The 72,089-nt window shown below is 36.8% G+C and overlaps 2 pseudogenes; one reads left to right on the top strand and one right to left on the bottom strand.

Moving 5' to 3' along the window:
* Positions 1-25,212: 25,212 nt before the first annotated feature.
* LOC138803736 (U6 spliceosomal RNA) lies at positions 25,213-25,306 on the top strand (annotated as a pseudogene).
* Positions 25,307-41,438: 16,132 nt separating this feature from the next.
* Positions 41,439-42,103, bottom strand: LOC138803724 (periphilin-1-like; annotated as a pseudogene).
* Positions 42,104-72,089: the final 29,986 nt, after the last annotated feature.

The raw sequence follows: 72,089 nt of genomic DNA, 5'->3' as shown, positions 1-72,089 counted from the left end.
GGTACAGACTCTTTTGCACGGGGGGGGGGGGGGGAGTCCTGTGGTTGAACTGTGAGCCTACACGTACTCCCTGAGCTCCTTTTTTCAAGGCTAGTGCATTCACCTTGAGTCACAGCCTCACTTCTGGGTTTTTCTGTGATCTATTAGAAATAACAATGTCATGGACTTTCCTATGCTGGCTGGATTCAAACTAAGATTCTCTACATCTCAGGCTCCTCAGGAGCTGGGATTACAGTCAGCAACCACTGGTACCTGCCTTTATTTTCTTCTTCATTTTTTAATCTGGACAATGCAACTTCTTTTTTTTCCTTTTTTTAAATTTAATTTAATTTTATTTGTGAACATACTGTACAGAGGGGTTACAATTACATGGGCAGGATAATGCATACATTTTTACCAAACATTGCAGCCTCCTCCTTTGTTTATCCTTCACATCCCTTCCCAACCTCCCCCCTGCCAATCCACATCCCAATCCCAATCCTTCCCCTCCTTCCCCTGCCCCCCACTCTCCCTCACTAATGTTGTAAAGCTCATTTTGGACATGACAACTTGTACTTCTCATTGTTGCAACAGGTCCACCTGTATCCTTAAACGACTTGTTTTTCCTCATCTCCTCCACAAATTATACTGACATCAAATATAGTGAAAGCATGGGTTATACTGTGGGGGAGGGACATACAAAGCAACAAAGAAGTAATCTTCTAAATGCATTAGAGACACATGCAGGAAAGAAAAAAACATTAAAATACATATCTAAGGGTTCATTCTCTTTTTTTTAGCCTTTTCTTTTCTTTTTTCTTTCTTTCTTTCTTTTATTTTTTTTTTGCTGGTCCTGGGACCTGAACTCTGGGCCTAGGCGATGTCCCTCAGCTCTTCAGCTCAAGGCGAGCACTCTACCATTTTGACTCACAGCGCCACTTCCAGCTTTTTCTGCTTATGTGGTGCTGAGGAATTGAACCCGGGGCCTCATGCATTCAAGGCAAGCACTCTACCACTGAGCCACTTTCCCAGCCCCTTGGTTCATTCTCTTAACATCACATTATCTGAACTTTTCCGCTTGACTCACACATATACTAGATATTGCAAATAAGGGAAACCATGGGACCTATGTTTCTTTGGGCCTGGCTTACTTCACTTAACATAATTTTTTCCAAGTTTTTCCATTTTCTACCAAATGGGGCAATGTCATTCTTTCTGATGGAGGCATAGAATTCCATTGTGTATACATACCACATTTTCTTGATCCATTCATCTGCTGAGGAGCATCTGGGTTGGTTCCATATCTTAGCTATGATAAATAAGGCTGCAGTAAACATAGTTGTGCTGGTAGCTTTAGTGTGGTCTTGTTTGTAAACATTTGGGTAAATGCCCAAAAGTGAGATTCCTGGGTCATAGGGGAGCTCTATGTGAAGTCTTTTGAGGAACCTCCATACTGCTTTCCAAAAATATCCCTAGTCATAAAAGAAATGCACATCAAAACAACATTGAGATACCACCTCACTCCAGTTAGAATGGCAAAAATCCAGAACTCTAACAACAACAGATGCTGGAGGGGATGTGGACAGAAGGGAAGCTTACTTCTTTGTTGGTGGGAATGTAAACTTGCTCAACCACTTTGGACAATGCAACTTCTTAACAGGGTCATTCTAATGGTTTGAATTTATAAGTTAATTACCACAATGTTCTTTTTTTTTTTTTTTTTTTTTTTTTTTTTTTTTTTAATTTTTTTTGGGTCCAGTCGTGGGGCCTGAACTCTGGGCCTGGGCACTGTCCCTCAGCTCTTCAGCTCAAGGCCAGTGCTCTACCACTTGAGCCACAGCACCACTCCTGGCTTTTTTCTTTTGCTTATGTGGTGCTGAGGAATTGAACCCAGGGCCTCATGAATGCAAGGCAAGCACTCTACCACTGAGCCACCTTCCCAGCCCTACCACAATGTTCTTTATAGCTGCTTTCTCTAAAAATGATTTTCTCTCCTCATCTTCTCCTTTGGTCACAGGTTTGAAGCCAAAAGTGAGAAATGAGTGTCCCAGGATTTGGGAGCAAATGTCCACAGGAGATGCCAGCTCTGTCACTTAGCATTGAGCTGCAGTGAATTTACTGTTTCAGGATGAGAGGACCGAAAGCTGGAACAATCCTCATACTCTCTGCATTTCTCCTTTTGCCTATAAAATGACCTAATAATTATGAGTGTTTTGTGTCTCCAACTTTAAGTATCTAGAATATACTAGAAGCGTCTTCATGTTTCTGTTTTTCTCCAGTACTTCTCGAGATTTAGACCAAGGATTTGTGTGGAGCAGCTCATTGGAGAATCCTTGAGGAAAGCCGCCTGAAGCCTCCTAAGGAGATCGCTGTTCAAAGCCAGCCCAAGCAGGAAAGTATTTGAGACTCTTATCTCCAAAAACCAACAGAAAACCAGAAGTGGAGCAGTGGTCCAGAGGGTAGAGCTCCAGCTTTGAGAGAGAAAGCCCAGCAGGAAAAACAGGCCAGACCAGGCAAGAATGTTCGGAAGGTGCTTTTGTCTAATTAATGACCAGATGGCTTGAAGTGGAGTTGTGAGGGTGGTAGAGCCTCACCCTTGAGCAAAAAAGCTGAGAAATGCATCGGGCTTTGAGTTTAAGCCCTGGGATGGCAACAAAAAAAATTCAAAAAGAGAAGACCAAGTTATGTATCAGTGCCCTACTTATTTATCTGTGTATATTACCACCCTGAGTGCAAACAGAGCATATTCAATGCTTCTGCTTGTATTTACTGATTTATTTTTCAGATATAGTTGTTGCACATACTGCATCATTCTCTTCATTTCAGGTACATGGCTTTTCTCTTCCAGGATTCCAGGCCTGTGTCTTTATATGATTCACACTTAAGCTCTCAGCAGCCTTTATTTACATTTTATTATGAGGCCAAGGCAGGAACAGTCACAAATCAGGCAGGGGAAGAAAAATTCTGGGTTCATAGAAATAACCAGCATTCAGAAAATTAAACTTGGGGACATAAAATGGTAGCATACTTATGTAAAAACTACCATTAAGAAAAGGATGAGGTTGCTGGGAATGTGGATTAGTGAGAGAGTGCTTGCCTAGCATGCAAGAAGTCCTAGGTTCAATTCCTAAGTAGCATTACACAGAAAAAAGCCAGAATTTGTGCTGTGGCTCAAGTAGCAGAGAGCTAGAGACAGAGCCCAGGCCTTGAGTTCATCCCAAGAACTGGTAAGAGATAGCTAGCTACGTAAGTAGGTAGGAAGGAAGGTAGGAAGTTAGGTGGATGGATAGATCTTGGACATCAGGAGGAAAGAAGGAAACACTTCCCAGTGATGAGGACTTCTACAGGGTGCTAGGCCACCACATTGCCTTCACACAACCACAGATCAGGAAGACTGTCTCTGTCCCACTTCTCAGGCAGCCGAAGTTCCCAGAGCCAAGAGGGCAGAGCCAGGTTCTAACTCAGGTGCTTGGAGACAGAAGAGAAAGGGCCCTGCCTCTCCTTGGGGTGGGGATTTGCATTAATGATGTGCAGATTGAAGGAAGGAGAATGGACTGGCAGAGGTAGAAGAATGGTCTTTAAATCTGACAGATGGAGAGTCAAATCCCCACTCCTTAAAACCAGAGGGCAGATTTTTCTTCTCTGTTCCTCCCCTCTCTAGCTCTCTATTGTTAACCTAAAGATAGCCTGAGGCTCCCTTCACCTGAGGGAGGAAGGTTAATTAGTCATTGCTTGAAGAGGCTGAGAAATGCCTGACCCTGATGTAACTAACAAATGTTTCAGGGTTCCCCCCATTGCTGGCTGTGCCTGGAATTCATGAAGTGCTTTTGCAGCTCACTTCCTTGTTCAGTATGTACATTCTGCCTCCTAATCCTGCAGGCCTAGGTCTTTTCACCTAGTATGGCTTTTGAAATTCTTTTCTGTCCTTTAAATGCAGTGTTACACTGGAGTTCTTCCAGATAACAGGACTAGGCTTGGATTCTGAGAACTTCATTTGAACCCAGGATGGGTCAAAATGTTTCCTTCCTCTTTCTATAAGAGCTCAAGAATTCTAAGAACATTTAGAGTGCAAGTAACTTCTCATCACCAAGATAAACACAGGGTGCTCTTGAACATCTGACCTTTCAGAAGTGGAAGTCAGAGTGTCATAGAATTTCCTGCCATGGCTGGCTTTACCCTGTGATCCTCAGATCTCAGCCTCCTGAGCAAGATGACGGGTGTGAGCCACTGCTGTTCTGATAGGTTCAGAAGTGTAATTACATCGACAAAACAAGTCAACTGTTCATCACAAAAAGCTTGGGGAGCATATTAAGTCTTTCAACATTGGACCTTTCAGAATGCTGTAGGACACAAGGTTATAATGCTAGGGTCTGAGAGGCTGGGCATATGGATCGGCTACACTTGAACCCTGAGCTCTGACTCCAATTCTGCTGTACAACAGTGTTCATTTTCCAGAGAATGGTCTCCTAATTAGCAAATAGGAAAAGTACTTTGATTAACCCTTACTTTTTTCCAGTGGTGTGTCCTGAATCAAGCGTAGCCACTGTCCCTGAGCAAGGCGAACACTGTAACACTTGATCCACAGCACCCGATGGGTTTTTTGGTGGTTCATCAGAGATAAGAGTCTAACAGGCCATTTTCACGATGTTAATCCTTAAATATGTATTTTAATGTTTTCGTTTCTTTCATGCATATGTTTCTAACGCATTTATAAGATTATTTCTTTGTTGCTTTGTATGTCCCTCCCCCACAGTGTAACCCCCGCTTTCACTATATTTGATGTCAGTATAACATGTGGAGGAGATGGGGGCAAACAAGTCGTTTAAGGATTCAGGTGGACCTGTTGCAACAATGAGAAGTACAAAATGTCATGTCAAAACCAGCTTTACAATGTCGGTGGGGGGGGGAGGGGGGTATAATTGGGTGGGGGGAGGGGGGAGGCTGGGAAGGGAGGTGAAGGGTAAACAAAGGAGGAGGCTGCAATGCTTGGTAAGAAATGTATGCATTATCCTGCCCATGTAATTGTAGCCCCTCTGTACAGTATGTTCTCAAATAAAATAAAATAATATTAAAAAAAAAAAAGAGTCTAACAGGCTTTCCTTGCCTAGGTTGACTTTGAACGGTGGTCTTCAGATCTCAGCCTCCTGAGAAGCTAGGGTTCAAGGTGTAAGCCACTGGCATCTGGCCTATTGTTTTTTACAGTCTTAGGGCTTCTTTTTCTCAAGACTAGTGCTCTACCACTTGAGCCACTCCACAGCTTCTGGCTTTTTCTGAGTATGTGACAATGAGGATTCAAACCCTGGCATTCATGGATGCTGAGCGAGCTCTTTACCACTAAGCCACATTTCTAGTCCCACCCTTACAATTTTATCCCTCAACTTGCCTATCCTCAAGAAAATGCTTCTGACTATAAATCGTCTAAAGGATTCACTATAGTAAGGTGTCCAAAGGTAAGACACAGCTCATACTGGGTGAAACTTTAAACATGTGACGATTGTGACAAATGCCTCCATTTAATTATGTATCATGTTTCAACACTTAATAAAGTATTAATAAAAATGAGTTAATGTCCTAAATTATTTTGTATAATTATATAATGTACGTTCAAAATGTAATAAATATTATTTGTATAATAATAAAACAATAAATTAATGAATCAAATAAAAATAAAATACAAAATCAATAGTAATCATAATATGTAATAAAATACACATGTAAGTATATATCATATATTACACATGTAGAGAAAAAATATTTTTTCCATTGAAGGGCCTTCATTCCTGCCCTGGGAATTCTAGCCTGAATTTCTTTTCCTCAAGGACAGTGAGTTTCACCTTCACCCATGGTGCAATAGAGTCACCTGGACAATGAGATCAAATCTGAGCAATGGCAGAAATACTTGCCCCAGTTCCAAAACTGAGACTTAATTTTTTAAAGGAAGAATTTATGTTTATTCAATTTCATACTGAATGTTAAACAAAAATACAGTGGAGAATTTTGTACAGCTATTCAGACATGCTTCCTTTACCCCTAAATTGCTTCTCTGAGAACTACATCATTTCTTTGTTTTGTACAATTTTATTGCAAAAGTGTTGTACAGAGGGGTTACAGTTACATGAAAAAGGTAATGAGTACATTTCCTATTAAGCATTGTTGCCTCCTCCTTTGTTTTTCCTCTATCATACCTTCTTTCCCATCTCCACAACTACTCCCCCTGCCCAGGTCAGTGACTTATTTTTTTTATTTTTGGCTTGGCACAGGGTTTCAATTCAAGTAGTGACAACGCTGCACCTTCCCACACATTGCTACAGATTTACCAACACCCTAAGATCAAATCCCAGGCTAGGAAAAAAACAGACAGAAATTCCAAACAAGTGAGTTTTATTGTTGTAATTTAATTAAATAATTAATTAATATTTCATTTGTTCTTTTTTGGCCAACCATGGGGCTAGAATTCACGTCGTGGTAACTCTGCCTCAGCTTTGATCTCCCTAGGCTGGGGTGCAGCATCCGGACCCATATTCCATCAGGGGATCGTAAGCCCAGAGTGCTTGCAGAAAGAAAAAAAAAAGCTAGAAAGCACAAATAGTGGCGAGCTACAGAGGGCTGGAGAGTTTTAGGATTTTTTTTTTCTTTGCTAGGTGATTATTCTGGGTCTTAATGACTTGGTTGCAAAGTGGACCTGGCCTGCCATTGCTGAAACCTGGAGGGCTATCACGGAAGCCATAGACAACCCTGTCAACATAGGCCCCTGGTTGAAACCCGGTCCTGACACCTACCAATGGCAGGAGATCTCAAGGGACTTGTTCCTATGCATACAAATACCAATTGAAAGAGTAGTGCATGCATTGGTCCAGTCTAAAATTGGATGCGATAATCCTAGGATGCTGATTGATCTTAATTAATAGTTTATTAAACATGAAAAGAATAATATTCCTTTAATGGTGGTATAATAAATATATAAGAATTGGTAGGAACGTAGTAGGTGTCATTCAGTCATAGATAGAAGGCTCTGACACTCTTTACCAATGTTTATTTATTTGTATACCACCATCTGCCTATCTATTTATTGCTGTTTTGGCCAAACCTGGGGCTCGATCTCAGCGCCTAGGAACCACCTGACAGCTTCATTGGCTAGAATGACATGCTAACACTCACCCAGTCATTAATTGGACCTGCTGGGCCCTGAGTTCAGATCTTAGCACTGCCAGGCATGATGGAGAACACATCTACAAATGTAGATGCTATGTGATAGGATTTAAACAATATAATAACTGGTATAGGTGTCATCAGAGTCAATAAAATAAATGATAAATAAATGAATAAAACAAGAAATAAAATAAATAACCACACCAAACATGATATGGACTGAACATCTGTATGGAAATATAAATCCTATCTTTAAAATGTATATAAGGAGTATGTTTTCCAAGACTGAGGCTTGAATTCAGTCCCCCTAGGAGGAGGGAATGGCAGGAGAGCCTGAGATACTCATTTCTGGACCCAGAAAGTGTCATGGAATGCAATTGATGTCATCCTTGAATGAGTAGTTCGTGCATGATGGGAGTAGGAAATGATAGGCAAGAATCATGGAGTATCAATTATTTGTAATAAAAAGTAGAAAAAGTGTGACAATAATCATCACAGTCATGAAATGGAGGCATTAGGAAACATCCAAGAATCGGTAGTCACACGGTAGATTGGATTCCATCACAGATTGCCTTCTCTCCTACTCTATACAAATATGTACTTATTTACATACTACCTTCAGCTTATGAATGGATGACTATTGTGCTCCCCCCTCCTTCCTCCACTGGGTAATCGATCTCAGATCCTGGGAATGGCTTAGATCCTTTGTGGCTCACAGGATGGTGTGCTCATATAGACCCATTCACCAATTGGGCTTGCTAGGCCCTGAGTTCAGATCCCAGCCTGCCAAAAGATTCATCCTGAAGTCAGAAGCCAATCATTGCACCTGTTTTCCTTTCCTATGTAATTGCTGGGTCTCAGCTAGGATGGAGAATGCATGGGCCACCCTGTGGCCATGGGAATAGGTTGTCATCCATGTCAACCCAGTTATACCTGTCATCATATACTCATGAAAATACACAATACATCCATGAATAGCATACAAAATAGAGAATAACTACACTAAATGCAAGATTGGGTCCAAACACAGGTGTAAATATACATCTCATGTTTCAATGATGCATGGAGGACTATTGTAGCCTCCTTAGGGCTCTTTCTCCACTCCGGGAAACAGCCCAGCTCCTTAGTGACTCACAGGCTGGTGTGCTCACATGGACCCATTGGGCAATTGGGCCTCCTAGGCCCCGAGTTTGAATCCCAGCACTTCCTGATGTGAGAAATCAGTCATTGCATCTATCTTCCTGTGGTGTGCATGTTCTGGGTCTCAGCTAGAATGGAGAATGTATAGGCAACTCTATACTCATGGGAAGAGGTTTTCATCCAGTTCTCCACAGTTATATCTGTCATCTTATACTCAAGAAAATACACAATACATCAATGAATAAGACACAGAATAAAGAGAATGACTACACCAAATGCAAGATGCTGCCCAGCCATGTATGCAAATATAGATCCTTGGTTTAATTATGAATTTAGGACTATATTGTCCTCTGCCGGGGCTCGATCTCAGGTCCAGGGAATGACCTATCTCCTTAGTGTCTCAGAGGCTGGTGTGCTCATCATGACACTTTCAACAATTGGGTCTGCTAGGCCTTGAGTTCAAATCCTAGCACAGCCAGAAGTTTCATCCTGATGTGAGTAGCCAATTGATCTACCTGTTTTCCTCTCCTGTGAAAGACCTGGGTATAAGAGAGGATGGAGAATGCTATATAGGCAACTCTATAGCCATAGGAATAGGTTGTCATCCATGTAAGCATAGTTATATCTGTCACCATACTCAATACTATACACAATATCTCCATGAATAAATAAAAAATAAAAAGGAATAACTACACTGAATGCAAGATACTTATGACACCTGTAGGTAGAGAGATCTTAGTTAAAAAGAAGGGATTATTATTTTGTCCCTTGCTGGCACTTCAAATCAGGCCATAGACCTGGCCTGACATTCTAGTTTTCAAGAATGGTGAGCTTCACCTTTCCCCATTGTGCAAAAGAGCTACCCAGACTTGAGTTAAAATCCCAACACTGACAAAAGATTCATCCGGATGTCAGAAGGCAGTCGTTGCACATGTTTTCCTCTCCTGTGAAAGTACTGGGTCTCAACGAGGATGGAGAATGAGTAGGCAAACCTATAACCATTGGAACAGGTTGTCATTCATGTCAACACAGTTATACCTGTCACCATACTCAGTCAAATACACAATATCTCCATGAATTAGTAACAAAATAAGAAGTATAACAAATGCAAGATATCTCCAAACATGTATGTAAATATAGATCCTATGATCTCCAAACATGTATGTAAATATAGATCCTATGTTTAAATAATGAATTTATGACTATCGTGGGGCAACATGGGGATCAATGTCAGATCCTGGGAATGGCCTAGCTCCTTAGTTGCTCACAGGCTGGTTTGTTCTCCTTGACCTCTTCACCAATTGGTCCCGCTAAGCCCTCAGACAGATCCCATAACTACCAAGTGGATCATGAAGTAAGAAACTTAATGCAAAAATTATTTTCCTTTTATTTGAGAGTCCTGGGTGTTAGGCATGATGGAGAACATATCTACAAATCTAGATGCTATGTGATAGTATGTCATCAATGTAATAAACAGAGTGGATATCATCATAGTAAATAAAATCAATTGTAAATAAATGAATAAAAAAATTCAAGGAACAACCACACCAAACATGTATGTACTGAATATCTATAGGCAAGTATAAATCCTATCTTTACAATGTATATACATAGTAAGTTTTCAAGGGCTGGGGCTTGAATTCAGGCCAAGTGAACAGGCCTGACTTTCTTATCTTCAATTACGGTAAGATTCCCCTTCGTCCACAGTGCTGCAGATTTACCCATACCCTGAGTTCAAATCCAAAACAGCACGAATTGCAAGCCAGGGAGCTAATTTATTTTTTATTTTATTTTATGCTCAGCATGGCACTTGAGCTCAGGTTGTGGCAACTCTGCTTCTGCTTTGATCACCCAAGGATGGGGTGAAGCCATTGGACCCACAGCTGCTCCTGTGATCCTAAACCCCCAGGTCATGCAGGGAAAAAAAAATGCACAGAAAAAATGCGGTGAGATTGCTTTTTATGTTTTGTTCCTTTGCACGGTGACCCTCCTGGGTCTGAATGACACTGTTGCAAAGGGTACTTCACCTTGCATTGCTGAAGTCTGACAGATTATTGGGGTAGCCATAGGCCCACGTGGCAATGTAGACCCTGATTTCGAATCCCTGTCCTGACACAACCAATGGCAGGAGATACTGAGAGACTCGTTCCCATCCATAGGAATAACAGTGGAATGTTATCATTGTCATGCTTGAATGAGTTGATTGTGAATGGTGCTTCTATAAAATTAGACAGCATGATTTCAGGAGGCTGATTGATTTTATTTAATATTTATGAAGCATTAAAGAATACTATTACTTACAGGAATGCAATAATTTCAAGACAGAGATTGATTTCATTAATAGTTTAAGGATGAAAAGAAAAACATTCATTACATGGAGGTATAATAAATACCCAAAAATTGGTATGAATGTAGTCTATATAACTGAATAATGGATAGACATCTCTGGCATGCTATAAAGATATATATTTATTAGCATACTGCCATCTGCATGTCAATTTGTTCATATTTTGTCAACCCCTGGGGCTCGAGCTCAGGTCCTGGGAACTGCCTGTCAGCTCAATTTGCCCCAGGATGGCATGTTGACACTCACCCATTCATGAATTTGGCATTGTAGGCCATGAGTTCAGATGCCAGCACGCCCAAGAAATGAATTGTGGAAAAAGAAGCTGATGGTGACACATGTTTTCCTGTTCTGTGGCTTTCCTGGGTGTCAGGTATGAAGTGGAATACATATGCAGAACTATATTCTATGTAATCAATGTTCTATGTGTCATAATAGTCTGTAAAATAAACGGTCAATACATAAATAAAACAAAAATTAAAATGAGTAACTCCACTGAACGCAATATGGAGTCAACATATGTATATAAATATAAATCATATACATAAATTGTACATGAGTAGGATGCTTTCTAGTGGTGGGTATCAATTTCAGGCCTAAGGAACAGACTTGAATTTCTTGACTTCAAGGAAGCAAGCTTCCTCTTCCCACACAGTGCAACAGAGTTACCCAGACCATGAGTTCCAATCCCAGTCTTGGCAGAAAAAATGGCCCCTTTACAGTATATGACGTGCAATTCTTAGGTATTTCATTATTCCTCCATTTAATGAATGTGATTGTTTAAATGCTTAATAAAGTCTTAATTAATATTGATCAGTGTCCTATATATAATTGTGTATAATTTTATCATAGAATCATTCAACAAATGCTCATTTAATCATGACATTGATCACATTCCATTGGTAATCATATGGATAAGAATGAGTTTCTTAGGATCTCCTGTCATTTGAAGGTGGCAGGACCAGGATTCGAACTATGGGCTCCAGCTCCCACTAGTTAAACCCGAGGATAGGGAATTCACCAGTCTCTCCAAGAACATCAGCAAGACCAATGATGAGGCAAGCATCAGTCGCTCTCAGGAGTCCTCCTTCATATTTACAAGGTTGTGATGGGAGGATCAAAGTCACCCTAAGCAGGAAAGTCCTTGAAACCCCAGTCCCACTTCAGTCTAACAAAGCCAGAAGTAGAGCCATGTGGCTCTAGTGTGGAGGGCTAGCCTTGAGCAAAAGCAGCTCATGGACTGTGCCCAGATCCTGAGTTCAAGGTCTGGGACTGGCAACAAACAGACATACACAAGAATCTGTGCAGCTATCTGGCTAAAGCAGGTCACCCTCTTGCCCCCAACTGAATTGAATATAGTTCCCTGGGAAATGGGCTGGGGGAGGTTCTGTCATTTGACTCTGCCAATGCTGCCTGCATCACAGGATTCTGGCCACACCCCCATTTTTTCATGTTTCTTTCTGACCAATGGGATACAAGAAAGGTGGCCATGCCCACATTCCATGCTGCCCTGTTCCACCAGGATTCCCTCGGTTGGTTGACACAACTACCAGCAGTTGAATAAGGTAGAGGTGGCTGAGTGGTGAGCAAGAGACTTGAAGCTACTTTGGAGTAGGAAATTGATGTGCCTGCCCGCCTCCCAGCCCCCTACCCTGCTTCCTTCAGGGCACTGCATTTCAAATCTCAGGCTGTAGCAAGTTACTGGCAGGTTGCAGCCTCGACCTGGTCCCGGCCCCTGGTCCTCTGTTCTGGACCTGAGTGTCTGCAATGCCTCCTCCATTACTGCTCACCCCACCTGGAGCAGCTGGCAGCAACTTCTCCCAGCATCATAGGTGAGTGGCTGCCCAGCGGGTCTGTACCCTGCGACACCTGTACCCCACGACAACCCACCCAGTTCCTGGATCTGCACCTCTCTCAAACCCCACAGTCCGGGGACTCTGCCACTATTGTACCCCAGGAGTGAGCACATCCCTAGTGTCCAATGTCCCAGGAAAAGTGCAGATGCAGGGATAGGTGAAGAGGGGACACCACAGAGCCCCTGGTGGGAGCCACAGAGCCATGCATCTGCACCCTTTCTCTCCCTGGTGGCAGCTTGGTGGCTTTAGTCAGAGGTGGGGAGCAGTACCTCCACACATGCCTTCTTGGGTCTTTTTTTTCTGGTCATGGGGGTTGTTGGATACAGAAGATAGAACCCCCCCTTGCTGTGTGAGCCCTTGTCTTCTGTGCTTGGTCACCCTTTCACCTGAAGAGGGTCCCAGAAAAGCCCTGGAGGGAGGTGAAGGGCGCTGGGGGTCAGAGCAGAAGCTGAATATCTTGGAGGAACAACCTCCACACACACATAGACCCGGCCTGTTCCCCCACCCCTCAGGTTTCAAAGGTTCTCACAGGGTCATCACCTTTCCCAGCTCTGCCAGCATCTGCTGGTGCTTTTGGTCCTTTTGGTCTCCTTTTCCTCTCCAAGAATCCGCCAATTAGCCCAGAAGCATGTAGGCTAGAAGTAGAGTATATCCATGTATGTAGCATTTAGGACCCCATTCATTTCCCCAACATTGCCCCCACCCCTGGTCAGACACCTCTCTAGGGGCACCATGACTCTATGCTAGTTTCCCCTCCCAGGCTCTGAGGAGCCACCTGTCTCAGGATTCCTTCACCCAGCATCCTGGCCTAGGATTTTGGTGAATGTGGAGTCAAGGCTGGTTGTTCCCAAGAGGAAGGATCTGGCCCTGGAGAAAGGGAGAGGTGAGGTGGTGCTGTGTCATTTGAGTGGTGCTCCCCTTGGGTGGGAGCCTCTGGTTCTCTGATTCTCTCAAGGGAACCCCCATGCTCCACCTTGTACATTGTCCCAGATGAGGAATGAACAGAGGCACTGCTCAGTCACGTGTGTGTGTGTGTGTGTGTGTGTGTGTGGTGCATGCGCATTAGAGAGAGAGGAACATAGAAAGAGAGAGAGAGAGAGAGAGAGAGAGAGAGAGAGAGAGAGAGAGAGAGAGAGAGAGAGAGAGAGAGAGAGAGAGAGAGGAGAGAGGGAGAGAGAGAGAAAGAGAGAGTGAGATTATCTTTCTACTTGTACATCCTGACTGTGCTTAGGTGAGTGATCAATTGGCAAATTGCAGGTGCTGCATGGATAAGTCTTCTGTCACCAGTCTGGATTTGTGTGTGTGTGTGTGTGTGTGTGTGTGTGTGTGTGTGTGTGTGTGTGTGTGTGTGTGCGTGTGTGTGTGTGTAGAAGTGGGTGGCAACAAGGAGAGTTGGATCCTTATCCTGCTATCTTTGGGGGGCTGGTGCATGTGTTTCACAGCTGAAGTCTAGGAGCCTGGAAGGGTGAGGTACTTGAAGGGGACTCATCACTATTAAATTACAAGACCTAGGGATCTGAGGGGCCTGGAGCTGTCTACTCCCTTGGGCCTGGTTGGTGACAGTGGAGCTTAGGAGGAGGACCTGGGGGGTGCATCCCGCAGGGGGTGGTTTCCCAGGGGGACAGAGTATGTGGCCAGCACTTAGTAATGATGTGCACCTTGTAAGTATAGAGTGCACCAGCATAGGTCAGACTCCGGGTCTTCTCATCATGACGTCTGATGGGTGAGGCCAACACTATTTTAAATCTTGAACTGTGATCTTCAGATCTAAGACTCCTGAGTAGCTAGGATTTTGGGCATGAGCCTCTGGCATCGGGCCTCTGATTCTTTTTGGTATATTAGGGTTTGAACTCAAGGCCTTAAGCTTGTCAGTCAGATTTTCTAACATGTGAGCCAAGCCTTTCTGTGTTGGACATTTCTGAGATAAAAAATCAATATATGCTCAGGCTGGGCTGGATCATTGTACTCCTATCTTTGACAGGCATGCTCCACCAGGCCTGGTCCTCTGCAATTGGGATAGTAGACATGTAGCACCACACTCAGTCATCAGTTTAGATGGATTATCCCAAACTCTTAGTCAATGGCAGCCAATTATTGACCACAGGCGAAGCCCTGGGTTAGGCCTCAACCATTGGACCTCAGTTTCCCCATGGGACAATTGCGAGGAAACAAGGGACTTATACAGAGGGTTCTTGGCAATTCTGAGAGGAAACAAGAAGATACCTGGAAAGGGCTCAAGTGGGGCCTGTTGTTAATCGTGAAAAGTTGTGGGTTTATGGAATAAATCATGGCTCTCTTTAATCCTTACCCAATTCCCATGAGGAAGGGGATCCTTCACTGTGTTCAGTTTTGCATTCTTTGTCTACATAGTGTCATTAAATACACATAAATGCAAATATACTGGTTGCCCATGCTTGTAATCCTAGCTACTCAGAAGGATGAGACCAGAGGATGGTGGTTCAAAGCAAGCCTGGTCAGGAAAGTCCATTAGACCCTTACCTTCAATTAATCACTGGAAACCTGGAAGTGGTGCTGTAGCTAAAGTGGTTGAGTGCTCAACTTGAGCTGAAGAGCTGAGGGACAGCTCCCAAGAATAGAGTGCAAGCCCCATGACCAACAAAAAAAGTGCAAATATGACTTTAAGTTTCCCCAAAAGGAATGACAAGGTCAATAGTAATCTTCCCAACCATAAAAAATAATTCCAAAATGATTCAGTGCACCTACTTTTGCTGAGTAATTTAAGTTATGGTTTATTTGCTGGGCATATTCTCTTCTTTTAAAAATTGTCAAATATTAGCTTTATAATAAACTTCATCTAATATTTCTTGGTTCAAAAGAGAAGTCCATACAGTTGATGTCACTTGACTTTCTTACTGTCTTAGTTCACATACAACACAGGCAGGAGAGTCTATCAAACTCTTATCTGTAATTAAACACCAAAAAAGCCAGAAGTGGAGTTTTAGCTCAAGCAGTAGAGTCTAACTTTGAGGACAGGTGGGCAGGAAAGACAGCTGTTCAGGGACAGGGTCCAGCCTCTTGGTTCAAGCCCCGGAACCAGGACAAACTAAACAAACAGGCAAACAAAAACATCCCCCAGATATTTCTTTAGGACTCTCCTTAAAGGAGTACTGGTCTGAGAAGAGGCTGCTTTTGCTGATCATACTCACTGGATCCTGCTTTTTTGGAATTCTTATTGCTATGGAGAACTCAGGACCAGACTAAAGGAATTGATAACGGACTCCTGCCAAAAGAGAATCATCTCAGGGGTGAAATATACATCCATAAGACACTTTTAAACGTCCATGTCTTTGTTTCTTTGCAGTAGAACAATGTTAAAACAATGTTATTAGGGGCTGGGAATGTGGTTCAGTGGTAGAGTGCTTACCTTGAATGCATGAGGCCCGCAGTTTGATTTCTTAGTACCACATACGCAGAAAAAGTCAGAAATGGCGCTGTGGTTCAAGTGGTAGAGCACTATCCTTGAGCTGAAGAGCTGAGAGAGAGCTCGCAGGCCCAGAGTTCAGGCCCCACAATTGGAAAAAAATAAAACAACGTTGATTCCTTTTGTTCTATGCTGACCTTCACATGCCACATTATTTTCTTTTGTAATACTCTCAACTAGAAATTTACAAACAAGTTTTATATGAGTAAAAAACACATTGGAAAAAGTCAGGGACAGAGTTTCCTTCAAGCCTTGGGATTCTTTTCTTGTACAGTGAAAGGAAAGCACAAGTTAATTGGATCTTTGTCATTCCTCTATGTTCATTTCCTCTCCTGGCATCACTTTCCATGATTTTCAGTAACAATCATTGATGCTTCTTGAAGGATAATGTAAGTTTTCTGGCTTCATTGAAATAACACAAGGACACTTTTTCACATGAGGGAGCAGGTGTTTCAGAGACAACTTAGTAAAGAGAAAATATGACATTTATATTGCTTATAAATACATTATCCATGAGTACATTGAGTTCAAACTTCATAATTGCTCTGCAAATTAAAGCGAATTTTAAATGGGAAGAAGGTTCTCAGATCTTTTTTTTTGTGAGTGTATGTGCTGTGCATTATTTCCCTAGTGTACATGAGTTAACAGTAAGAGAAACATTTGCAATAATAGGAGAAAGAGAAGTGCTGTGTTTAAGTATAAAGGTTCAATACAGTATATAAGACTACAAATAAGACAACATTGGAACTAACAGCCAAGTCCAATATGAAGATTTATGGGAGTGATATAGAGAAAGCATTACTCCTAAGTGGAACATGAAGTATGAGGCCACTCCCTCCCTTTCTAAATTACACTTGCTAATCACAGACATTTGTAAAAAATAGAGTGGAAGAATAATTCTGGTTCCATTGCAAGTCAGATATAAGAGCATGGACTTAACTGGAAAAAAAAAGTGCGTCTTGAGAGAGCAGGTATTATACTAGCAATGAACTAGTGGCTATATCACATTTATTTTTCTTTCCTTTTCTTATATTCTTTTTTGTTGTTGTTGGTCTTGGCACTTGAACTCAAGGCCAGGGCACTATCCCTCTGCTATTCAGCTCAAGGCTACTGCTCTACCACTTGAGTCACAGTACCACTTCTAGTTTTCTGGTAGTTAATTGGAGAAAAGAGTCTCTCGGACTTTCCTACCAGGGCTGGCTTTGAACCCCAGTCCTCAAATCTCTCTTCCACTTGGCTAAAGATCACATTTCTAATAGTGTACACTCAGCATATGCAATATGTATGTTCATCTATCTTTATATGAATTCTTGAGTTAAAAATCTGGGCTACAGTTTAGACTTTACACTCACAAAAATATTTGTAGTTTGAAAGTTGATACTTCTGGAGAAATAAAACCTAAGAATAAAGGAGTCTGGAAAGTTCAGTTGGCATGCAGCCTGAGCAGAACAGTCTTTGCCACACTAACAGCCAAAAGCTGAATAGGAAGAATGGCTCAGGTGATGGAATACCAGTCATGAGAAAAATTGATGAATAAGAGCTTGAGGCTTTTGCATACATACATACATACAAACATACACATACACACAGAGGCACTTATATGTACACACAATTACATAAATGAAACAACTTAGAATATGTGGGAAAGTTAAAAAAACAATAGAAAATATGTCCTGAGTAAGAATCAAGTGATAAATTTTAATATTAGAAAATCTTCAAGTGAACTTTCTTCAAAAAAGTTTGAGACTATTACATAGGTAGGGACCAGAGATAGTAAGAGAGTCAAGTAATTATTATTAAAGGATCAGATCCATGGAGAAATAAATAAGAAATCCCAGCAGGTTCATCTGAAAATGTACATATCCTGTGTCAAATGTTAGAAGGTCTTCGAAAATAGTACATAAACACTCTGAGCAGTCAGTCTAGTATAATATCATTGGAGAAGTTCAGAATTGCTAGTCTGTATCTAGATTAAATAAACCAAGATACCATAGCAGGACAATGTGATACAAGCCTGGAATTCTTGCACGCAGACTAAGACAGGAGATTAGAGAGTGGAATTACATAGTGATACCTTCCCTGGACCAGGAAGTATAATTTTGTTTAACAAAACAAATCAAACAAGAAATGAATACACAATTGCAAGTCTGGGCTAATTTTGTCATTATGTTTTGAGAAGTCAAGCTTTCAATTGAAATGCTACTCGTATATAATATTCAGTTGTGTTTTAAATGTTCTCTTCATTACAGACCATTCCTAGATGCAAAATGGCTCATGATTCCCACCCAAAATTTGAAAAAGTAAGTAAGCATCATTCTGTTTGATTTGAAAGAAATGATGGATTAAAAAAGCTTAAGAGAAATAACAAAGTTTATCTAATGCAAGACTTCGTAGATCTTGCTAAATTAGAATTTAGAGTTAACATAAATATTTTGGTTTTGTTTGTAATTTCATATTTTATAGGATACTAAAAATTCTTTTTAAGTAGAGGGTTTAATTGAAAAAATTCACAAATGATTCTGGCATTCCATTTTCCTAGAATATTCTTTAAAGAGAGTCATAATTAGATCTTAGTTGATAGATAATTCCAACAGTTCATGTATAAAATGATAATGTGAATAATCTAGACAGAGTTGCCAACAAATGGATATTAGTTTATAAATTTAGCAAAAGAGCAACTTTTGAGTGCTTTGTATAACATTGTATGAAAAGAATAATTGTGTGACATCTTCTTTCTTCTACCTATATGTAACAAAGGAAGCCATTTCATTAATTACGTGCCTCTGTATACAATGAGAAAAATCTTACATTGGGGTTTGTTTTTATTTTATTGGTTTGTCCTAGGGTTTGAACTCTGGATCTGGAAACTGTCTCTGAGCCTCTTTATGCTCAAAGCTCGTGCGCTACCACTTCAATCTCAGAGACACTTGTGTCTGGCTTTTTCTGAGAAGTTTATTGGAGATTTGAACCATAAACTTCCAACCTTAGCATTCTGAATATCTGGGATAGTTTAAAAAGTATAAATATAAATAACATTTGCAAGTGTTCTGATGTCAAGAATTTCACTCGGGGCAAATGATGCAACCCATTTTTTTGTAGTGGTCTTTCCAGAACAAGGAGGGCATCACATTAGCAGGCGTGTAGTATTTTTTCACAATAGATATAAACTGTTCATGATGTAAATTAAGGGAATTTTAAGGTGCTCTTTAAGAGTTGGAAACTATTGGACTAGGATGACTTTATGGCATAAATCTTGGGATTGATGATCATAGAAATAATAGCTTACTCTGATAAATAATTGCTTACTCTTGAAGAATAATTACAAATGCTTCATAATTTTATCCTCTACCAAATTGTGGCTATTTTTCTGTAGATTTCTCAATCTGTAACACTCCATTGGAAATTGCATCTATTACAGAATTACATAACATGCAAACAGGTACTGTTTTGAATCTCTCAGGTATGGAAAGTTCAGAAATTGAAAATGAGTAGTTATTAGTCATAGGAATTTTGAAGAACACATATATTCTGTGCTATTAACAACTTATTTAATTTTAAAAGTTCTTGGTTTCCATAGAGTTAAACTGTTTTTGGTTTTAGTGTGAGAAAGTACTAAATTTATTCTGTTTTCAAAATATTGGCAAGTTTATTGTGAAAATATTTTCTAGTTGGATAACATTCAAGTTGATGACCCTCTGATAAAAAAGGAATAATTGTTTCAAATTAGATGCCAAATAGTATTGATTTTAAAAAAATATTACATAAAATAAAGAATAATATTTACTGTAAAAATAGAGTGAAATTATATTTTATGCAGCTTATTTTAATATTTAATTTTATTATCAAATTGATGTACAATGGGGTTACAATAATTGTAAGGTAGTGAATACATAACTTTTCAAACTTGTTAGCCCCTCCTTCATTTTTCTCACAGTTTTCCTTCACCTCAGTACTCCTCACAAATTGTAATGTACATTTCCAACATATTGTCATGTGAGTATTGTTATTGCATTGGTTTTCCTTTTGTCCTTTGTCTCACCATTTTGTTGTTCATCTTCCCTTCCCTAATTAAGGTAAATGTATACACAATGCACAGGACACCCAAATCATATACAGCAGGGGACAACCATAAGGGAAAAAATCCCAAACAAAATAGAAATCACATAGTACATTATAAACAACCACTACAAAAAAATCTCTGTTCCATATCTTGAAGGTCATTTTGCTCAGCATCAGCTTATATTGTCATATATACACATAAACCCAGTGGAAAATAATAATTGTATGGACAGTATATCATGAAAACAATCTGTTAACTGTTTTTGATGGTAAAGGTTGAATTAGGATTAGTGAATATGTGATTCTGATAAAGGAATTTCAAAAGAGTTTGAAAATTATTACAGGTATATTTTGATTGTTCAAACTTTTTAACAACTTAGTTTATTAAGAAAATTGCCTGTGAAAATAGGCTTTCATGCAAAGAAATCTATGGAGACTTATTTAAGAGAGAGCAATGTGGGTGAAGATAGCTCATTTTCACACTAAACAAACAAACTTTAGAAACCTTGCTGTAAATCCTGTAGGTTCTTTTGAGAATTGTTCTTACCCAGGAAATATACTCTCACTGTGTGAAATTCAAAGTTCTTAAAAAACTAAGACATCTAAATTTGTGAATTGACCTTTAACTACCAAAATAATTCTTTGAAAAAGATAATTTTGGTGCAAATATTTAGGGCGAATGTGCCCTCCACAATGAAAGAAGGTGTTGGGTTCACACTTTTCTGTTTGTAACACTTTCTACAATGACTTTTTACGTGAAGCACTGAAACACAGAAAAAAATTGGAATGGAAACTCCAATGATTACACATTTCTAAGTAGCTCACAAAAAATAAAATCCTTATTAACATTAGATATTAATGACTTTTCTTATTACATAAGCCAAAAAGTGTTGGGATCAGAAAAGAATTGAGCAAATTGAAAGGGTAAGAAAACAGTGTTCTTAGAAGCCCTAGCTAAGCATAATGGCTTCAGCAGTGGAGGGAGGCCTAAACTTTTTATATATATTGTCTTAATATTTTTGCTACCTAAAGTGATTTTATAGAGCCTATTTGGCTGTCTACAATGCATAACAGATTGAATGAAGACATGAAAATGAATTCTGCGTCCAAATGAGGCAATTTAAAAGAGTTTTAAAAGAGAAACCATGAAAATATAGTGGGGCAGGGTGGGGGAGACCTTATAGTCCTTCAGCTTCACTGGACTTGAAGCCAAGAAGCTTTGATTAATTGGAAATCAGTCAAGAGCTAAGAGGAGGACATAGAAGCATTGTCCTCTGTAACAGACACTGTCATCCAAGGAATGGATGATTTAACTCTTCTTTCCCATACATCTTGCTGAACAAATGCAAAACCAAGAGATGAATAATCTATTGAAATAATTTTTCAAAGAATAACTTCACTGAAACTGATATGGTATCTAAGGAGAGTCTTAAGAGAGAAGATAAAAGTGGAGTATTTTTTATTTCCTCTAAGCATCTTGTTATCAAAATATATCTTTGAGGTTAAAAGTGATTGAACCAAAAAGTAGTGGAGTACTTATTTTTGTGGGCACTTTAGACACAAGAAGACTTTCAAGGTTAAAAAAAATGTGTAACCAAATATTTGTGATCACAGCTTCTGGCACTGATTTTTTGGACACAAAGTTTTACATTAGAGTTTGTCCTCATTAACATAGATGTAGGGTTGTCCTGGCAACCAAATGCAAGGGTGAAGTTTAATGAACTCTTGGACAAGTAAACAGCATGATAGAAAAAAAAGGCAAATAATATTTAGTGAACTACTTTGACCAATTACTTTGTCAGAACAATGAAGGAAAAATATTATTCAAAATCAGTTGAGTTAAAAGTATGAAAAAAGAGTAGTGAAGAGAGAGGAGAGAAAACATAGAGAATTGTTTTCTCTCCATTGGACAGAACTTATTAGGTTCTTGATCTTGTTTCTTCCATTCTATCTTCAGAAGCTATCAGTGCGGGTCAGGACTGTAGTACCCATTTCAGACAAAAAGAACTCACAGAAGAAAGATAATATTTGCAGCAGATGTAGGTGATCTTTAATCTTAGACAATCTATTTATATCTATTCAAAATTCTCCCCTACCCCGAACTGGCCTCTTTGAAAAGCATTGTTTGCTTTTCCCAAGACTGCCCTTCATTAACTCCTTAAAATTTTGAGAGGTCATATACATACTTTCTAGAGATTGCTCTTTAGTTGTGATTTTTTGTGTGTTTTTGTTTTTTGTTGTGTTTTTTAACTGAATTTCAAAAGATTGTGCAAGTGTCTTACAATTAAATATGTTCATCTAATTGTCCAATGCTCCTGGATCAGAGTCAATTTTTCTATCATTCTCAACCAACCCCTTCTTCAAGATTTATTTCAGAATTACCACTTCCTTTATCACACGTGTACATTGAGTTTTCTAACTGTACTTGCCACTTGTTCCATTTTTCAGTCATTCTGCGTCTTTACTATTATTCTTCTCGGGTTTCAATTTCCTGGTAGTCATTCTATTAAACTGTTAATACTTTGAAAGTTTTATATACATTCTATGGAGTTTCAATCCTGCATATATTTGAACTGATGTCAGCTAATATTTCTAAAATTCATTCATCTGCAATAATAATTTGCAAGATATAGATGTGAAGGACCTAGACATGGTTTTATTCTCATCCATTTGGAAGATTAATCTTTAGTCAAAAAGAAAGTTTTAAAATGGCTCAGAGTTTATTCCTAATTACCAATTTTTATAAATAGCTTTGTACAATGGTTTGTTATTATTTTGTTTTGCATGGGATAATATTTTCTACTACATATAAGTTTTGGAAAATGAAGAAAAATAAGATTTACTACTATCGAGGAATATGATGGAAATAGAAGACAGATATTATGTTTGTCACATCTCTGATGAATACCCATATTCAAGACAAAGTCATATTTCTTACTATGTTAGACAGATAGGGAAAACATAAAACAACATATGATGAGGCAACTATTTGTGACTTTTTCAAATGTACCTTACTAAGTGATGAAATTTACTGTATTAGATAACATTTGGGTTTTAAATATAGGAGGCTGATCTATTTAACACAATTCTGGAAGGCACCTACTAAAACACAAATGGTGGGCGGAACTATTGCTATACGTTAATGAATAGTTGAACCTGTTTGGCATTAGTTCTGGGTAAATAAATCAACTCTATTGTAACTTGCTCCCTACACTTGAAAACCTTGTAATGCCACTAAGTATAATCTACTTGTCAAATGTTATTTAGGTGAATGTGATTTTTAAAAGTACATTTGAAAAAGAATATACTTTCAGGAGATGAAATGTAGGTTATCATTGTTTTGAGAATGATGACATTTTTATACTACCGAACCAAGTTTTAGTGAAGTATCATTGTTTTGAAGCACTAAGGATCTTCTCAATTAATGTTTTTCTGAATTACATTTGACCTCTAAGTCAAGTTTTCCTGATCTTGGTAGACCAATTATGGATCTATCCTTCCAGGATCTACTTTTTTTTCCTACTTGTGCTGGACTGAAATCTTTCATTAATCATTAGGAGAGTGGTATAAAAATAATCTTGTGACATTTTTGATCTCATTCACTCATATGGACTGGTCATCTGTAAATTGAAAGTTAGAACTACAGTACTTTCTCTCAGATTTTGTGATATCATCTTTTATTTTAAGTTGCATTGCATTTCACAATTGCTTACTGCAAATTCCTGTTTCTCAAAGAATTCGGGCCCTGAAATATTAAAGGAAATGAGAAATTGAGATGGGTCTTCAATTACTTTCTGTTGGCATGTTGCATGGGCCTAGGTGAGAAGTCTTGTCTCTGTTATTTGATGATGCAGGTAACTCGGATCTGGGATCCTAGGAACTGTGGGTCCTGCAGAAAAAAATATCTTGTAGATATCATATCAGCAAAATTTGGGTATGATCAATTGGAATGCTTAAGAAATATGGAGAAAAATTCTTTAGGACCAGCGAGTTAACATAATAACTGAGCAGCAGAGTAAAATACTTTATAGATTAGAGGAAAACGAAATTGTTTTTTTACCATGTGAATTCAGAAGACCAAGAGCATTTTGAAGGTATCACAAGTTTGTATGAAAGACATTGCATTGATACTTTTTATATTCTAATATATATTCTAAACCTAATTATTTATATTCCCATCTATTTATTGGAATAAATAAATATAATTTTTTGTCAAATTATCAATTTTTTTAGTAAGTTTCACTATGTGAAATATAAAATCAGCACATATAAATATAAAATTTATAACTATATATAATATAATAAAAATGGCACATGTTTTGCATTGTTCTGTTGTGGTTAGGGTATCAAAGGCAACTCTGTTTTAAAGTTTTATTCCATTATTTCTACCTCAGTGTTTGGTGGAGTTAGAACTAAAGCTTTACCATTTGCAGATTTACAACCTGGACGCACGAAGAAAAACTCTGATTAAAACATTACCAATTTAAGACCTACTAACGAGGAGAAACATATGGACTTATCCTGGAGCTATGGGAATATTTGGTGATAGAAAGGCAGTAGTGTAAGTTCCTGCCTGGTTGGATGGTTGACAGGCCAGGACATTAGGTAATCATGCATATGAACAATTTTTTCTCCTTGGTTTAGCTACTCTTGAAATGGTAGGAATAATAAATAATTGTATTTTGATAAAATACCTTCTATTCTGAACAGTTCTGTCTGAATTGTTCATCTCTCTATGATCCCTTGTAACTAATAATAGTTTTGTTTCAGTAAGGCAATCTATGCTGTCAGGGATAGATATTCTGGTTGGTCTGTTGCTACATGGAAGAAGACTAAATGATCAGGTAGACATTTGTACCAGTAAGATCTCATTTCGGAAATTTTATGCAGCAGAATTTTTTAAGTAGCCCTTAAGCAAGGCTTACTTTGAATCCATTAGCTCCACAAAGCTAACTCAGTTGGATAAATAAGTATTTGAAAAAGCCATCATCTTTGGACCTGGCTATAAATGCTTCAAAGTATGATCAAATTTAAAATGAAAAAAAATTCATTGACACAAAAATTGCAAATGTGAGCAATAGACCGAACAATATAAATTTTTTCCACTATACATAGAATTTTAGGAAAATAAGATCAATAGCATTGTTAGGAACAATAAGGTTTCCTTGTTACAAATAGGCAACCAAAGATATATGCCTATTTAAAGATTGCATCATTAACTGTTTAAATTTAGAAGATACTACATGCTTCAGCAGCACGTATACCAAAATTACAACAATACAGAGATGATATGAAATACAGGATGATATGAAAATTTGTGAAGTAGTCCAATTTTTTCATTCTTTAGATGCAAGAATTGAAAAAAGTTATTAAAAATTTGATTACAAAAATACGAGTGTAACCATACATATAATTCATAGAATTGAAAGTAAGTTTGACATCAGTATATTAAGTTTTCACCTTAGGGAGGCCTTTAAATAGCATAAACTTTACAAAACTCTTTAAATTAGATAACATTGTCATTTTATCCCAAAGAAATAAAATAGTATAAGGACCTAGGAAAAAAGGAATCTTAAACTGTTTCTATATGGAATGCAATCTTAAAGTACACATTTATTAATGAACCTGTATATTATAAAACAATGTAGAATTCAATGTATTATATCTAGGAGAGAATGGAATAGATTATGGAAATTGTACAAACAACAGAATATAGAATATTTTAAAATATACTTTTCTCAGACAAGCACTAGAAATACCTTTAGTTTCTGTACTGCTCATTTCAACAGATAAGTTAAAATTATTTCTGATTTAAAAAATCACAAACTGCAGAAATTATTATAAATGTATACAAAAACTCTTGAATACATTTTGACATAAAAGTCAGGCAATTGAGTTGGAATAATACGATGGAATACATGAATTTTTACAGTAAGATATTGCTGTTAATTTGTACTGTGAAAATATTTTGTACAGACCAAAGAATGGACTGGCACATTGAAATTTGCAAAGCTTAACAGAACCATTATGACTTAGGAAAAGTTTGTACAGCCTTCCACAACTTCAAAGAGGTAGTGATACATACTTATCCTTTTGGCAATATCAAATACATTTTCTTCCTAGTTGTTCTTTAGACCTGGTTTGAGATAACGGGTCAACAGAAGGTGATCCAGCATATCTTTGCTATCTATATTCCCAGCAGCAAGATGCAAGAAGTCAAGAGGCCTTACGTTTGGGCATTGGTATCTGCATCATGATGCAGTAAGAAAGAAGACACTCTGGTATTATTCCACGTATAAGCATTGTGCAGGGGTGTTGAGCCATCCACAATTATTGCATGAATATCTGCCTCTTGTGCCACCAACTCATGGATAATGTCTAAGTGTCCACAGTAGGCTTCCCGATGAAGAGGGGTATACTAATCTTCATCCCTAGTATTCACATGAGTGGCCTTTTTGAAAAGTAGTCTTGCAACTGTAGTAAGCCGATTATTTTCGGCAGCCCAAAGAAGAAATTGTTTGGATCCTATTCCATTCTCTTTTTTGGCAACTGATACCATTCCTCACGTATTCATCTCGTTCCTCATCTTCATTAGAACTGCCTGTCAGTGGGAGTGAGGTGTCCATATATTTCCCCAATAGTTCACGCTGGTTGAACTGAAGTCAATATTGAATGGTTAAACTGAAATATAGTGTGGGTCCAAGCTTGAGATGAAATGTACTTTGCTAATTAGAAGGCAGAGATTTAGAAGACTGATATCAAGGCCAGTTCTAAAAAATAAAAATTCATGAGAAACTACAAAAACAAAGAAAGCTGGATATAATGAAATTTCCCTGTTATCTCACGTTTGTGGAAGCCATTGGTAAGCTATCATTCCTCAAGGTAGGCCTAGCCTGAAAAATAATCTAAAGTGATTAGAGCATTAGCAACTTCAAGCACCAGTAGTGTCAAAGGAAAAAAGAAAAGAATAAACCAGAAAAGGAAAGGAAAGGCTAGAAAAAGAAAATATTTGCTCTTCATTCTTGTAGTTACTTGTCATTGGATACAACCATTGAGAATAATTTATTTACTGTTTTAGGATTCAGGCCTCTCTAATATGAAAGCATTGATTTCAGGTAATTATTGCATTACTACTATTTATTAACTCATGGGGATTGAACCTATGGCTTTGTATATATTAGTCTAGTCCTACAAGTGAGATGTACCCCAGCTCTCTTGTATACTTTTGGAAATAGTTTATGAATTCTTCAATAGTTACCTATTCTACTTTTCATCTTATCTTTTCTCTCCCACATTTTTCCCTATGTGTTTAAGTTTATGTGCTGAAAGCATTCTTCAATTTTATCTTCTAAACTTAGAATTTTGCTTTTGAGTTTACAGAGAAGTTGGTTATTTTCATGACATCTTTTAAAATTATATACAGATAGATGCATTTCACATGTATGATTGATTCTTAGAATTCATTGCAATAAGCGATATTTATATGGTCATATGCACATAGGTATGGAGACATTGTGATCCTCTCCTAAGAATAGTTTCCCTTGTTCCTGCCATGTGAATGCTTAGAGTGCTCTTAGTTAATCATATCCAAGTGTAATTGTATGTCTTTTACTAACTATTCGATTAACTTGTAGATTTATAGACATATCTAGTTATTACAAATGAAGACAACCGTGCAGCATATATTTAATTAGATCTGGCTTATTTCACTTAATATCATTTTTTTCCATTCTTTCCTTTTGTTTAGGAATGGAGTAATGGCATTCTTTCCAATGGAAGCACAGAATTCCAACAATACAACAGAATTGAAGATCCAGAAATGAATCCACTCCTATAGGTAAATAATCTTTGACAAGGAAGCCAGACACACAGGATGGAAGAAAAAAAAAATTGTGCTGGTAGAATTGGCAGTATACAGAAAACCGAATTTAGATCCTTATATATATCAGTGTATCAGAATCGATTCCAAATGGATCAAAGACCTCCATGTAATTCCAGATACCTTGAGATTGTTACAGGAAGAGTTAGGAGAAACATGACGGCTCCTTGGTCAAACTTCCAAAGTAAGTCTGGATAAGTGGGATTACATCAAACCAAATCAATCAGTTGTCAGACTGAAAAGCCATGAAGAAAAATGAGATCGTGTAGCACAGATTTATTTGGGAGCAAAACCACAGATGAGAGCCTCAGCAAATAATAAACACTCCTTTCACTAGGTTATTTATGGTGGGATTTACATGAATATAAGGGTTTTCTGGTGGGGATTAGTAAGAAAACAACTAATGTAAAGACAGAGATAGCATGTGAAATGAGTTGTAGCTGGAGAAATGGAGGGATTAAGGCAGGAGGGGAGTCAAATTCAAAGCCTTGGCCTGGTGCCAGCTCAATAAGGCATAGGTGCACAAAGGAAGGGGTGTAAAACAGGAATGGTTATAAACAAAACACAGGTCTGAAGCCTCAAAATAAAGACCCCAGTCTGGGTGGACCAGTCTCGAACATGAGCTTTTATTTAAATTAACTCGCATGAGTTTAGATTTTGCAGACTGGGATGGTACATAGTCACAGGCAATGTCTGCTATGTCAGGTAATCCAATGTACTCTTTCAAATGTTACCCAATAGCCAGGTTTCAACACAAATGCTTACAATGAGATTCTACAAATGAGCCTGCAACCTTTCCCTCTCATGAATCAAATTTCTGTCAAATGATTTCTGTCTTCCAGATGTTTACACATTTCTCATGATCTTTTCTACTATTTTGTCGTCATTATTGATGTTCATAATACTTTTGTGTTTTTGTGTTTTGTTTTGTGTTGTTTTGTGTTGTGTTGTAAACGTGAAGTTTAATGGTCTACCTTGTATTTTTTGCTCATGGCTGATGACACTCTATTCCTCGAGCCACATTCTCACCTTCTGCTTCTTGCTGGATAATTCGAGATAAGTTTTCACATTTTGTTGTTTGGACTGATATTGAACTAAAATATTCAGGTCTTAGCCTCCTGGGTTTCTAGGATTGTACACATGAATGGCTAACACCAATCTTTGCTTTAATGTTATTTTAATTATGTAGTAAAGTGGAAGTATATTTGTGTTGTGTGCAATTTTCAAATACAAGTTTGAATCAACTGGATATAATGTAATTGTTATCAATTTTAACAGTTGAATCAATGAATAGTACACATTCCCAAAGAAATATAACTGAAAACAAAAGGTATAATTGTCTTCTTAAAAAAAGTAATGGAACCGTGAATTTCTTTCACTTTAAAATTTATGTTTTATATAACTTTAATTAGCAGAATAAAAGTAAATATATTAATTGTATACCACAAGAAGCAAGGTGATTATAGTTAAGAATATATATATATATATATTTCATCATAGCCAGAAGATAAGTTTTTGAGCATTCTCACTAAAAAGAAATGTTACTTGCAGAAGTTAATGGATATGATGTAGCTTGATCGTTACACAACATATAAATGAATAGGATTACCACTTAATATTTCATAAATATGTAAAAAATAATTATGTAGCTAGGTGCTAGTGGTTCATGTTTGCAACACCAGCTACTAAGGAGTCTGAGAGCTCAGAATCATGGTTCAAAGCAAGCTTAGGCAGGAAGTCCACGAGACTCTTATCTCCAATGAGCCAAAAGAAAACTAGCAGTGGCTCAAGTGGTAGAGGACTAATCTTGAGCTGAAGAGCTGAGGGACAGTGTACAGGTCCATATTTTAAGCCCCATGCACCAAAATTAAAAATAAACATATATATGCAGATATATATATATATATATATATGTTTGTAAAATTATATATATAATATATAATGCGTACCACAATGAGTGTGTAGCGTTATTTCTACTATAAACTGTTAAATTGGAATAACATATTTCTACAATAAAATATAACTAAAAAAATTTAGTCCCTGAAAGCAATTAATCCTGATTAAAACATTGTCATGTACTATAAACCCTAAATACCAGAGAGCAGCTCCTGAAGCAGTTCTGGCACTATCATTTGTTTTATTCATTCTACTTAAAATCTTCTCTTTTCAAGAGCATTTAACTGCTATTATTTTGGAATTGTGGTTAATACTTATTTGACTGCTATTTTTAAAGAATGCACCATCCAATACTGGTTTTATTTTTCTAACTTTTTGTGTCTAATCTATTTCGGAAACAGCTATTTGAATTACATGAATTGCTTATTGAAATTGAATCAGTGTAGAGAGGAAAAGAAGAAAAAAGTGTCTCTGTGGGTATGTCATGTTAAAAATGTACTTACAAGGTATTTATTTTTATATCATCTATTTTTATTATATTTAGATTCTGATAAAATTTAGCCTCTCAACTCACCCAATGATAATGCAGTCTTATTTCATTTCTGCCAAAAGCGAACAACAAATTATGATTTATTTATTTAACAATTTTTTTTAATTATCTTTATTTAAAAAACAATTTTTTACATTTACATGGGCAGGTAGCCCCTCTGTACAGTATGTTCTCAAATAAAATAAAATAATATTAAAAAAAAAACAATTTTTTAAAAAAATTAGCCAAAGCAAATATTTTATTACATATTTAAAGTCATGTTCAGACACTATGGTGGAAGCCAAACAGGAGAAAAAATCATGCTTTTATTCTTCTTCGAGGCACTCTGATTTACTTCACCTATTTCTAAAAGAATGAAATTCTTGATTTAAAGCCTTTTGCTTGATATCCACAATGTGTCATTCTTCCTTTATTAATAGGAGAATTTGGAGAAAGGATGAGAATTCACACTAGACAAAAAGGAAAAGAGAAGAAGAAATCTAGATATTTTGTTTTTCCTCATCTCAATCACAATGTATGAATAATAAAAAAGATAACCCCACAAGTGATCTCATGGAGAATGCTTCTTTATAAAAATTGTAATATCATCAAACAGGAAAAGTTGTCTATTTGTTTAGTTTTCGTTTAGTATTTGTTAAATTCTTGTGTGCTACAGTCAACAATCATAAAAGCATACAAGGATGGTAAGAAACTAACTTCTCAATATCATATTCTAATATTAGCTTAACTCTTGTTGTGTTATATGTATGTGGCTATATTTGAGTTTTGCCTCAATTTCATATGCTATGTTCTTTCAGTATATAAGTTGAAAGAAGATTTCCTCTGGAAATATGCTATTTTTATAGCTAAGAGGAAACAAGTCAGCTGTCAGCTGTTAGACAGGGAGAATTGCATAGAAATCTGTTGCCAATTCTCGTTCATTTTTGTAAGCTAAAGTAAGTCACATGACCCATCGCATTGCAGAGTAGAGTTAAATCTCACCTACAGGGAGCTGATGCAGGACATAGAGTAATATGCCAAAATATGCAACACTTGAGATAAAGAGGAAAAAAATGAGAACTATAATACAGTCAATCATACTGGCTATCACATATGTCTCTGCAAGAAGGAGGCTATTATGTACATTTGTTTCTAAAACTACTGAGATGTTCAAATCATGTCTTTTATGCTTGGATGTTACAAGAATTAGAGAACATTTTGATACTTAGACAGCATAAAATCTCATAGAAAGCTGGAGTAATCATTTCAATACTCCATTTTGTTCTGCTAAGAGAAGAAAGCATTTTATAGTCAATACTTTATATTTTATTACCTAGTATCTTTTTTTCCAGAAATGGATTTTGTTAATATATGTGACTATCCACCAGAATAAATGCATTCATTTATCTGCACCTTGTGCAGATAGTATAGTCAAATAGATGTAAATGGGCGTTCATCAGTAGCACTTTTTAAAAATCCAAAAAATGTGGGCAGGGAGCCAATATACATATTGTCCCACCATCTCCTTCCACATCCTCCTTCTTCCTTCATAGGAAAAACAATCAATAAAAAGGCTTAGATATTTGGCTCTTGACCTTGAAAGTGGAAGCAGAAGAGGACTGTTAATGGTGTTTTACATAATAATGTCACATGTAACACCCCTATGTGTCCTGCAGGTCTTAACACTGTACTTGCTTAGTGATGTGACAAGAATGTCAGCCTTATTGGACTTAGTATTGTTTTCCACTTCCTTTTCTACCACCTGGCCTAAATTATAATACATAGTAACAGAATGAAAAATTAATGCTATCTTAAGAAAGTCATTAAGTCTCTGGGAATGTGGCTTCATGGTACAGTTATTGCCTAGCATGCATGAATCCCTGAAATCAATTCCTCAGTACCAAATAAACAGAAAATAAACACTGGAAGTAGTGCTGTGCCTCACATGGTAGAGTGCTAGCCTTGAGCAAAAAAAACAAAACAAAACAAAACAAAAAACACCTCAGGAACAGTTCCCTGGCCTTCAGTTCAAGTGCCAGGACTAGCAAAAAAGACAGTTAGTAAATGCAAAATAAACAACCCATACTTGGAAAATGTAATTGCCCTTCCATACTGATACCTGACAATAGTCCTTAATTAATTCATGTGCTTTACCCATATTAGAATACAGTGTTGAAAGAAATGTTTTGTTAATAGGTCATGGTAATTAATGCCAGAAATGTGCTTTGATATCAAGTGAAGTTTAATACTGGAAATTCAAAGCTTCCAGGCATTTCAGTGGTCACTGCTCATCACAATGAGACAGGTAGTCTAAGTAAGATTTGAAATCTTTTTGCTCAGTCATGGCACCAAAAATGCAGAGGCTAATTAACAGTTGTGACTGAAGAGAAGAAATAACTCCAAATGGAAGGAATAAATGATAATAATAATAATAACTAAGGTATACCGGTGACTGTTAGAGGGAACCATTTTTGGTTATTGAAGAACTAGTAATCAAGTAGGCTTATTCCTCATTGCCTTTAGCATTCTAAATCTCCTTGGCTAGTTTTTAATTTCTGTGTGATAAATTGTATCACGTTCTGTGCTGTTCTTTCATACCTGATCTTTGCCTTGTAAAAATCTCACTTCATTTTTCTCTATTTCTCTGTGAACAATTTGTGATACTAAGTCCACATATGCAGTCAGTAGAGGATGCTAATGTAAGAGTTGCATAGCACATTAGTCCTTAGTGTAACAAGATGGAAAAGGAGGACATATTTATTGCTACCTCAATTTTTCTGAAAAGTTGCAATGTCACATCAATTGATTCAAATTTCCATTCTTTGTCTACATAGTGTTATAAATTGCACATAAATGCAAATATGAGCTGGGTGCTGGTGGTTCATGCCTGTAATCCTAGCTACTCAAGGAGGTTGAGACCAGAGGATTGCAGGTCAAAGCCAGCCTGGTCCGGAAAGTTCATGAGACTCTTATTTTCTGTTAATCACAAGAAACCTGGATGTGGTGCTGTACTTAAAGTGGTAGAGTGCTCAGCTGGAGCTGCAGAGTTGAGGGACAGGGCCCAGGATAAGAGTTGAAGCCCTATGGCCAACAAAAAAATGCAAATATGACTTTAAGTTTCCCCAAAAGGAACTACAAAGTCAATAGTTATCTTCCCAAGATGCAAAAATAATTCCAAAATGAATGGTGTACCTACTTTGGTGAGTTATTTAAGTTATGGCTTCTTTGCTGGACATATTTTCTTCTTTTAAAAATTGTCAAATATTAGATTTATAATAAACTTCTAGTATTTCTTGGTTCAAAACAGAAATCTTATATCACTTGGCTTTTTTACTTTCTCATTTCAAAGCCAACCCAGGCAGAAGAGTCTGTCAAATTCTTATCTGTAATTAAACAACCAAAAAGCCAGAAGTGGAGTTTTGGCTCAAGCAATGGAGTACTAGCTTTGGGGGAAGTTGGACAAGGAAGAAAATTTTTAACGGACATGGTCTAGCATCTGACATCAAGCCCCAGAACAAGCACAAATTAAACAAACAAATAAACAAGCAAAAAACAGCACATATTTCTTTGGGACCATCCTTAAAGCATTGGATTGAGAAGAGACTTCTTTTGCTGATCATACTGACTCGATCTTGCCTTTTTGGAATACTTATTGGGATGGAGAACTCAGGACCAGACTAAAGGAATGGATAACTAACTCCTGCAATAGGAAAATCATCTCAGGAGGGAAATATCCATGCATAAGACTCTTTACAACCTCCATGTCTTTGTTTCTTTACAGCAGAACACTTTTTTTTTGTCCGGTCGTAGGGCCTGAACTCTGGGCCTAGACACTGTCCCTCAGCTCTTCAGCTCAAGGCTAGCGCTCTACCACTTCAGCCACAGCGCCACTTTTGGTTTTTTTCTTTTTTGCTTATGTGGTGCTGAGGAATCAAACCCAGGGCCTCAGGCATGCACGGCAAGAGCTCTACCACTGAGCCACCTTCCCAGCAGAATACTTTTTAAACTAAGTTATTTCCTTTTTTCCTATGCTGGCCTTCAAATGGCACATTGTTTTTTAAAACTCTCAACTACAATTTTACAGACATGTTTTATATGAGTAATTAACACACTCGAACAAGTCAGGGACAGAGTTTCCTTCAAGACTTGGATTCTTTTCTTGTTCAGTAAAAAGGAACACAAATTAACTTGAATTTTGTCATTTCTCCATGTTCAATTCCTCTCTTGGGATCAGTTTCCACTTGCAGTAACAGTTCCTTCCACTTATTTCCAGTAACAATCTATGGCACTGCTCGAGTTAAAATGAATGTTTTCTGGCTTCCTTGAAATAGCACAAAGACATCTTTGGACATGAGGTGACACCTGTTTCAGGGACAACTTAGCAAAGACAAATATGGAATTTAAATAGCTTATAAAAACATTATCTATTTTGTATGTCCCTCCCCCACAGTATAACCCCTGCTTTCACTATATTTGATGTCGGTATAATTTGTGGAGGAGATGGGGAAAACAAGTCGTTTAATGATACAGGTGGGCCCGATGCAACAATGAGAAGTACATGTTGTCATGTCAAAAACGAACTCTATAACTTTGGTTCTCTGTAACTTAAATTTAACTGGAAGAAGATTCTCAGAATGTTTTTTTGTGAGTGTGTATGTTGTGCATTATTTCTTTTTTTTTTTTTAATTGTATTTTATTTTATTTGAGAACATACTGTACAGGGGGGCTACAATTACATGGGCAGGATAATGCATACATTTCTTACCAAGCATTGCAGCCTCCTCCTTTGTTTACCCTTCACTTCCCTTCCCCGCCTCCCCCCTCCCCCCACCCAATTTTACCCCCCTCCCCCCACCCAATTATACCCCCCTCGCCCCCCCCACACCGACATTGTAAAGCTGGTTTTGACATGACATTTTGTACTTCTCATTGTTGCAACAGGTCCACCTGAATCCTTAAACGACTTTTTGTCCCCATCTCCTCCACATGTTATACTGACATCAAATATAGTGAAAGCGGAGGTTACACTGTGGGGGAGGGACATACAAAGCAACAAAGAAATAATCTTATAAATGAGTTAGAAACACATGCATGAAAGAAACGAAAACATTAAAATACATATTTAAGGGTTCATTTTCCTAACATCACATTATCTGACCTTTTCCGCTTGACTCATACCTATACTAGATATTGCAAATAAGGGAAACCATGGGACCTATGCTTCTTTGGGCCTGGCTTACTTCACTTAATATAATTTTTTCCAAACCTTTCCATTTCCTAACAAATGGGGAAATGTCATTCTTTCTGATGGAGGCATAGAATTCCATTGTGTATATATACCACATTTTCTTGATCCATTCATCTACTGAGGGGCATCTGGGTTGGTTCCATATCTTAGCTATGGTAAATAATGCTGCAATAAACATAGTTGTGCTGGTAGCTTTAGTGTGGTCTTGTTTGTAAACATTTGTGTAAATGCCCAAAAGTGGGATTGCAAAGAGAAGCTTCTCTGAAGAAGAAACAAGGATGGCCAATAGACACATGAAGAAATGTTCAACATCCCTAGCCATAAAAGAAATGCAAATCAAAACAACATTGAGATATCACCTCACTCCAGTTAGAACAGCAAAAATCAAGAACTCTAACAACAACAGATGCTGGAGGGGATGTGGACAGAAAGGAACCTTACTTCATTGTTGGTGGGAATGTAAACTTGTTCAACCACTTTGGAAAGCAATATGGAGGTTCCTCAGAAGACTTCACATAGATCTCCCCTATGATCCAGCAATCCCACTTTTGTGCATTATTTCTTAAGTGTACATAAGTTAACAGTAGGAGAAACAATAGGAATAATAGGAGAAAAAAGTTCTGTGTTTAAGTATATTGGTTCAATATACTACAGAAAACTCTGCAAATAAAACAACTATGAAACAATAAAGTCAATGCAAATATGTAGATCTATGGGAGTGACATAGAGAAAGCATTAATACTAAGTGGAACATGAAGGATGAGGCCACTCTCTTTCATCTTCTAGCTCTAAATCATGGTTGCTAATCACACAAATTTGTAAAACGTAGAATGGAAGAATAGTTCTTGTTCCAAAGCAAGTTAGATATAAGAGCATGTACTTAACGGGAAAGAAAAAGTCCACGTTGAGAGTGAGGGAATTATACTAGCAATGAACTAGTGGCTAAGATCTCATTTCTCTTTCTTTCTTTCATTCATTCTTTCTCTTTTCTTTCTTTCATTCATTCATTCTTTCTTTCTTTCTTTCTTTCTTTCTTTCTTTCTTTCTTTCTTTCTTTCTTTCTTTCCTTTTTCCTTTCTTTTTTTTTGATGGTCGTGGCAGGGCTTGAACTGTGGGCATGGGCAATGTCTCTCCGCTCTTCAGCTCAAGGCTAGTGCTCTACCATTTGAGCCACAGCGCCACTTCCAGTTTTCTGGTGGTTAATTGGAGATAAATGCCTCAGAACATTTCTTTCCTACTCATTATAGATTTGAATTGCAATCCTCAGATCTCAGCCTCCTGAGTAGCTAGAATTATAGGCGTGAGCTCAAGTGATAGAATACTAGTCATGAGCAAGATTGCTGAATAAGGTTGCTGAGGCTTTTGCATATATACATACAAACATACACATACACACAGAGTAACTTATATATGCAAACAAACATAAACAAATGAAATAACTCTCGGAATGTGTAGAAAAGTTTAAAAAACAATATAAAATATATCCTGAGTAAAACTAGATCATGTGATAATTTTTAATATTAGAAAGTCCTCAAGTGAAATTTCTTCAAAAAGTTTGAGAATATTACATAGGTAGGAACCAGAGATAGTAAGAAAATCAAGTAATCATTATAAAATGGATTGGATCCATGGAAGAATGAATCAGAGACCCTGCATGTGCATCTGAAAGTGTTCATATCCTGTGTTAAATGTTAGCACATCTTTGAAAATAGTACATAAACAGTTTGAGCAGTCAGAGAAGTTCAGAATTGCTAGTATGTAGATTAAATAAACCAACAAACTATGACAGGGCAATGTGATACAAGCCTGGAATTCTAGCAGACTAAGACAAGAGATTAGAGAGTATAATTACATAGCAATACCTTCCCTGGGCCAGATAGTATAATTTTATCTCCATGAAACACCAAACAACAAGAAAGGGATACACAGTTGGAAGTTTGGGCTAATTTGTGTCATTATGTTTTGAGAAGTCGTTTCCTATTGAAATGCAAAACACTTATAATCCTCAGTTGTGTTTTTAATGCTCTCTTCATTACAGAACATTCCTAGATGCAAAATGGCTCCTGATTCCCAATGAAAACTTTGAAAAAGTAAGCATCCTTCTGTTGGATTCCAAAGAAATGATGAAGGATTACAAAAGTTTAAGCTTGGAGAAATAGCAAAGTTCGTCTAATGTAGGACTTTGTAGACCTTGCTAAATTAGAATTTAGATTTAAAATAAATATTTTGTCTTTGTTTGTAATTTTGTATTCTATAAGATAATACAAAATTATTTTTAAGTAGAGGGTTTAATTGACAAATTCACAAATGATTCTGGCATTCTATTTGCTTAAAATATTCTTTTAAGCGAGGTATAATTAGAATTTAGTTAATAGATAATACATGTATAATATGATACTGTGAATAATCTAGACAGAGTTGGCAAGAAATGAATGAAATTAATTTGTTAATTTAGAAAAAGCAATTTTTTTGAGGCTTTGGTGTAACAAGGTATGAAGAGAGTAATTATGTGACGTCTTGGTTTGTGTCTCTATTTGTAATACAGGAAGAAATTTCCTTAATTATGTGCCTCTGTATTCAATGAGAAAAATGCCAGGGCTGTGGTTTGTTTTTATTTTGTTTTTGTTTTTTGTTTGCTCCTCAGTCCTGAACACTGGAGCTGGCCACTCTCTCTGAGCCGGTTTTTGCTCAAGGCTTGCGCCCTACCACTCAACCTCAGTGCCACTTGTGTCTGGCTTTTTCTGAGCAGTTTATTGGAGATAAGAATCTAAGGAGCTTTCCTCCCTGGGTGGGCTTTGAACCATAATCTTCTGATCTTAGCCTCCTGACTATCTATGATAGATAAAAATATAAATATAAATAATATTTGCAAGTGTTCTGATTTCAAGCATAACACTGGGGGGGGAAATGTTTCAGAAAAGTTTAATGTAGTGTTCTTTTCACAATAGGAACGGCATCACATTAGCAGAAGTGTAGTATTTTTTTGCAATAGTGATAAGCTATTCATGATGTGAATTAAGGGAATATTGAGGTGCACCTTACAAGTTGGAAATTGTTGGGCTAGGATGAGTTTATGACATAAAAGCTTGGTATTGGTGGTCATAGAAATAATAGCTTATTCTTGAGGAATTAATTATAACACACAGTAGTTTTATCCTCTACAAGAACGTGGCTATATTTTCTGTTGATTTCTGAAACCCCCATTGAAACTGAAGCTATTGCAGAATTAAATAACATGCAAATAAGTACTGTTTTGAATGTCTCTCTATGTCTGTGTACCAGAGACATTCAAAAATTGAATGTCAAAATTCTGGTTCAGAATTTGAAAATGAGTAGTTAGTAATTGTAGTAATTTTGAAGAACACATATATTCTGTCCTCTTAACAATTATTCAGTTTTAAAAGTTAGGAGCTTCCAGAGAATTAAACTGTTTTCTGTTTTACTATGTGACAATACTAAAATTTTGTTTTTTTTTCAAAATAATGGCAAATATATTGTGAAAATATTGTATAGTTGGAAAACGTTCAAGTTGATGATCCTCTGATAAAGAAGGGGGTAATTAATTCAAATTAGATGCAAAATAGTGTTCATTTTTAAAAAAGGTAATACACCTAGAATAATATTTACTATAGCAATACAGTTAAATTATGTATTTTTTATTTAAACTTGATTGCTTTATTTTGTATTTTTTTAAGTTCACAAAAAGCTTTACAATATCTATTTTCCCTGTTGGTCATCAAGGCTTTATTGTAAGACAATAAAAGTTTTGTCACATCATTTGGGCATTAATAAAAAACAACAATCTACAAATAAGAGCATTTTGCAAAATATACTGTAGAACACATCTGAATATATCTATCCTAAAATTAGAATTTAAAAGGCATCAAAAAGCAAAAATCAAATAAGCTGTTAAACACTGACAAACATCAGAATGCTGCCAATGGAAAGCTATAACAGCTTTAAATGCTTGTGCCTGTACTGAAATATATGTTAGTAAACATTTAATAATTTCAATAAAGTGAATAACACCTCTGCCTATGGTAGTGTCTCAAATTTTACTTGTAAAAAATTCTTGATTAAAGGAACTGAATTCTGGGAACAGAATATTTAAGGGAAAAAAAAAAAACACCGAGAGGATAAAATAATATCAACATCAATGACGCCTTGATCTTTCTAAATTGAGCAACACATCATTATTTACACTGAAGAATAGCAGATAATATATGGAACTTTTATTGGGCTTATAGTTTATAAATGTTGAAAAGTTAAGAAGTTAGATTTCAAAGAGAGGAAAATTAAGGTGGTCTTAGAAAACTTAAATGGCCTTCATCAAAACTTGCAAAATGATACAACACATATTTTGAAGCACAAATCATAAGCTACATTAAAATTATTTATATTGCTATTTTGACATTCAATGTAAACTTTAGGAACTTTTAGATGAAGGCAACAATAAAGGGCATAGAAATATGCCAGAATTGAAGTGATAACATGGTAAAAATGGAAAAAGAATGGGAGTATAATGCAATTGGGCAGTAATAACAAACATGATTGTTAAAAGTGCCGTATTAACTAATGCTACAAAATTTTATTTTGGTTCAATGCACAGGACTGCTGAAAATGGCGAGGAAAAATGGAATATTCTAATGGTCCCTGTTAAATTCTTAACTAACTCATGATTTTGTTGGCTCACTCATGAAAGACTGGAACACACGCAGACTGCTTGCTAACTTACTAATTCTCCTTTGTTTCTTTCAAGAACATTTGGAAGGTTAAGAAATTTAAAAATCAACAGAACAGGGGCTGGGAAGGTGGCTCAGTGGTATAGCGATTGCCTTGCATGCCAGAGGCCCTGGGTTTGATTCCCCAGCACCACATAAGCAAATAGAAAAAAGCCAGAAGTGGTGCTGTGGCTCAAGTGGTAGAGCACTGGCCTTGAGCTGAAGAGCTGAGGGACAGCATCCATGCCCAGATTTCAGGCCCCACAACCGGCTCCCACCCCCCCAAAAAAAAATTCAGCAGAACAAAACACTCATATTATAGAGACTAATAAAAAATAGTTTGAAAAATGGTTTAAACCAGTATGGGTCTATGGAAATGTTAAACACCAATCTCCTATATTTGCTGAGTTTTTTCTGTAGAAAGTTATTGCAGTAATTACATTTTTAAAATACTCATCTTCCACCTCAAATTGATTTCTTTTATTTTACTATATGATATTTAATATTTTTATCAACTACAGTACTCAAACATTCATGAATATTTTAAGAGAAAACACTGTTATATGTTTTGAGAAAAAATTGTTATGATTTAGAATTTTGAAAGTTGTTTTGTTGCTGAATGAGAACTGTTCTGAAAGCAAATATGCACTAAGATACCAGGGTACTGTTTATTAGGATGGTATCCTCAACTTGCTAAAGGACTAACAAAAAAGTCAGCAAAAAAAATCACAACTCAAAATGGTAACAGTTTTCACATGGCGATCTCTGCTCCAAAAATGCAAAAGACTATCATTTTAAGTGGAATGATCTCTACCTATAAATTATACTCAAATGACTAAACAAATCAGCATATGTTATCAAAGACAGTAAAGTAGAGTAAGTACAAAGAGCTACTCTCCAGGATTGTTTTACCAAAGCTTATCAAATTAACCATCATTTGAGGGGAGAGATGGGGAGTTGCTGTGGGAATATGGACTAAGTGAATTTATGTTTAGAAAAAAATTATAGCTAAAGTATCTTTCCAAGACTATTTTAGACCTTTGACTGAATTGGAAATATGGCCAAATAAAATATTGCTCTTCATCACAAAAGTCCCGTACATTAAAAAATTACACAGTTCCACAGGTGGATGAGGGAGTGTGGTTATATCTAGAAAGATTACTTTTAATGTTTATTATACCTAGACACTTATTCTTCTAAAAATGCTCTCCAAAATCTTGAGCAGAATTATCATACTCTGCAATTTAATGCTTCAATTGTTCAACACAACGCTCACCTATTTCATGTAAATTTTGCCTCAGTGCAAACTGTATTGACTGTTCTAATGAAGGATCTTTTTCAATCAGCATTTTCACAACCATCCCGAAAGTTTTGCAGTTTTGCCGATAAACCTTTGATGAAGGAACTGTTGAAGAGCTTGAAGGTGAAGTGTCTCATGATGTTTTCAAAGACTGAGTAGAGGGCTGGGGAGGTAGCTCAGTGGCAGAGCACTTGCCTTGCATGCATGAGGCCCTATGTTCGATTCCTCAGCACCATACAAGCAAAAAGAAAAAAGCTGGAAGTGGTGCTGTGGCTCAAGTGGTAGAGTGCTAGCCTTGAGCTGAAGAGCTGGGGGTCAGCGCCCAGGCTCAGAGTTCAGGCACCACAACTATGCTGAGACTTGTGGAATGAATATGCTCTGCTCCGTCCTGGAGAGTAGCCCCTGCTGCTGAAACTGGAGCCAGATCTGTTGTGTGGAGAGTCCTTTCGACCTCCAGGTGACTCTGAAAAATGGATGCTCCCTTTTATGGGGAGAACGATCCCTTGAAAAATGGGAAAAGTAGAAACTTTTTCTTCTAAAACCATCTCTTCTGTTCCTCATGGTGGTTGGAGAGTAGACAAGAAAGAGTGAAATTTTATTTTATGTAGCTTATGTCCCCTCTTTTTTATTCTTTTCATTTTTTCTCTTTCTTTTTTGCATGCCTTAATTGCTGTTCTGCCCAGGCGCAGATATATAACCTTCATCGATTATTATATGCTATCCCCCATTGAGTACACACATAATCCAGAAATTTATTACTCTATTCACAAACTCTTAGGCTTAAATTCTTTAATAGCAGTATTATCTCTTTATACATATATAATTTTCAAGTAACTAATTTTAAGGATTTTTATTTTTTAGTTTTTCATATTTCCTTTCTGTTCCTCCCCTCCTCTCATCCTATCCTTTTCTTCTCTCAATAACATTTCTTTATATTTACATAATTTTGAGTTTCACTTTTTAAATTTCAATTGTTCTTTTTCAATTTTTTTCTTTTTTTAATCTCTCTCCTAACATTCTGTCCAATCCTTTTCCCTCTCTGAAATTAGAACTTGATTAAATTCACTCCTCTTTTGCCTTTCCACATACAACTAAACTTATTTCTCCCACATATTTCCCTAAACGTAATAATTTCTGTTTTGCCAAATTCTTCTCTGCTGTTCAAAGCCTATTAATCATACTTGTTTGAATAGATTGTATCTGTTGAACTACATTTTATCTGCAGTCATTTTGACTGTGCAAATAAAGGACTCTGGTTGATGATTGCCTTAAAATACTATTCGAGCACACAATTTTATTTCATACCAAATGGTCAGAACAAGACAGAAAAACACAAGAAAAATGGCAAATCCGGGTATCTCAACTCCCATTCATGATAATCAAGTGACAGAACAGTTAATGAATAATCCAGAGGAGAGTCCCCAAAAAGCTCTACAAACACTACTGCTAAACATGGTGAATGAAATGATTGAAAACTTGCAAGCGTCTCAGGATTAGCATGATAGGAAGAGAGAGGAGGCAAACCAAAGATCAACACAGAGATCTCGTGAGCATGAGGAACTACTCAAAGAGTGATACAAGAATTGCGTGAGCATGTTGAGAAGAGTCAATGAGAAATAAAGGAATTGTGTGAGCAGGCTGAGAATAGTCAAAAAGGACAGGAATTATGTGAACGTGAGGAAGCTAATCAAAGAGTTATACAGGAATTTTGAGAGGGGGATGAGAATACACAAAGATCAATAAAGGTATTCATGGAATCTATAAACAGACAGCTGAAAGAATTCAGGTAAATCACAAAGGGAATGCTGAATGGAGCCCAACAGAAGGAATGGGAGTTCAAGGAAACCATAACCAATCAACTAAGTGATTTTAGAATAAACACTGAGCACAAAATTAAGGAAGTAAAGAATTTCATACAAGATCGAAAACAAAGCTCCAACAAAGAATTTGAAGCCATCAATGCCAACCAATTAGAAGGAAAAGAAAGAAAAAAATTAGAAATTCTTGACAGTAGGTTAGACCACGCAGAACATCGAATCTGAGGGAGTGAGGACAGCCAGGTTATTATAGAGAAAGAACATACAACTATCCAAGACAAATCCGAAAAATATGATACATCTATTCACCATTTGGGAGACACCATCTGACGGCCTAATCTGAGGATAATGGATGTGGAGGATAACATAGAGACATAACTTAATGGTCTAGCAAACTTGGTTAATAGGATCCTAGAAGAGAATTTCCCAAAGATGCAAAAAGATAGGCCTATTCAGATACAAGAAGCTTTTAGAACTCCAAATAGACTAGACAAGAATAGGATATCCCACCAGGACATTATAATCCGTACGGGATCAGTTTAGACAAAGGAAAAATTCCTTAAAACTCTCAGGGAGTAAAAGTCAACCACTTATAAAGGGAAACCAATTAGAATCACCTCAGATGTCGCAGCAAGACAATTAAAGCAAGAAGAGCCTGCGATGATCGAGGCCATGCTCTAAAGACAACTATCAATCAAGAACAGTGTAACCAACGAAACTCTCCTTGATAACCGAAGGTGAAATAAAAACCTTCCATAGCAAAGAAAAACTGAAACAATATGTCTCCACCAAGCCAGCCCTATAAAAGATACTTGAAGATGCCTACACATAGAAAAATCAACAAGACCACAAGAAAGGCCAAGAAACTGCACCCAAACTGAGAATCCAACAACCATAGGAAGAATCCAGTCACTGAAGAACCCAAGAAGGTGGATTACATTGCAGGAACTCTCAAACACCTATCATTCCTAACTCTGGACTTAACTCTCCAATTAAGAGACATAGATTGTCTAGTTGGATTAAAAAGCAAGATCCTTCTATCTGCTGCCTTCAGAAGTCAGAACTGGTCCATAAAAAAACATATTTTGAAGGTGAAACAAAGTCTACCGGGCAAATGGCTCCGATAAACTGGTGGGAATTACAATCCTAATATCACATGAAATAGACTTCAAATTAAAATTAGCGAGAATAGATAAAAAAATGTCGCTACATACTAATTAAGGGATGGGTCCTTCAGGAGGATATTACAATTCTACATCTCTATTCACCAAACCACGGAGCACCCAAATTTATCTAATAAACACTACATTCCCTCAATTTTCACATAGATCCAAAGACATTAATTGTTGGGAACTTTATCACACTCCTATCCCCACTTCATAGATCAACTTGGCAAAAAACTCAACAGAGAAACCACAAATCTAAAAACCTAGATTTAACAGACATCTACCTAATATTTCACCCAGCAGCATCAGAATACACGTTTTTCTCAGCAGCACACAGAACATTTTCCAAAATAGACCACATTTTAGGTCCAAAGCAAACCTGTCCAAATTCAGAAATATTGAATTTATACCTTGCATTACTAAGAACACAAGGGAATAAATTTAGAACTCAACACCAAAAGCCACCAAAGAAAGTCCTGTAACATTTAGATGCTAAACAACACACTGTTGAATCACCAATGGGTCATGGAAGCGATTAGAAAGAAATTCCAGTGTTCATGATATTCAACAAAAATGAACATATAAAATTACCAGATCCTCTGGGACAAAGCAAAGGCAGTACTCAGAGGTAATTTTATAGCTCTGAGTTCCTTCAACAACAAATTGGAGAGAGCTGAAATAAAAACTTTAGATAGATCTGAACCTCCTTGAAATAGAGCAGCAAGATAAACCCCAATCCAGTAGACGGAAAGAAATAATCAAAATTAAATCAGAATTTAATGAATTAGAATCTAAAAAAAATACAAGGAATCAACCCAACAAAGAGTTGATTCTTCGATAAAATTAACAAAATAGACTTTAGAAAAACTTAGAAAAAGAATAGAACACAGCAAAATAAATAAAGTCAGAGATGAGAATGGAAATTTCACCACAGAAACTACCAAGATTCAGAACACTATAAGGGAATACTTCTCAAAACTTTATGCTAGTAAGGTTGAGAACTTGGCAGAAATGGACCATTTCCTAGCAAATATTGACATGCTGAAACTAAACCAAGATCAGTTGAACCATCTTAAAAGGTGCATATAAAGCATTGAAATAGAAACAACAATAAGAGACCTCCCATCGAAGAAAAGCCTAGAATAAGATAAATTTACAGTGGAATTCTACGATACCTTCAAAGCAGAACTTACACCAATACTCCTTCAAATCTTCAATGAAATTCAAAGAGAATGTTCACTACCGAACTCATTCTATGAAGCCATCAATTCCCTCATCCCAAAACCAGGCAGAGACTCATCAACGAAAGAGAAGTATAGACCCATTTCTTTGATGAACATTGAAGCAAAAGTTCTCAACAAAATTTTGGCCAGTGGACTTCAACTATTCATCCAAATAATCATACATTATAATCAAACAGGATTCATTTCAGGGATGCAAATGAATTAATATAATTCATTACATCAACAAAAGCAATAATAAGAACCACATGGTTATCACAATAGATGCAGAAAAAGCATTTCCAATACTCGTTTACGATAAAGGTTCTGGAAAAATTAGGAATCCACAGAACCTGCCTCAATACAATAAAGGCTATATATGACAAACATACAGCCAGCATTATACTTAATGATGAAAAACTAAAGCCATTCCTCTTAACTCAGAAATCAGACAAGGATGTCCAGTCTCTTCACTTATCTTCAATTTAGTATTAGAATACCTAGCTACAGCAATAAGACAAGATGCAAATATAAAAGGGATCCAAATGGGGAAAGATGAAGTAAAACTCTCCCTCTTTGCAGATGACATGATCTTGTATTTAAAGAATCCCACGGACCTCACTCTCAATTTAATCAGGTTGATTCAAAACTTTGGTAAGTAGCATGGTATAAAATTAACCCTCTAAAATCCATGGCTTTTCTGTATGCCAACAATAAGGAAAGCATGGATGAAATCAGGAAAGCAACTACATTCGTAATAGCTCTACAAAAAATAAAATACCTAGTGAAGAGCTACAGTAACCCCATTTTAAGATTAACCCCACCAACCTGTAGCTGTGCTTCCCTCAGAACAACCTCAAAAGAGGAACAGTTCTCAAAAAACCGCAGGTTGCCACCAACCCTTCCCACCCTCAAGGAATAGAACAGTTGCCTAATTGTACCATCAGAAAAAGGTTAGTGCCATCAGGGTGGACTTAAACCCCCCGAACTTGTGAACTTGCTTATGTGGAGACCCTCTACCCTTGATTGTTTGATACTATAAAAGTTGTGTTAATTTTGTGCTCAGGGCCTCCTATCATCACTGGTTACCTATTGTGCAGAGTACCAAGCTCGAGCTTGCAATAAATGACTCTTTGCTGTTTGCATTGATCATGGTCTCTGGTTGTCTGTGAGGGGGCATCCAAAATCTGGGCAATTCATCTGGGGGCTCATCCGGGATTTCCCCCCATAAACTCACCCAGACCCCAAAGCATGGAGTGGTGAAAAACCCGGCCAGTAAGTTGAGTCATTACCATTCTCTATTTTTGGTCACCTGCAGGTTCTGTATCTGTAATTCTGCTTTCCCGCGGGATCTGTATTCTGGTTGGCAAAGAGTCTTGTAGAACACGCTATAGGGCTCCCACGGGGTCTGTGGGAGAATTCCCCAGTCCCCATCTGGTGAATTGCTGTTTAGTGCAACATTTTTGTGGAAATTTTCCATCTGTAGTCTGGAACTTTCATGCCGGCATTTTTTGGAGAATATGCCATCTAAGTCTGGCCCTTTCTGGTTGGCAATTTACAACCCTCAGCATGTGTCTTTTTCTTTAGTTGTTTCTTTCTGTTGAGTGTTTTGTTTGTCGTTCTGATTTGGCACCTTCAATTTATCAACCATATTCAGGATGAAACTGCCACTGACTACCTGCAAGTGCTCCCAGCAAGATTTTAGCCTCAGGCCTTAGCCCAGGGAGGTCTGAGCATGTGGGAGAACCTGTCAGTCTGAAGGGATGGCCACTAGAGACTTCTTTCCCTTGCTCCAAGATGACTTGGAATTCTCCTCCTTGGAAGGCCCCTGTGTGTCACGTTTGCAGGAATCTAAATGAAAAATCCTCTGGAGGTGAGTAGAGGGGACTCAAATCCCCTGGTAAATGGATTTGAGGCCCAATTGTTAATAGTGGTGAAATGTCACCCCATTCACTGAGACCTGATTTTGTCTTTGTGGCCACTTGTCTGTCTTGTTTACATTGGTGTGGTTTCTGTTCTGTTTTCTGAGGTGGGGAAGTTCTTGGTGAAGGTGGCCAGCTCACTCACCAGACTCTGGATTCAGCTTTCTGAGTGAGAATGGTGCAGAGTTCTGATAGGGATGAACTGGGGGCCCATTAGTCCCCAACTCAGCCTTTGGTTGTTGTCTAGTTCTGTTTAAGAATTGGTACCAGTTTTAAGTGTGGATACTTGGTTTTTGTGTTTATTTGTGTTTTTGTTATTTATTTGAACATTTCTGGGGAAATAAAAGTTTCAGCCCCTAGCTGGGCTCAGTCACAGACCTGCTATGCCCCTCTTCCTGTGAGGCGTGGAAGGTTGGTTCCCTTGACGCCTCAGGCCACATTTTCTCCTTGTGGAGTCTGCCAGTGGGGAGGGTGTGGAAGGCTGTGTGCCTGGTTTGGACTTTTCAACTAGCCCTGACAATGTAAAAATTTGAAAAGTGCTCTTGTCTAAAATTGGATTAAAAAAAATCAGGCCAGTTTAGTTTCAGGCAACCCCCTCCTCCAGCCCTCCTCCAACAGAAGGGATTAAAAAGATCCATTGGTAAATTGCCTTGCTAAACAAGCAAGCTCTGGGAAAATGAAGCTCAAAAAAGGTACTTAGTTTAAAAGAAAAATTGTCTTAAATTTTTGTTTAAAAATTTAAAAAATGTACATACAACTGATGTTGATTTTTGTGCGCTTTAAGATCTGTGTGAGTGTTTTGTATGTGTTTGTGAACATGTTCAAAATAAAAATTGTCTGCATGCTGTAACAATCGGGTGAGTTAAAATTTAAAATGTAAAAGGTTATGAGGTTTGGACCTTACCAAAATTTTAAAGAACTTTTACATTGTTTTAAATGGATTTTTAGAAATTCATTAACTTAAAAATTAGAAAATCTGGTATTTAAAAACCTAGTATTTTAAAATGCATTGGCTGTTTGGGATTTAGTTCCCTTGGCAATAATTTGGGGATAAATAATAAAAATTTACATATAAAGGTTAGTTTTACACTGTCAAAAAATGTTACCTGTTCTGTCTAAAACTGTATTTTATTTAAGAACCCAGAAAAGGACAAAGAAAAGAAAAGGGAAAAATTTAGAAGGTTATGTGTTCCTGGCTAGGTAGAATCAACGCCCCTAAAGTCAGCTTGAAGAAGTTACAGAATATAGACCTTAGACCACCATTCCCCTTTTAAGATCAAGAGTCCAGAGTCAGTTTTGGACAAACGAGGCAAAATAGATAAAATAATTATTTTTAAAAAAAAATAGGCATAAAGAATAGTGTTAACAGCTGTGCAAGTGTTCAGACTGCATCTGTTGGAGAAGGTTACAAGATTAAGCCTTTTGTGTTTGTTTACAAAAATATATGTTTAGTAAAAAAAAATTGTCATTTTGGTAAATTATCCTGGGCTATTGTCTGAACAGTCTTAAAATCCAACGGGGCCAAAGCCTGCCATGTCAATGCAGTTTGTGTAGGAATTTGCAGCCCAGCATGAGCTGTGACAGTCCTTGGAGTCACTGCGAGACCTGCTGATGCAGCTGCACACCCTAATGGGTAAAGTTTGAAGACCGGCTGACAGTCAACTGGAAGAAATCTATATCGTCACTCAGACCACCTCCACCGTGGAAAAGTAGTCTGAAATCCTTTCGGGTTCAATCACCTGAGACTCAACCCAGTTAAAAGCTGCTAAAACTAAGATCTTGTGGGACATTCTTTTGGGTAATATCCAAAAACCCTCTCTATTCCCACAGTGGATATTGGGAGAAAGGATATCACTGGCTTGCTTGCCATAGGCACTTCAGTGCATAGTGACTGGAAATCCACTTTATAGTCACAGCCTAGTTTGTCTCTAGTATGGTAAAAATCCGAGTGTGTTATCAATGCAGGTAGTAAAAGGAATAAGACGCAGCTCTGCTCTTAGCCTTAAAATCTAGCAAAATTCTCCATCTCAGTGGTGTTTTGAGGCTGTTCTGAGATAAGTTGGTTCCACAAGCAACAGGAAAAAATGGGCAGTTTTACACTCTAGCCAAAAGAAGCTCAAGGAATTGTAAAGAAGAGGAGGGTAGTAAAGGAAGCCTTGGGGAAAAAATTGGTATCCTTTGGATAAAAAATAAATTAAAAAGGATTTCTTAAAATGTGTAAAAAATATAAGGACCTTTGGTACTGTTATTTTTTTACTCACAATTGGACCTTGTAAAAAAAGAGATCAGTGTAGTCCATCTCTTAGCTCTGAGATCCCAATACCAAACTGTAAATATAAAAGACTGTGCCAATTAGGGGACCATGATTAGTTCCTGATGCTCTAGAAGAGGATGGAATGAAGAGCTACAGAAACTGCATTTTAAGATTAAGCCCAACAACCTGTAGCTGTGCTGCCCTCAGAATAACCTCAAAAAAGGAACAGTTCTCAAAAAACCGCAGGTTGCCACCAACCCTGCCCACCCTTAAGGAACAGAGCAGTTGCCTAAGTGTTCCATCAGAAAAATGGCAAGTGCCATCAGGGTGGACTTAAACCCACTGAAATTGTGAACTTGCTTGTTTGGAAACCCCCTGAACTTTTGAACTCGCTTGTGTGAAACCCTCTAAACTTGATTGTTTGATATTATAAAAGCTGTGCTAATTTGTACTCAGGAACTCTTAGCATCACCAGTTACCGAGTGTGCAGAGAACCAAGCTCCAGCTTGCAATAAACGACTCTTTGCTGTTTGCATTGATCGTGGTCTCTGGTAGTCTGCCAGGGGGGATCTGAGATCTGGGCACTTCACCTAGGAATTAACTTAACTACAGAAGTGAAGGATCACTATGATGAAAAATTTAAAAACCTGAAAAAGGATATCAAAACAGAACTTAGGAAGTGGAAAAACCTCCAATGATCCTGGATTAGAATGATCAACTTTGTGAAAATGGAAATATTTTCCAAAGCTATCTACAAATTCAATACGATACCTATGAATATTCCAGCTTTATTATTCATGGAAATAGAAGAGTCATTCTAAAAATTCATATGGAACAATTAAAGACCCTGAATAGAAAAAATTATCCTTAACAGAAAGAACTGTGTTGGAGGAATATCAATACCAAATTGCAAACTCTACTACAAAGCCATATTAAACAAAAAAGCTTGGTAGTGGCACAAGAACAGACCTCAGGACCAATGGAATAGAATTGAAAACCCAGAAATGTACCCACAGCACTATAGCCATCTAATCCTCGATAAGGGAGCTAAAAATTAGGATGGAAGAAAGACAGCCTCTTCAGTAAATGCTGCTGGCAAAATTGGTTAACAGCTTGTAGAAAACAAAAGCGAGATTCTAATATATCACCCTTCACCAGAATCAACTCCAAATAGATCAAAAACCACACAGTCAAAGGACACACTGAAAACATTAGAGGATGGTATAAGAGAAACCTTAGGTCTCTTTGGCACAGGCTGAAATTTCCTGAAAAGAGAACCAGAAACACAACAAATCAAGGAAAGGTTGGACTAATGGGATTGCATGAAATTCCAGAGCTTCTGCATGGCAAAGGACATAGCTAGCAAGATCCATAGAAAACCCACGGATTGTGAGAAGATCTTCACTAGCCATAAAATGGTCAAGGGTCTCATATCTAAAATATACCTGGAACTCAAAAAATTAAATCCCCCAACAACAAATCCTCAAAGAAACAACTTCCCAATAAATAAGTGGGCTAAAGACTTAAAGAGAAACTTCTCTGAAGAAGAAAGAAGGATGCCCAATAGACACATGAAGAAATGCTCACTTTATCAAGCCATAAAGGACGTGCAAATCAAAACAACATGGAGATAACACCTCATCCCAGTTACAATGGCTAAAATCAAGAACTCTAATAACAACCGATGCTGGAGGGGATGTGGGCTGAAGGGATCTTTATTGCATTGTTGGTGGGAGTGTAAACTTGTTCAACCACTTTGGAAAGTAGTATGGAGGTTCCTCAAAAGACTCCACATAGAGCTCCCCTATGACCCAGCAATCCCACATTTGGGCATTTACCCAAATGATCACAAACAAGACCAAACTAAAGCTAAGAGCTCAACTGTGTTTATTGCAGCATTATTTACCATAGCTAAGATCTGGAACCAACCCAGATGCCCCTCAGTAGATGAATGGTCAAGAAAATGTGGAATATATACACAATGAAATTCTATGCCTCCCTCAGAAAGAAAGGCATTACCCCATTTTTTAGGAAATGGAAAGACTTGGGAAAAATTATATTAAGTGAAGTAATCCAGGCCCAAAGAAACATAGTTCTCATGGTTCCCCTTATTTGCAATAACTAGTATATGTCTGAGAGAAGCAGAAAAGTTCAGATAAATTAATTTGAGGCTAAATAAACCCCAAGATAAGGATTCAATGGTTTTTCTTCCTTGCAATTATTTCGAACATATATATATATATATATATATATATATATATATATATATATATATATATATATACATATATATGATGATTTTTTTGTTGCTTTGCACATCCCTACCCCACGGTATAGCCCCTGTTCTCACTGTATTTGATGTTGGTATACTTTGTGGATGGGAAGGGAAAAGGAAAATTGTTTAAAGAGATACAGGGGGCCCATTGCAACAATGAGATGTACAAGCTATTATGTCGAAAAATGAACCTAACAACTTTGATCGAGGGACGGGGGGGGAGGGTGGTGGGGGCGGATGTGGAGGTGTGTCGTGGGGGGGGGCGATGGGAAGGGATGGGAAGGGGAAACAATGGAGAAGGCAACAATGCTTGATAAGAAATGTACTCATGGGCTGGGAAGGTTGCTCCGTGGCAGAGTGCTTGCCTTGCATGCATGTGGCCTTCGGTTAGATTGATCAGCACCACATAAGCAAAATGAAAAAAGCCGGAAGTGGCGCTATGGCTCAAGTGGTAGAGTATTTGCTTTGAGCTGAAGGGTTGAGGGACAGTGCCCAGGCCCATAGTTCAGGCCCCACTCCCGGACACCCCCCTACCCAAAAAAAAAGAAATATACTTATTACCCTGTCCATTTAATTGTATACCCTCTCTACACTATTCCCACAATTAAAAAAAAGACATAATCTTTAACTTCCAAGTAAAAAAGAGACCAATAGCATACTCCCCACTTAATTTAGATTCTTGAAAAAATATTTACTTGTCTTTTTTCCACTTAATGCTCCAAAATAAATGAAAATTTTAAGAAAATTAATGTGATTGTCATTACTTCAATCAGAACACTAACTGTGATGTGCCCTCTTTTTCTCACTTTGTTCTTGGAAAATACTCCCTAAATTGATGATTTTTTGGTTGATTTGAGAGTCAGAGTTAGGGGCTTCTACTTGTATGATTATCCAAGATGGGTTAAAGTAGGTTTTTTCCCCTATGTTATCGAACGACAGTGCCTGGCTGTACTTTGAACACACCCTCACACCTGAGCACATTATTTGCAGTTGCACTTCAACATTTCCTTGGCACATTCTTCTTTGTTCCTTCGTCTTCTTTTCCACGTTTGTTCTGAGTTCACAGTTGCTCTATTTCCATTTCATCTGTACAAACTGCTAAGAACATTGTTCAGCTACCACTTCTTGTTTGCACATGCCCAGTCTATGTAAGAAGGTACTTTCTCCATGTTAAGCAATAGGGTCATACTCACTATCTGAAGGGGAACGTTCAACAGTATAAATCGATGCCCACATTAGCTGGTGTAGAATTTAAAGCATTTGGAGACAAAAAGGCATATTATAATTGAAAGGCTCCTTAGGGACATTTTCTTGGAGCTCATTAGATTACCCAGGAGACCTATAAATATCCACAAAGATTGGAGCTAATTAGTAAGTATCCAAATTAACACTAGATCCTGAATGTTGTGTTAATACAAGTCACCATTGTATTATTGTTACATTAGAATCCTTCTCTACTTGCCAATTTATATGAGAAAATTAAAGAAAGGCATTACAGCAAAATGCCTTATCTTTTTAGGCATTTAACCCTAGTAGTGTGGGTACTGTCTGAACTCTTCCATTCAATAAAAGCTTGAAGTTTATAAGTGCACTTCCTACATATAAGAATTTGTGTGAAGTGGTGCTGTGGCTCAAGTGTTAGAGCGCTCGGCTTGTACTGCAGAGTACAGGCACAGTGCCCAGGCCCAGAGTTCAAGCCCTACGATCGACAAAAAAAAAGAATTTGTGGCAGGTTGATTGGCAGGGTTATTTCAGAATGAAAATATCCCTGAAAAGAACTAGATTGAAATACAGTATTTGGCAGTTATGATGACTCAATGGCTAAAGAAGAATCAATTTGAGGTGTCTTGAGTAATATCAGTAAACCTGTATTTTCAACCTAATATTTGATGTTACTTGTCCTACATTTGTAATGGATAGGCTGATAAGATACCTAAACATATCTAAAGATATTTCAGTGAAATCCCAAACTGATGTGGATACATGGGTAACTCATTGGAACTGTAGGACAAATGAGACCTGTCTGTGTTTTAGTTCAATCTATAATCTCCTGGCTAATCAAAGGCTTCAAAACTATTCACAGAATAGTTACATCTGTATAATTCTTCTAAGGATAGGATAAAAACATTTGTTCCCAACATTTAAAATCTACAGGATCTGTTGAATTCCTGGATCCAGAATTTTATGGCTTCACATTCATATCTCAAAATTTCATCAATATGACATATCTCGATCATTTTACCAAAACTCTGTTCTTATTGAAGTTGTCTATGCCCTTTTAATTTTCAAATCCAAATAGCATATTTCCTTCAATACCTCTGCAAGAGTTTTGACCTTTTCTTCCTGCAAATTCTTTCCATTCTTTACTTGTGTAAATCTGTGTTTATTACTTTCATGTTTCCTTCTTTATCTCTTCCTTCCAATCTTGTCCACACTGGTGCTCATATTGCTCGCACTTGTGTGAGAACTTTCCTTTTCCTCTTCCCTTTAATAATGCCCCTGATTTTATTATTCTTTTTCATATTCATGGCCATGGATATTTTGATGATGTCTAAACAGGCCTATCTTTCCATCAGTTTAATATAAACTTTAGAACTCTCAGCGAGTTTTTTCCCCTAAATCCATCATCATTTGCTCCTGTAATCTCTATCACCAAGAATATCACTAACACAGTTGCCTAGACATAGATGTAGAACACTTTAGATTTGTTCTTACTCATCTACTCCCTCCCATTAGATAAGATGAATGATCAAGATTTTCTCAGTTTCTGTCACTAATATTATTTCTATGTACTCCTTTTTATACCCCTGACACCAGCCTCTTTCATGTAATCATCACTGGTCACCTGGTATTAAACAACCTTTAACAAGTATGGTTTTTTCCCCATAGTTTTTTCATACTGATCCTCTCCATCACCAAATTACTGCTCCTTATAAGGACACAGAGTGAAGAGCTCAGACACAAATTCTACTATCATTATTTATTCATTACATTGACTGTTGGCCTTACATTTCCCATCTGTAAATGGATGTAATCTACCAGGAATATTGAAGAATGTATTTAGTGACTTCTAGAGCAAGAAAAAAGAAAAGTGAAGAGTCCTTACATTTTCCACCATAGCTTACAAATAATAAAAGAGTCAAATTCAGTTTTTTGGTATAAAATCTCAAATATTTTTCATGCAGAAATAAAAATAAATTTTACCTCCTGGCTCTAAGGCCTGTGTTCTTTTAAGGCAATTACAGATTTGTAAGTGGTATTATGTAAATCGTGTCATGTGTTTACAGATGTATTGAAGAACATACTCAATATTTCTAAGGCATTCGGGTCCCTGGGTAAGGGTCACAAAATCACCAGGACCCAGGGATGCAGAGTGCAAACAGCAATTGGCACTGCATGCTGTGCTTTATTGTTAGTGGGTATTTAAAGACAAACAAGCATTATTTCTGGCAAGATTTAGTCAGGAGACATTCACAAAAAATTTCAACAGATACATCTTACTTAACCTATGAAACAATGTCTTCATATATTATTATCTAAACTACTTTAGAGAAAGCTCAAACCACTTCTCCAATCTCAGGAAAATGCTTGACTAGCTGATCGTCTATGCTTAAGTAAGCAGAAGAGCTACTTCCTCAGCTCCCAGGAGTCTGTGACATGTGTTTTGAGATAGGGAGATAGAACATGTTCCCTCTCGAGCCTGGCATGCCAAGAGCTTTCCATATACACAAACACAGTCCTCACATAATCCTGAGACTGGAGCCTGCATCATTCTGCCCTTTTAACATAGATCCTAAGTATTCATAGAAAACATTGGTTATTGAATAGTATCTATATGGGAATGTTATTTGAACTAATCTCACTAAGTTTAAAACTACATCTTAGTCCATCTAAATTTCTCTTTTATTTTATTTGTTGTCAAGTGTTCTTCATAAATTTATACATAGATTCTCTCCAGTGTACTGGAGAGAAACTGACCACAGATTTCTGTCTAATGAGTGAACATGCTTGAAGCATTTGTTGTTACCTTCTAGGGATATATAACTAAGCCAATGGCTGTCTGGGTAGTGAAAGGCTTTCTCCTAAGTTCCCAAGGCTAGAACAAACAATATCAGTTGATAACAGAAAGCACTAAGCATATTATGTTTTATCTATGTTGAATAATCAACATTTGTAAATAAATGATTTTATTTATAAAAAATCAATACCACCATGAAAAGTGAATATACATTAGACAGACTACAAGAATAACATTAGGGTTTTTACTGTCTCACCAGTTTATGTGATTGTGTTTCTTGATATTGAAACTCTCCTCTTGTTATTGTATATAATCCAATGCTGTTTATAACTATGTATTCAATATGGGAAATCTAGCTTCAAAGATGTCTAGTAATTTTTCCTTTTCAATCACAATATTGTCATTATCAGGCTACATTGTGGTCATTATTATTATTATTAGCATCATAAGTGCTAATAATTGAAAGGCTGATATGTGTCTATGGTTTTGTAATTATTTGTATTTTGATTAATAATTTTAATGTTACCACTGTGCATGCAACCATGTTAAATTTTGGAATAAAGAAACAAAAAAATAAGCCATAGCAGGTAGCTTGACTATGTGCTTATAACAAATTATTGAATAGATTTTTTGAAGCATTGAAAATTCCTAACCAGTATGAATTAACTTCCTCTCTCCCTGTGATTACACACAAATATTTAAGAGATTGAACAGAATTTTTCAAAGAATATGCTTATAAACATTACTACAATATCTTGTGTATATCTAAAATTCAATCGAAAGTAAAAAACTCTATTTTCTATTGAATTATTAGTTATTTTACTACAGGAAACTTTTGGAAAAATAGACTGTATATCTTTTAAATGAAAAAGGTAAAAAATAGTAGCATAAAATTTTCAGAGGATGTCTGTCTTCAGAAATATATATATATATATATATATATATATATATATATATATGTTTCTACATTATGTGTAGAAAGACATAAATTTTTAGAGAGAATTTGTCATCAGAAATATATACATATATCTAAATTTATGTGTAGAACAATGTACATTATCGTGAAGCAAAAATCTCAAAACATTATTAAAATTTAAAAAAATCAAACAAAGTGACAGTAACTCATGCCTGTAACTCTATTTACTCTGGAGCCTGAGATCTTAGAATTGTTTTCAAAACTAGCCAAAACAGAAAAATACTTGTTACATTCTTATCTCCAATTAACCCCTCAAAAACAGGAATTAGCTCTGTTCTTCAAGATGTAGACTGCTGGCCTCGAACATAAAAATGCCTAGGGAAAATGCCCAGGCCTTGTAAACAATAACAACAAAAACAACAACAAAATGTATCACATTAATTTCACCAAAGCATCTTCTAACTGCTGTGAATATTTCTTAGAAAAATGAATGCATGCTCCTGGAAAATGTTAAGTAAAAAGTATCGAATATTTACTTCTATATTAAAATATGACTATTTAGATTGTTTAAGGTATTTAGGTAATGATTAGGAATTAAGAATAATGATTCGTAGGTAATATATTGGGACTGGCCTTTTATTCTATTTTACGATAATAGTAAGATGACATTTGTAATGATTATATAAAATTATTCTTGCTTGTTATTTGAATTATAATAAGTTGTAAACAGTTTTAAATGGTTTCCTAAGGAAAGGATCATTTGCTTAATGGTATCAATTCTTTTGTAATTACAAAACAATTAAGAAAATTTTCCAAGGCTGGTTTGCTCTAAGACTATATTTGTTTTCTAGTTCTAGTTTTCATATATTCGTAGAAATTAAAATTCCAAAAAAAGCAATGGAGGTTGGCATTCAGGAACATCTTCTTCATAAACGCTAATACTGAACTCCCTTAAGTGGAATTATTTTATTTCATTTGTTATTTTCACAGATAAATCATGATGATTTTGTATTTTTTCTTTTCACTGCTATTGGCTCTTATCTTAAGAATACTTTTTTCCTAGAAAGTAGAGAAAAGCAATTGGATTGAGCAAGTAAGATATGGTTTTCATAAAATGCAGATGCATAGATTTGTGTCTTCTCTCATTTGCTAAAAGTTTCTTCCAGAAAAGATTATAAATTACTTATAAAAGATACATAATTCCTACATATTCCAGTTCTCACATTCATTTTTTGAGTGAGTTATCTCTGTATACACTCAAAATAAACAGAAATCACATCTTTGTTTTAAAAACTAGTTTACAAATAGTTTTTAACCAACACCAAAAACATCTTTCTAGGTAATCTGCGTTTTGTGTGAAGTATTTTTAACAATAGATTTTTTTTGCTGACATGTAATTCATATACAATATATTATCTCTTTTCATTGTATACATTTTAGTACTTTGTAAGTGAATTGTACAATCAGAGGTTTTCCAAGTGTAATTTTCACAAACTTGCATTTCTTCAAATAGAAATTCTGTAAACTTTAGAACAGAAATTAAAATAGATATAAAATTCACTTATAGGAATTTGTCCATCATACATTCTTTATAGTGTGTCTTTTCAAAATTTGTTTTGGGGGATTATTTCCAGGGTCTCACATGTACTGTTCCAGTGCACTGTCAATGAACTACATTCCCTGTCCAAACAAGTTTTTTACTTCTGTTTAATACATACATAGAAGTGTAATGGCTGGATCGTATACAATTCACTTTGACCTTTTGAAGACTTGAAAACTTGCTTGCTAAAATGATTGCAGTATTATACAAATCGATCTGCTATGTGGAGTAAATCAATTTCTCCACAAATGCATTACTATATTTTGTTTCACCTTTTTATATAATTGTTACATTAGTGACTTTTCTTTTTATTTTTTCTAAATTACTAAAGAGGAACTTACTTCATATACTTCTCCTATTGACTATTAATTTACATATGTTCTTTAAAGAAATATCCTATTCAGAAATAATTTGTATACAATTAGAAGATATAAAAATACTTAAGACTCAGGATCATTGTAGCCTTACATTGTAGCGTTAGCAAGTATGTGTCCTCTATCTATTGGATATGTTTTCACTTCTGTTATACTGTCGTTTGAATTATGAAAGGTTATCAGTTGATATTATCTAGTTTATTCTTGCTTTTCTTTAGCCACTAATGAGCCCGTGAGCATCTAGGACTACAAGCATGACCTATTGATGCATGTTTCTCTTTCAATATTTTAAGTGTTTTCTCCTTTTTAGAATTTAAATATACTCTTTTCTGTAATTTTGCACATCCCCAGATGGTTTTTCTCTAACCGTCAAGATGATAAACATTTGTTTGATCGATAATTTTCCTTTTTATCATGTATGGCATATTTTTTATTGTTTCTATTGATTTTTGAGTTATCCTTCCTAATGATTGCATATGATGATTAAAATATTTAATGTATAGACTTCAGCTTTGCCTCTTAGGAGATGGTAGAAATCATATCCAAAAACGTTTTATAAGATTCTTATAGAGACAGCATTTTGAACTTTATACATATAAATGACAAAAATTATTTAGTTGGTCTTTGTTCCCATGAAGAAATTTTAAAAATATGATTTAAATTATATGCTAATACATTTTTAAATGCCACCTGAACAAAAAAAATAAAATATGACAATCAGCAAAGTTTTCCCTAGATGACTGTCCCATTTATCTCCCCCCCCACACACACACACACTTTCCCTTGTTTTGGAGCCTAGAAAGGAAAAGGAAAATTAGTGTTGATTATTCAACGTTGTGAAATTCTCAAATTGTCTTTTTAGAAGGTCTAAAGGATTGGGATGTAGAATTGTGTTTGACACCAAAGCTAGCATGTGCAAGGCCCTGCGTTGGATCTTCAGCACTGAGAAAAGAGGATGAAGACTAAGAATAAGAGGGGCGGGGAAGGTGGCTCAGTGGTAAAGCATTTGCCTTGCTTGCCTGAGGCCCTGGGTTCGATTCCTCAGCACCACATAAGCAAAAAAAAAAAGCCAGAAGTGGCGCTGTGGCTTAAGTGGTAGAGTGCTAGCCTTGAGCTGAAGAGCTGAGGGACTTCTCCCAGGCCCAATGTTCAGGCCCCACGACTGGACCCAAGTAGAAGAAGAAGAAGAAGAAGAAGAAGAAGAAGAAGAAGAAGAAGAAGAAGAAGAAGAAGAAGAAGAAGAAGAAGAAGAGCAAGGAGGAAGACAATGAGGAGGGGAAGGAGAAGAAGGGAAGAAGAAGAAGAAGAAGAACAATGAGGAGGGGAAGGAGAAGAAGAAGAAGAAGAAGAAGAAGAAGAAGAGGAAGAAGAAGAAGAAGAAGAGCAAGGAGGAAGACAATGAGGAGGGGAAGGAGAAGAAGAGCAAGGAGGAAGACAATGAGGAGGGGAAGGAGAAGAAGAAGAAGAAGAAGAAGAAGAAGAAGAAGAGCAAGGAGGAAGACAATGAGGAGGGGAAGGAGAAGAAGAAGAAGAAGGAGAAGAAGAAGAAGAAGAAGAAGAAGAAGAGCAAGGAGGAAGACAATGAGGAGGGGAAGGAGAAGAAGTGAAGAAGAAGAAGAAGAAGAAGAAGAAGAAGAAGAAGAAGAAGAAGAAGAAGAAGAAGAAGAAGAAGAAGAAGAAGAAGAAGAAGAAGAAGAAGAAGAAGAAGAGCAAGGAGGAAGACAATGAGGAGGGGAAGGAGAAGAAGGGAAGAAGAAGAAGAAGAAGAAGAAGAAGAAGAAGAAGAAGAAGAAGAAGAAGAAGAAGAAGAAGAAGAAGAAGAAGAAGAAGAAGAAGAAGAAGAAGAAGAAGAAGAAGAAGAAGAAGAGCAAGGAGGAAGACAATGAGGAGGGGAAGGAGAAGAAGAAGAAGAAGAAGAAGAAGAAGAAGAAGAAGAAGAAGAAGAAGAAGAAGAAGAAGAAGAAGAAGAAGAAGAAGAAGAAGAAGAAGAAGAAGAAGAAGAGCAAGGAGGAAGACAATGAGGAGGGGAAGGAGAAGAAGTGAAGGAGAAGAAGAAGAAGAAGAAGAAGAAGAAGAAGAAGAAGAAGAAGAAGAAGAAGAAGAAGAAGAAGAAGAAGAAGAAGAAGAAGAAGAAGAAGAAGAAGAAGAAGAAGAAGAGCAAGGAGGAAGACAATGAGGAGGGGAAGGAGAAGGGGGAGGAGAAGGAGGAAGAGCTAGAGAATCACATTTATCCACATTTTATTTAGTGAATAATTATGGCAAAATAAGTGGTTCAAGTTTCTCTTTGATCTTATTGTAGTTCCTGCTTAGCTTCTGGATATACATTCCAAGTAGAAACCTGAAATTAATGAAGTACTTTATGTCATTAACCTTCAGTATCCAGAAGTTCCACATTAAGTGTTCATCCAACCAGAAATTTAAAATATTCAGGAAAAAAATTGTTCCCCAAATATTCAATATAGCAACTATTTACATACTGTTACATATATGTTGGTAATATATATAACATTGACATAATTTAAAGTGTAACTTACATTGTATGACATATTATGCTATTTCATATATGGGAATGGAGCCTATGCAGATTTTAGTATACTCAATCAGTTCTGGAAGCAACCCTATAAATACCAAGATGACCATTTTATACTTTTACCCAGACAACTATAGTTACAATAATTCTTAAGTTATAAATTAGGAACAGTAAGACAATTATAACAGTAACTAATAGAGTAGAAGAATTGTATCAATACACTGTAAAAAAGTAATGTGAAATTGGTGTGGAAGTGCACACCTGTAATCGCAGGAAATAATATTGAGGCAGGAAAACAATGAGAGAGATCTACAGTGAGACCTTACATCCACAAATTTCAAAAAAGGTATTGTGTGAATGTGGTCTCTTTCAAAATATTATATTTTTTTCCATTTAATCTTTTCCGAGCACAGTTGAGCACAGGTAACTAACTACAGAAGGGGAAATTTCAGTGAAGGTGACTACTGTATATTTAAGTGTTTTATGAAAAGAAAAATGTATCCTATTTAAAGGTTCTCTTCTGAAAAGAAAAGCCATCACCATTCTTTTGCCTTTTTCTGAAATTAAGACATTTCTCCCCTCCCACTTAAGCACCTTCCCACCTGGGTTGTGGAAAGGACAAGCCCTTCCAAACTAGCTTAGCTGTGCCATCAAGGCTTTCCATGGAATAAGTAAAAACATGTTTTATTTCTGAACAATCAAGCTTCCTGTAGCCTGTTTCTGTCCTCCTATTTTGCTCCCAGATGTCCAGAAGACCCTCGTATGAAGACATATTTTATATTTTCAGGTGAGTGAGATAGACTTCCTTAGAAGAAAATGTGAATGTGAAGATTGAAATTGAGAAGGGAAATCAAACTCTTCCATCTTTTTTACTAAGTCCAGAAAAAAAATTATATGTGCTTACATGTTGAAAGTAAACAACTTTTGCAGCCTGTGTTAATGAATTTAATCTTGATGCTGAAGTGAAATGTGTCTGACATGTGTCCTGAACCCTAATTCCTTATTTTCTGAGAGCACCACCCCTTCAGGAATTCGGATTTGTGCTGTGAATATTTACCTCCTATAAAATGTAGTTGCTTGGATATTTTGAATTTATGAAGGCTGGGTGAATTTGATATTATGCTCAGTTAAATTTTAAGCATGTAAATATGAATTGAACCTGATTAAATGAAGTTCTTTCTGCCCATTGTCTCCGGTACAGATTTCTCTGATGTAGGAAATCTTTATTTTAAGTCATTCTGGATGCCTAACTAGGTCTGTGTATGTGGATGAGTCAATACGAATTGCAGAATTCGCCACATTGATTTTGGAGAAAAGACTCACCGCTGGTAACTGGGCAATGATACAGAAGACAGTTGAGATTGAAGCCATGAGCCCTCCTGCCTGTGTTCAGCTCCCAATCTCTTCCCATGTGGTGGTTTCTTTTTCTATCTAAAAAGGTTTCTGGAGCTTCATCTTATTCTGGCTTCCTAGTAGACCAACATGAGTGGAGTGAAAGTAAGCAAGGGATTTTTTGGGGGGATCAGTTTTGGGGCCTGAACTCTGGGCCTGGGCACTGGCCCTCAGCTCTTCAGCTCAAGGCTAGTGCTCTACCACTTGGGCCACAGTGTCACTTCTGACTTTTTCTGCTTATGTGGTGCTGAGGAATGGAAGCTAGGACCTCATGCATGCAAAGCGAGCACTTTACCACTGAGCCACCTTCCGAGCCTGGGCAGAGGGATTTTATCTGAGGATCCATCGCACTTGGAAGCTTCTGGCTGAAAACCTCAGAAAGACAAAGTGAAGAAACCCCTAAGAGAAAAAGTAATATAGGAACACTAAAAACAGTTTCTTGGATAAGGAGACTCATGAATTGGTGTCACCTGAGGATAAGCTGGTAGAAAAGAAAATATTCAGGAATAATGAGAAGGGGGAGGGAGTGGAGTGAAGAGAAAGTGGCCTAGATTACCTAGAAATAGGACTTCAATGTGAGAGTGATTTTACTGTGGGAAACAAACCCCAATGACTCAATAGCTTACAACTTTGATTACTCTCTCTCATGCTACCAAGCCTCTTCCAGGTCCACTGACATTCAGCATGGTGTCCATTCTGTGATTCACTGAGTGATAGAGGTTTCTAGGGGAAGAAAAGTGTGAAAACTACAGGACTAAAGCTCAGAAAAGACACGTGTCATCATTTCTTACATGTGATTTGTTATACAACCAAGCCTGGTAGCAATGGGGATGGGAATACATATTGTGAACATTATAATAATATCTATTATTATTGTCATATAATAATATAACTTCTATTATTTTCACCAAAGGGAAAGAGATGGCATTTCTCCCGTTTTAGGAGTATGTGACAGGACATTCTGTAGAATGGTCTTCAATTGGGGGCTCTCTGAATCTTTTCGCCTAAGATTGTGGCTATGAGGTTTCAGGGAGGAGAATTACAGTGCAAAAGTATGCACTGGTATGGTGCATACTGGTATGGTGGTTCACAACTATATTCCACACCTGAGATTTGAGGATTGTGATTCAAAGCCAGCCTGGGCAGGAAAATCCATGAGACTCATCTCCAATTAACCAAAAATAGCCAGAATTGGAGCTGTGGCTCAAATGTTAGAGCAGTAGCTTTGAGGGGTGGGGCGAGGGGAAGCTCTGGGACACAAGCTTGGCACTGAATTCAAACCCAGGATTGGGGGATGGGGGGAAATGTGCTCTGAGTGCATGAAATCAAGGGTATATGTCAACATCACTATTGATGGTAACTTTGGGGTAGAGTTGATCAGTTTTATTCTGGAAATGATTTGTTCCACTCTTCTCTGTCCTGTATTCTTTAAAAGAAACAATTATGCACTATCTGGCCCTAAGAGGTGTGGTTTGCACTGATGCACTGGTTACATTTTTTTCTACTTAAAAAATTATACCTAAGTAGTGAACAAAAGAGTATTAATTTTTTAATTTTTATTTTTTTTATTGTGAGGAGCTTTAATTTAAAAAGTCAGTTTGTGAGTACATCTTAAAGGATGTCACCAATTTGATCATTCTTCTTTATCTTTCCCAACCCCACCCCCTGAATTTACCTACTTACATTTTCACACATATACATTATGACTGGATTCGCCCACTGCACCAGTTTTGCAAAATTTCTTCATTGTACAGGCAAGGAAGATGAACTTGAGGATTTCAAGCCCAAGACAGCATAGCTATTAATTGGCATAAAGATTATTTGACTTCAAAATCTTCATCTTATGAAAAAGAACATATATCTTTGTGTGTGTGCTGTTTCTTTGGCTTGCATGCTATCCCTGAGCTGTTTTGCTCAAGGTTAGAAATCTACCCCTTGTGCCACAGTACCACTTTCAGCTTTTTGGTAGTTAATTGGAGGTAAGAATCTCATGGACTTTCTATCCTGGGCTTGCTTTGAACCACAATCTTCAGACCTCAGTCTGCTGAGTAGCTAGCATTGCTGGTGTGAGCCACTGGCAGCTAGAAAAAGATCTATTAGTTGTCCCATTTAAACATGGATGTAGTAGGTCGATTGATACTGGTGACACGCAGATAATGATTCCTCTACTTGTTCCTCTCTGGTATTATGACTAGTGTGATAATGCTCTTTCAGGTTTATATCACTGTGCAATCATTGTTCCATTTTGTTCAGTAAACAGTTTTTCAGGGCAGGAGAACTGTGAGGGGAGAATATGGGATGAAAATTTTATCTTACTTTTTGTGGCCTGGCAATAGCTTCTCAGAATGTTTGAAAGAGGAAATAAAACTCCATATCTTCCGAATAAAGGAAAAGACACACACCTATCCTAGAGGAAGTGCCACAGAAGGACAAATGGGAAAATTCATCCAGGCTCAGAGCAAAACAACAGGATGGGTTGTTCAGGAGCATGAAAATTTGTGAAGAGTTTTTTTTTTTTTTTTTACCATGGAAAGATCATTCAATGCTGGCATTTACAAAATATTCCAGGACTCATATATGTTTAAGTCTGTTTCCTCTGAAGCATGTTTGATAATGACAGAAAGGAGAATGTAACAATGGCACGTGGTTATGTTTTCTGAACGAGATTTCAACTCTCTCCCCAAATAAGTTAGGGTTGTAATGAGTGACTTGGATTTCCTGAGAGAAATTCATGTTTAATTCCTTGTTTCTATTAAGGTTATCAAATGAATAACTTTAAATTTGTAAGGTGTTATTATAACAAATATGAAATAATGATTTTTATGTTATTAAGTGGCACCCAGTTCCCTTTTAGATAGAAAATATTTGGCTTGATTCCAACTAAAGTCTTTACATCAGCTGCTCAGGATTGCAGGCATCAGTCACCTCTCCTGGATGAGACAAACATTTTTGGTAAGGAAAATCACTATGATATAGATCATGAGGCATGAAGAATGCAGACTAAAAAGGAATATTTTGAAAGCATTAACAAAACTGAAGTTATCACAAACTTGCCGGCTTCAGTGAGGAGAACAATGAGAAAGAAGTTCCAGAGGCAGAGAATTGCAGAATAAAGATAAGTGAGTGAATATCTCTTTGTTAGCAGAAGTACTGAATATTTCTTTTTAGAAAAATTCAGGTTGATATAGTGGTGCATGCCTATCATTCTAAATACTTATGACTTAGACTCTGGAAGGTATCGGAGGCTTGCTCTTGGTATGGTGAAAATATCAACACCTAAAACAAACGTGACACATATTGATAAGAGGCAGAAGTAGGAGGATCACAGTTTGAGGCAGAAGTGGGCCTTTGTGTGTATGTGGATGGCAAGCCTTCATGACTGGGATTTAAGTAAACAAAACCAAATAGATTTCACTCTTGATCTAGTACAGTGCATCACTCAGAAAAAAAAAATCCTGACTGCTGGCATTGCAATCTTGGACCTCCAGGCTCCAGAGTGCAGAAATAAATTTGTTGTTTATAACCAATTTAGTGTCTGGTATTTTGCCATCATAAGTCAAAAGGACGAATAGTAAGCTAGTTGACAGTGACTGTTGTGGTTTCTCTTTTTTTCCCTTTTTCTTTTCTCTTTTTGTTGGTTGTGGGGCCTGAAATCTGGGCCTGGGCTCTGTCCCTCAGCTCTTCAACTGTAGACTAGCACTCTACCACTTGACCCTCAACCCCATTTCTGGCTTTTTCTGCTTATGTGGTGCTGAGGAATCGAACCCCGGGCTTCATGCATGCAAGGCAAGCACTCTAACACTGAGACACCTTCCCAGCCCCATTTTCTCTATTTTAATTTTCCATCTTTCTGGAGTCCTTCTGATATTGAAAAATGCTAAGGCTCCATAGAGAAAAGTTTTTAAATTGCCCTGTTTTCCAACTCTGACTTCATAAATTTTGGAGTGTAAAGACTTACATTAAGTACCTGAGAGACCTAAGACAGGACACTTCATCGTCTAATGCTTTGCTCATCACCACCTGGTGCAAATGTGCACTATATAAACAAGTCAACTAATGGTAGTTATAATAAATTTAAAAATGCATAGCCAGAAAACACTTTAGGAATACTCTTACACTGTAGTCTCATTGGCTCCCATGTCCAAACAGGAAATGGAGGTTTAAATAGAAGTAGGTAATTTACTCAAGGTTGCAAAACTGGTATCTGGGTACATTTAAACTCAGACTAATCTATATCCATACTTAGGCTAACATACCATGTGTATTTATTTTTCTGCAGAAATAAAAGGCTCATAGACCATTTTTCAAGTTCTAGACTCATATGTGCTCTCATGATATCTCTGTCCTGGGTGCTTACTTGTGCCCCCAAGTCATATGAGCTGAAGTTGATACATCTGTACCCACGCAAATAAAAATGGCTGGGACTTGGGCAACTGAACTGTTAAAATCTCCCATGCAGTAATAATGTGTAATCAACAGTATGCAATCATGGGCTAGAGAATAAAACGTCTATGATGGTGCTAGGCCCACCTCACAAATCTTTCTTGGTCTCTTTCCTTCCTTCCTTTTTAATGCTGGGGATTGAACCCAGGGCCCTATACATATTAAGAAAGTGCCATAACACCAAGCTATATGGCCATTTCAATCTCTCCAATTTCACTTTCCAATTTACTGCTAGCTAGTTCCTGATACTTTACATTCCTTGGTCATACTATTTGGAGATTACTGAACTTCGTAAGCTTTTCATCATTTTACAGAATATTTGTTTTTTCCCTTCCTATGTATCATGACATTGTGCAAGAAATATTTTCTTGAATTCGCCAGCCAGAGTTCATGGCTCATCATTAGGTTCTATTTTACCATGTATGTCATTATATTACTATATTTGTAATAAGAACTAACTTAAATAATTGTTTTTCTTCAGACTATTGGTAGACCCATGTTCAATCCTAGCTTTATATAAACAGGAATAAAATTTTTCTTGTCTTATTTTCCTCTTTTTGACTTGGTACAAATTTTCTTGATTTTATAGAACTGTTCTTTATCCATGAATATTTTTTCAGGACATTTCTGCATATTGTATATAATACAATTAAGAGATTTCAAGCCAAAGCAGACAACTCAGAATTCTAGAGGTTAATGTCTGTAATCTGTGTTCCTGTGCACTTGGCAATGCATTTGGCATCTCAGTGTTACAACAATAGAAATCTATGTTGAAAGTTGTTTTCTTTTTGGTTTCCCATTTTGAGCCATATGAAGCATTTAAGGTGTATAGCATATTAACCATGGGAGTATGAGCTGGAAATCTTTTTAAAAATATTTTTTATTGTAAAGATACTGTATAGAGGGTTATAGGGTTACAGTTACAGTAAGGTAATGAGTACATTTCCTGTGGAGCATTGTTACCCCCTCCTTTGTTTTCCCACTACATTTCCTTCCCTCTGTACTTTCCCAACTCCTCCTTCCCTCTACCACAAAGTTGTGAAGTTCATTTTCAACATAGTGTATTGCACATCTCATTGTTACATTTGATTAACCTGTATCCTTGTTTCAGCATTTTGTTATTTCCCTTCCCCTCCCCACATTAGAAAAATGTATATACAAGATGCAGGGAACGGGAATCAAATACAGTGACAACAGAGGATATACTTGCTGGTAAACTTTAGCCTTCAAATTCTAAAAGAAAATTAGGCAATTAATGATAAAATTTGTTCATAAGGGTACTCTCAGGCTTCCAATTGATGCTCTGATTCTTCCATTAAAATAAAATCTTGTTAGAATCAAGTTCTGATCCAGGCTAAAATGGAAATACCCATGGAAATGATGACATTAAGTTGGTATTAGTGAAACATGCCTTCCTATTAATGAAATACAATGGCAAAGGTTTGTACAAAAACTGGATGATAGCAAGAGGGATTTTAGACAAAGGCATTATAATGAGTAAGGTGTGTAAATGTTACAAAACTGGAACTGCATGCTGGGAAAAAGAATAACTTCACAGGGAGGAGTAACTTACTGTTTCAGATGAGCCAAGTTAAGATGGATCATTTTGTAAGAAGAATGTTTGTATTTGGTTCTTTCTAACAACAATGTTTGTATTTGGTTCTTTCTAACAACTAGCAGATGCTAATCTATTTATAAAAAATAGATACTAGAATGAAAAATCCAAAAGTACTTTGATGATCCATTTAAATATTTTGGAAACAACAAAGATTTTCAGGGATAGAGACAGTTTAATTAATTATGGAATTTATTAGCACTGGAGTCCCATGTACTCATTATAAGTAATGATCTTAGAACAGTATGAAATTTCTAAGGATGTTATTAGATAGGAAATATATGCATGATATAATGATAGGAAAAGTCAAATTATAAAGTAGGCTCACACCTCCTACTGACAAGGGTGAGATTTGAGGTCATGGTTCAAAGCCAACCCACATTTAACCAACAAAATGCCAGAAATGGAGTTGTAGCTAGAGTTGAGGAAAAAGACAATGTGCAGTCCCTGGATTCAAACTCCAGTTTTGGCAATAAACAAATGAGTAATCAAACAAATATATGACCCCAAATTGTAGGAAAATATGTATAGACATATATGAAGGCAGAGGGGTCTAACTGTGGTGTTTCAGTGTTTACCTCGTGGAGCTCCAAGATGGGAACAGCACAAATATTTACTTAAAGGAAATCAAACATAACAATATGTTGGAATTGATCTGTACAACTTGGTGGAGGGATTGAGAAAGTGAGGGAAAGAGGAAGAAAAATGAGGGAGAGAGTAACAAGTTAGATAAGAAATGTTATCACTACCTTACTTATGTAACTGGAACCCCTCTGTACATCACCTTGACAATAATACTAAAATAAAAAATAGAAACAAAATCTTTTATTTATGTCATTATATTTGAAAGTATATTTTAAGAGTTATGTGCATGTTTTAAATTTCTAATGCATTGCCCCTCTCTACTGGATTATACTGGAATATGAGGGGAATTACTTACACATGAGTCCATGTGTAAGGACCCCAATAAGAATTCTACAAAGAAGCATCAAAATGGACCAAAGGGTCCTGCCCATAATACTTTGCATCTACAGCAAATCACACAACCTCCAAAATCCACATTATTTAATCATTTAAAGGCAAATGATGAACCAGCGTCTCCATTTGTAGAAATACATACTTGTGACAAGGATCGAAAAGGCACCGAGAACCAAAGTGAATGATAAACAATTTTAAGGAAGATTCCATATATAAAGCAATGTCTCCCACACATTTCCAAATGTAAATCTTGGAAAGTCAGTCATCTTTGTCATACTCTTAAAAGCCACAAAAAAGCTAACTGTGAGATTCAAAAGATTGCATGAGAACAGGTGTTCATTGTGACAGCACAGCAACTTCAGTGCAAATTACTATCTCTGTCTTTGCTTGTCTTATTCCCACCTCATTCTTGAATTCTGAAGGTGAGATTCTGGAGAGCCAGTTCTCTTTGCTCCAGTCATTAATTGGAGATATAATTTCTTCACCTAGTTCTTGTATTCTCACTGTTTATTAAGCTTACTGAGTACTGATGGGATTATAAAACAGAAGTCTTAACTTTTCCACAATTTTTTTAAATGTCTGCTGTAAGAACAACAAAACTAATGAAAACAAAAACTCAGAAGCCATATAAAGATATATGTGGTTTATTGTTACCAGGAGAAATTGAAATGTCACATATAAATACCAAATGACATTTACAAAGCACAAATACTAATTCTTCTGTGAGCGAATATGATAATTACACATGTATATTTTCCAACAAAATCACCATTGAGAATACTACAGCCAATTTCAATCACAGAAGCAAAGCTGCAAAGCATTGTTAAAATTTCCACCTATTCTTTCCTAGAGTTGAGAGCGTTGATTCTGCTGACATTGACTGTTTGATCCTCTTCCTCCTCACAAATAAGTGTGCCTATGTAGAGCAATTTATATCTATATCTTAACTTCATGGGTGTCTAGCCTTTCTGGTCTGATCTTCAATCTTAGTACCATCTATGTAGCATATGTAGTTTATGAACATGAACCATCCCTTAACAAGCAGAAACATGCTCTAAAATAGTTCTAACAGAAACATCTGTGATAATGGAATTATTCTATATATGCATTGTCTAACACACTACCCACTGGCTATATATGTGGCTAATGAATCTCAAATGTGAATAGTGTCTGCGACATTAATCTTTCCAATTTCAGTTAAATGAAATTTTAAATAATAAGATTCATCTACTCACTCTTAACTGAACAGCTCAGTTTCCAAATAAGGAAGCTGAAGTTCTCACAAAGATGGTAATAAGTATGAAGTTTGACTTTAGACATGCCAAATTCTTACTCTGGCACACACTTAAATTCCTAGCGGTACTAGAGGATTGAACCCAAAACCCTATACTTGTGAAACAGCATCTCTACTAGTGCCATACCTGCAGATTGTAATTCGATTGCTTATTTTGAGGCAGTATCACTATGCCTGGGACTGATTGGACTGCAGTCCTCCTAACACAGGCAAGAAAACATTGCACCCAGCAAATGGTAAGAGTTTCTGAAACTTCTTTTTATTGTCTGGACTTCCCTGGCACTGGAATTCTCTAATCTTTGTTGACCAAGTAGATAAGATTAAAGGTTTGAGCCACTTTATCAAGTAAAGGTATACGATTTCAAAATATCATGATATTGCCTGTATTTTTGCTTAACATATAAATCTATCCTTAATTTTCTCCCTATTTTGTTTAGTACTCTGAGTTGAAAACATTGGCTTTCTCGATATACATGGCTTTGTTTTAGATGGAATCCCATAACAATAAAAAAATCTCCCAAAATTTTATGTCAAAAATCATGGAAAAGAAGGCTTCAGTTTAGAAAACAACAACAACAGTGATCATTAATATATAAATGCAATATATTTATAGTGTTAGTCAGTGCTTTCTTATATGAGAAGAGAAGGAAGGCAGAAATGTGAAAAATTTGTACATGTACCACATTAGTCTGTAGTTGAACACACCTTTGATTTATATATTGGCTGCTGGTGT

Source organism: Dipodomys merriami, unplaced genomic scaffold, assembly GCF_024711535.1.
Source record: "Dipodomys merriami isolate MVZ:Mamm:240054 unplaced genomic scaffold, mDipMer1.0.p SCAF_347, whole genome shotgun sequence".
Taxonomy (NCBI): domain Eukaryota; kingdom Metazoa; phylum Chordata; class Mammalia; order Rodentia; family Heteromyidae; genus Dipodomys; species Dipodomys merriami.
Note: the sequence above shows the minus strand (reverse complement) of the source record. Positions and strands in the feature narration are given on the sequence as shown.